Consider the following 71,059-nt stretch of genomic DNA (forward strand, 5'->3'; position numbering starts at 1 on the left):
TTCCCCTGGCTCTTCCTTGCAGCCACCTCTGGGGAGAAGCACAGGGAGGTCTAACGGCGCACAGCAACCTGCGGGTACCTGCCGTGTCTCGTGGCGTTAGGATGGCAGAGGCAGTGTGGGTCAGTGGCAGGTTAACATAAGGGCAAAAGGGCAGTCTCCCCAGGCCCCATCACTCCATTTAGTTTGAACAGTTCGCTTTCATGAAACAAAAGGACAGTGTGGTGCCTTTGAAGCTCCTTAATTATTAAGAATAAATCTGTGGTTTATATATAATAGCTTGTTATTTTGGTGTGCAACTAAATATTAATATTTTAATATATTGTGGGCCCTGGTGCTCATATTATCCTAAGGCCCCACCTGGACTTAATCCGCCCTGCGTTGGGTAGTGGCCACTAGGCTAGAGCTGAGGGTAGGGGACCAACTTGCTACTGGCACAAAACAGAACATCCTGTGGCTGCCCGTGCCCTGCTCAGTCCATCCCTCCTCCTTCTGCTGCTTGTGCACCCCATCCTTGCCCATTTTCACCTGGCTGCCGCAGGGGGCTGGGGTGTGGTGAAGGCTCCACCTAGAGATGTGAACGCCAGGATGGTGCCAGAACTGAGGGGTTCATGGAGCAGGAGGTGCTCTGGGCTGGGGTGGGGGTTGCAGGCTCTTGTGGGGCTGGAGGTGTTGAGGTTCAGTGGGTGCTGTGGGCTGTTACTGAGAGCTTCAGAGGGTAGGCGGGGGAATCGGGACTGGAGCAGTTGTGGCAGAGAGAGGGCTCAGGAGTGCAGGCTCTGAGCGGCATTTACTTCAAGAAGCTCCCGGAAGCAGCAGCAGCAGCACATCCCTTCTCCGATTCCTACACAAAGTTGCGGCCAGGTGGCCCTTCATGCTGCCAAATCAACAAGCACCGTTCCTGCAGCTCTTATTGGCCACGGTTCCCGCCAGCGGGAGCTGCAGAGCTGGCATGTGGGGTGGAAGCAGCTAATGGAGCCCCCTGCCTGCCCCTATCAATAGGAGCCAGAGTGGGGACGTGCCCCTGTTTTGGGAACCTCACAGAGCCCCGGCAGGCAGGGAGCCCTTCTGCAGTGCCGACCGGATTTTTAACAGCCCAGTGGGTGGAGCTGCCAGGGTCCCTTTTCAACAGGCTGTGCCAGCCAAAAGCCAGCAACTGCCAGGCCTAGCTGGGGCTGTTTTCTGTTCAGCCCCTGAACTGAGAACCCAGTTTGGTATCCATTTGGGCCAGGCCCGTGATTATTTGGCATCTGACTCACTATTTTTGAACTTGCTGGACTATCTGCCCGGGATGTGGGAGATCCCCGCTCCATTACCCCATGCCCAGCAAAGGGACTGGCATAGGGACACCCCCCCCTCACATGGACCACATCCACCCACCCCAAATTTCTCCTCATTTGGTATATTAAGCCTCCAATTTCACCTCAGACATCAGACTGTGGCAGTGTCGCAGCACGCTGTTATCGGAAAAATGCTGGCTTCACTTTTACCTGAGACTTATAAACCAACTGGACTACAAATATGGACCTTGAATTTCAGTGCCATGCTTGAGCTTGTTTGTCACTTGTGAGTCTTGTCTGAAGTCCCATCACCCAGGGCCGATGTGTGTAAATCAGCTTCACGGCTCCCAAGCAGCTGCCCTGTTTGCTGCTTCCTACTGCTGGCCCTGCACTTGCTACACTTCCCCCCCGAATCTGCCCCATAGCTCCCAGATTGAGAAACTGTGATCAAAATGAGTGAGTACCCCCCTTGAAGACCACTGAGTCCCTCAGGGGTATGGGCACCCCTAGTTGAGAACTGCTGCACTAAAGTAGCAGCTGTTGGTTACTGCAAGAGGCAGGTATCAGAGAGGGAGCCGAGTTAGTCGGTATCTTGAAAAACAACAAGAAGTTCTTCAGCACTTTATGAACTAAAGATGCATCTAACAAAGCGGGTCTCTGCCCACGAAAGGTTATGCTCCAAAATAGCTGTAAGTCTATAAGTAACAGAGAGAAAGCTGTGCTAGTCTATTTACTATCAGACCAAAAAAGCAGTCCAGTAGCACTTTAAAGACTAACAAAATAATTTATTCGGTGATGAGCTTTCATGGGAGAGACCCACTTCTTCAGACCATAGCCATACCAGAACAGACTCAGTATTTAAGGCACAGAGAACCATATATTGAGTCTGTTCTGGTATGGCTCTGCTCTGAAGAAGTGGGTCTGTCCCACAAAAGCGCATCATCTAATAAATTATTTTGTTAGTCTTTAAAGTGCTACTGGGCTGCCTTTTTGGTTTGTTAGTCTATGAGGTGCCACAGGACTTCTTGCCGCAAGAGACAGGAGGCTGGCCTGTTCCCTTGCCTGCTCCTTCTCTAGGTTGCTGAGCTCACAGGAAAGAGGTGGCTTGCCAGTACGTGCCAGAGGTTTAATACTGTACCATGCTTGTTTTAAGGGCTGGACAGAACAAAGGCTGACTGCAGAGGAGTGAAAAGTGTCATTCCCCACTGGAGGGTGCTATACTCATGTCCAAAGGGACTGGCTCTGTGCACCTAAGAGAAATCCCTTACACAGAAACCTTTCCAGTGTGACAGGGCCAGACCAGATGTTAGCTCACTGCCTGTGAGGCACTGGGGAGAGGAGCTGAGGCAAATGCGGGGGGCTGCTGCTCCTTGTCGGGGCTTCTCAGTGAGGCACCAGGGATGAGGGGATCTGTGGCCTCATGATAATGAGTGGGAGGCTGGGGGCTCTGCAACCTCACTGTGGGGGGGGGGGGCAGGGAATGAGGCAGCAGCCCTGTGGCAGAGCTCACCAGCAGCGGAAGCTACCTCCATGGGGCCTGGGGGAAGGGGACAGCCTCCTTGTGGAGGAGCTCCCTGGCAGTGGGGGCTGCCACTTCAAGACAGCAGGTGCCAGGGAACAGGAGCCCCACAAAATACAGGACAATTTGCCCATTTTTCTTAAAAACGTTGGGGTCCCTGTGCGACTGCATTAATAAGGGACTGTCCTGGGACAACCGGGACGGGTGGTCACCCTAGGTCTGGGAGAGACAAGTGCGAGCTGATACCAGGCAGAAGATGGTGTTTGTCACCCAGCTGTTACTGGAGCCTGTGCAGGCAGCTGCTCTCACAGGGGCCCTGGGCTGGAACCCCGAGTAGAGGGCGAGCATATGGGGGCAGCCACTTCCCACCCTGCAGAGCAGCTCAGGCTGCTGTACTGGCACTGCTCTCTGGCCACATCCCTCCAGGGTGGGGTGGTTCTGCCCCTGCACTCATTGGAAGCAGCACAGTGCTGAATGGTGAGTGCTGGGCATGGGGGTGGGCACTGGGGAGGGGCCTGTGACCCCTTACGCCCCCCACATTGCCCTGAGTCATGGGGTGGGGATGACGACAGCCCTCATAACTGCTACGCTGGTGACAGCTAGCCCACGCCATGCCTTGCTAGGCCCCCACTCCATCACTCTGTATTGGTGTGTCGTCACACAGCCAGCTAGGAACCAGGCTTTCAGGTCAGACTGGTCCTGTTCTCCACCCACTGGTGTCTGGGAGGCCAGAACATGCAGGGCAACAGTGAGTCAGACCCCACCAGCCCATCGTCCCCCATCTTTCTCTGGCTGGTATATTAAGCCTGGAATTTGCATCTGAATGTGGCCCTGGCGACTGGCACTGTGAACTGACGCCCTCGTCTATGACAGGGCTTGGACTGGAAAGGTGAGTGACAGCGGCACAGACCCTTCCGTGGTTGCAGGGTGCCGTGTTTCGGAGCTGCGCGGCTCTGGGCAGGTGGGAGTTTAGATTGGGTGAAATTGCCGTGAGTCAAGCTGTTCCCATGGCAAATGGCTTTAGCAGCTGGCGATGAAAGGAGACGTCATTACACAAGTTGCTGATGGAAATTTATTCAAGACCATTCGGCTGGTGCGGCAGCCGCTCAGGCTATTGCAAGATTCCAGCTCCTGAGAGCCAAGAACCTTCATGGTGACTCCCTTACACCACAGGCATAGGATGACGTCTGTATTGGGGGTGGGGCATCTTCAGCCAGGCCAGTGGGGCCCTGTGTGGGGCCTGAGGCTGGCAGCTTATCATCCCTGCCCAATGCAGGCCACAGGGCCATTAGCACAGCAAAGGGCCCGATCCTGCAAACTGTGGTGGGTGAATGAAACTGGCCTTTTATGCAGGCTCAGGGATCTGCTCACATAGAGGAGTTACGAGGCTCACCACCAAAGCGAACCACCTCTGACCCACTGCTGGGAGCCACTGGGTTCAATGGCCTATGACTAATTGCTCGAGTGGTTGAGAACCCACAAGCTCAAAGCGAGACCCTTGTGGGATGGTCAGTGTCTCCCACACTGGCCCACTGATTTTATTTAAAGGGACACTCCCCAATTCCTACACCCTCAGGGGTGTTGACAGACTTGCCAGGCCCCATGGGCAAGGTAGCGGGGGCAGGTCTATGCTCCTGTAAGGGGCAGAGCCTCTGGTGCAAGGGGCTGGGCCAATGGCAGCTGGCTTCAGCACCACCCTGACCCCACCTCCTCAGAAAACCCTTAAAGCCACCCGGAGCACACGGCAGGACCCGTCAGTGGCTATTTAAAGGGCTCAGAGCTCCAGGCTCTGCCACTGTCACAGAGGCCTGAGGCAATTACCCCGTGTCCCCCATCACCCATCAGGGGGCCTGTATATACTACAGGTTCCCCCTCAGAGTGCAATAGAAATGATAGTCCAGCCTCCTGTTTGTGGACAGCCCAATTAGTCTGTCCCAGGCTTCTGGTGTAGTGGCCTGAACTGTGTGTCGGGTGCTGCATACCACATCAGCTGGCACCTCAACTCTGGCACCTCAGCGCTCTCCCCCAAGGAGAAGGTCGGAGGCTGCGAGAATAAGGAATTCCAACTGCCAGAGGCAAAACATCGCCGCGGTCGGTGCAGTGCTGGCCCTCGCCAGCAGACGGCGTCGATTACTTGGGAGAGAGAAGGATTTTGCACTTGGGGGCCATGGAAAGGCAGAAAAGAGCCAGAGCTCCATCATCCCCAGGAGCAGCACATCTGCCCCCTTCTGAACTCACGCACGGCTCTGTGCGGCCGGCACGCGCTCTCCGTAGGCAGCCAACCACAGGGGTGCAAGCACAGACCTAATGCTGCACACGCTCGTGCAGAGCAGCACCACCCTCAACAACCACGGGCTCAGCGCCCGTTGGTGTCCGGTGCCTCCCTCACTCTTTCCTTCCATCTTTCCCTGGCCAGTGCGGAGTGGCTTAGTTTCTGTATTCGAGCGCCGCACCAATCTACTATATCATCTATCCATTCTCGGTGGGGTCTGCCTCTCCTATTCCAACCCTCCACTATGCCGAATACCAGGGGCTTGATTTTTCATTCGTCATGCTCCTGCGGAGCAGCCTACCCAGAATCCTGCAGCACGCATCTGAGTCTGCCCTGCAGTGTAATTTGTATATTACAGAGAATCACAGAACTAGAAGGAACCTCAAGAGATCTTCAAGGCCAGTCCCCTGCCCTCATGGCAGGACCAAGCATCATTTAGATCAGGGGGGCGGCAACCTTTCCGGGGCAGAAAATTGAAATTTGACCTGTTGGCCTCTGTGTATGAGCCACGTGCTGGTGATACTTTTACAGCACCTTGAGGCTGTCGTCGGCCTTCTTGCGTCTTTCAGACCGCGCTCACCCAAGGATGCTCACTCGAACGTACCGCTGCCGAGGGTGAGGTGTCTGGGGCACCTCGAACCCAGTGGCTCTCTCCCGGAGAAATGGGCCTGCTCTCGCCAGGTGAGGAGGGAGCAGCTGCCCTGAATGGAGGAGTTCCAGTTGTAGGATATGGGCGGCAGGGGGGAGAGAATATCTCCCCAAGGTGCCAGGCATCACCCCGCCCACGCTCTGTCCCAAGGCCCCACCCCCACTTTGGCACAGTTGCCTCCAGACTCCCTGGCTGCCCTGGCTTCAGATGCAGGGAGGCTGTGTGCCACCCGCCCTGCCTGTGCTCTGGGGCTGGGGAGGCTGGGCTTCCCTGGGGAACCATGGGTGGCAGGGGCGGGACCTCAGGCAGCTGGGGTGGGGTTGGGGGGCTTTCCGCTCCCAGCCGTAGCCTCACCCACCACCCATGCGCTTAGGGGCTTGTCCATGAGCAGTAGCGAGTGGTAGAGTGAGCTCTCCCGGCACCTCGGTGCACGGTGGCTGTCATGCGGGTGTGGTCCCGGTGTGTGGGGCTGAAGCAGGAGCTGAGTTCTTGGCTGAAGCTCTTGGTTGACAGGCCAGTCTATGTCCCACCGCTGCTCATAGACTCTGGGTACTGGGCGCAATCGCGGGCACAAGGGGCGAAAATGAGGGGGCTCCGCAGGGTGGCCAGGCTCACTCTCTGAGACAGGCTGAGGAGCTCGGCTACTCACGAGAGCCCAGTCGACAGGAGCCAGCTGAGGTGGCTCTGGCACCTGATAGGGAGGCTCCCATTGGACCTCTACTGGGCACGTCCTCCAGGCGATGGCCTGTGCTCTCTGGAAGCTGAGCGCTTGGGCAGCCACCCAGGAGAGATTCAGGTACCACCCAGCTGATTAGCACAGCACCCACAGCCGGCAGCCTGTGTTTCTATGGGTGGTGCACCTCCGTACAAGCCTTGATGCACATAACAAACTTTATTCTGCCCATAGATGCAAAAAAAAAAAAATTAGATGGAACCCTGCTGGAGCCCCTGAAGGTGGACCCAGGACACGTGGAGGTTTTCTATCTCCCTGCTGGCCTGGAAACACTGGGGAATCACCCAAGAGGAGTGGGGCCCTGCTGCAGAGGAAAGGGAGGTCTGGTCCTCCCTACTGGCCACCCAGGCCCTCCTCCGGAAAAGCAGCATAAAGCACAAAGGCAAAGAAGGGAGGGTGAAAGCAAACCAAACAGCAAAGAGGAGAGGAAAAGCGAGGGGACAGCAGTATTTCTAGTGCTCCAGAGGGAAGGCCTGCACAGGGCTGTGAGGAAAGTGGCGGTCTAATTCCATAGCTCCACTGAAGTCAAGGGAGACACACAAACATCAACCAAAACCCGCTGCTCCGGATCTACCCCGTCCTCAGGCAGGCGAACGCCTTTCGATTTAAGTGTGAGCTTTGCCTGGCTGAGGAGCACAGAGTTCGTCAAGCCTGCAGCCTGGATCCCCCCCGGCTCTGCAGCAGTCAGACAGGAGCACTAGTGTGAGAGCAGCTTCTGGAAAGTCTTGTTGCTCATGCTTAGCGGTAGCTCCAATCCAGCCCTCCTGGAAGGCGCGGGGAGCAGATGGCCAGCGCTTCCTCTCATTTTTGCCATCCATGGGCGGAACACATTTTCTTATGTGCACCACCAACAGAGGCACATGCCGCAGGCTGTGGGTGCTCTGTTAATCATTGGCAGCATCTGAATCTCTCCTGGGTGGCTGCCCAAACTCTCAGTTTTCGGGGACCACTGGACCAAAGCATCCCTGATCCATCTATTTCCCGTAGCTTTGAGTGCCAAGGGTTTTAGCCCATCGCGCACGTTTGCTCTCTCAGTTACCAAGTGTGAAACGTCTTACCTCTAAGCAGGGTCAGGCTCCCTCCCCCCGCACCCCGAATGGGAAGGGAGGAAATGTCTGATTTACGGCGGGTGCTCAGGAGAGCCTCCGAGACACGAAATGAGATGTTTGCGGCGGTCATTTCACCCGTCGCCTTTCGGTAGCACTTGGCTTGGCAGATGAGCAAATTAAAATGTTACGGATGGGAGACGTGAAGGAATTTTTTCCAGACGGCTCTAAGAAATGGCATGTGTCAGCAGAGCTGGCTTGCTGGACGCCCTGCAGCCGTCGCAATACCGTGGGCAAGAGATACCTGCTATCAGCATGGCATGGCCAGAGTCAGAGGAAGGCGAGTTGGGACTGCTATGTTCCGGCGCTGGCATTGCTTTGCTAGCTCATCTCAGGGTGTGTCTCTGTTGCAGCTGGGAGATGTGACACTGAACTTGGGTAAATATACAGGCTGGTTCTGCACCTCAGACTCAGCCTGAGCAGAGCTAGGCCACCAGAATACAGCCTTGCCAGACCCCTGGGGTACAAGCTGGACGGCCAGCCTGAGCTGTGGCCTGTGCTGTCATGACCCCACCGCTATTTGAAGGCAGTCTGGAGCAGACCACTGCATGTGGTTCACTGTCCCATGCAGGGGCACTCACACCACTTACAGAGAGAAAGCCGATGCGACGTCTCTGTAACCACCCACAGGCGGCCTCAAACCTGGGATTTCTGGAGCTTCTCCCATGAGCCTCCATGCTTTGAGCTAAACATCAGCTGCTTCTCAGCTAAAGCCATAGTGGAGGCTTGTTCTTTCTCAGTGTAAGAGGCCTAGGTGCCACTACATGGCACAGCAAACCGCTCCCAATAGGTGTGTAGGTCACGTCTACACTAAGAAGTTAGGTTGACTTTATTAAGATCGATTTTCTCGCAGCCGATTTTGTAGAGCCGAGGGTGCATGTCCACACCGGCACCCAAAATCAACGCGTGTGCCCCCCTTAGTGTTGCCAGCTTCAACTTTGCCAGCAATGCACTGTGGACACTTATCCCACATTTCCTGCTGCCCCCTTGCATTGTGACTTAAGCTCCCAGTGTCTGACAGGGCAAAAAATTGCCATGGATAGTTGTGGGTGTGTGTTGTCACATCCCATAATGCACTTGTCTCCTCCCGCTTCCTTTGGAAAGCAACAAGAAAAAATGTTTTTGCATTCTTTTTCCATATCCATGCAGATGCCATTGCAAGGCTAGCATGGAGCCCGCCCAGCTTCAAACTTTTGAGGCAAGTATTATGAGCACCTCATACATTGTGCTGCAGCGTCTGCAGAGCCTAAGCAGCAGTCAGAGTGATGGAGAGTCCAAGGAGGGCACGGACATATACAAAAGGGCGACACTGGTGAGGAACGGGGAGATGCTGGATGCACTCATTGCTTTGTACACAGCGAATAGCTGGTTCTGGTGCTGTGAAACAAGCTCAGACTGTTGGGACTGCGTTGTTCTGCAGGTCTGGGACAATCAGCAGTGGCTACAAAACTTTCCCATGCATAAGGCCACTTTCAGGGAACTTTGTGAATTGCTTTCCCAACTGTGAAGCACTACAATACCAAAATGAAACCTGCTGTGACAGTTCAGAGGCGTGTGGCAATAGCCCTGTGGACGCTTGCGTTTCCAGCGAGCAATCAATTCAGAGCTGGGAAATCTGCAGTGGGGGCTGCTGTCATCCAGGTAGACAAGACAATCAATACTCTTCTGCTACAATGGACAGCAACCCTGGGAAATATGCAGAACATAGTGGATGGTTTTGCTGCAATGAGATTCCCTAACTGCAGCAGGGTGATAGATGAAATGCACATCCCTTTCTTGGCACAAGAGAACCTTGCCTCTGAGGACACAAACTGCAAGGGGTACATCTCTATGGTGTTGCAGGGGCTGGTGGATCACAAGGGCCTTTTCACTGACATCAGTATGCGATGGGCAGGAAGGGTGCATGACACGTGCATCTTTAGGAACTCTGTTCTGTTTAGACAGCTGAAGAATGCAACTTTCTTCGCAGACCAGAAAATCACCATTGGCGGTGTGGAGATGCCAGTGGTGATCCTGCGTGATCCAGCTCACCCCTTGCTCCCATGGCTCGTGAAGCCATACACAGTTAGCCACAGTAAGGAGCACTTCAATTCCAGGCTGAACAAGAGCAGAATGGTTGTAGAACGTGCATTTGACTTTTTAAAAGCCAGGTTCAGAAGCCTCCTGACTCAGTTAGACCTCAGTGAAAGCAACATTCACATCGGGGTGGCCACCTGCTTTCTTTCTAATTCACGTGGGAGCAAGGGGGGGAACTTTCATGCCAGGCTGGAGGGCAGACAAAGCAATGCAAGTAGAAAGGATACCGTTTTTTGGGTTTTGTAAACTTCATTATTTTTATTCAGGGGACATCAAAGGAGTTCTTGGCAGGGGCTTTAGGGGTTGGTAAGCAAGGGCATTTTGCCGTCATGTGTGGGGGAATGTCAGCCTTCGACTCTCAGAAGCATTCCTGGGAGTGGAATGCAAGGCTGCCCCTGACCTTCCCCTAACCCCTGCATTCTGGGGCACCTAGGAGGCCAGATTAGGGAAAATGGGGAGGAGGGCATGTGGTTCAGGATGGAGCTGGAGTGGTACTCTGTGCTCCTGTACCAGGCACTGCGGGAGCTCTGTTTGTGGCTTCATCATCTACACTATCTTTTCCTGCGTCTCCAATTCATGCTTCTCGCCTCATGATCAGCTCTCCTTTCTTCCCAATTAGCCTGTCTCTCCTCCAGCCTGGGTCTCCTCCACACATTAACTGTACTTCTCCATGCCGGCAGCTTCCATCTAGTCTAGGCACATATCTTCCCACTTTTGTTTTCTCCCGAGAATCTGTACCAGTATCAACAGCTGATTGTGGGGAGGGTGGTGAGTGGTTGTCAAAGATCCCACTGTTGAGCACACGACAACAAAATGTCAGTGAAGGCCAGACATGAAGGAGATACATTTACTGTAGATAAGTTTAACAACACACAAAGGAATCTCGTCAATGAACCTCTGTGAATGACAATAGGGATGTATTCCATGCAAGGACAAATTTTGGTTTTTAAGCATCCTCTGTGCAAGCTTCCTGAGGAATCTCTACAGAGTAGCCACAGACTCTTTGGGGACAGTGGCTGGGTCACTCCCTAGGATCCCATGCAGCTGCTCATAGAAGTGACATGCTTTTGGCGATGATCCAGAATGTCCATTTGTTTCCTTTGCCTTCTGGCCGCCTGCCTGAGCTCCTTTGTTTTCATGCAGCACTTCTGGGCATCCCTGGTGTATCTTTTTCCTCCATGCCCTGTGAGATTTTGGTGTATATGTCTGCATTTCTTTTGCCTCTTCACAGTTTTCCCAGCACAGGTTCATCCCCCAACGAGGTCCTGGATCTGCTCCATGCTGGAGCTCGTTTGCGACCCTGGGAATTCATGGCCAGCTGTGCTGCTGAGGGTGCTACCTGCGCCACTCACCACGCTGGCCAAAGAGGAAATGAAACCACCCAAGATGGGTTCACATTTAAAGGTTGACGTGCTGAAATAGGTCAGCGCAAGGCTTAAGGAGAACACAAATACAGCTCATGCCATGTAAAAGTGCAAATCACTGCAGCGTGAGAAAGAAAGAGCCAGGCTGCCCAGGGGAAGGGGCTGGTAGGGGAGAGAGTAGCACAGTAGGTCATGATCCAAAGCTCACAGGATTTCCCTGCCCCTCTAAGGATGCATGGAAGGCTGTTTCCATGAGCACACAAGACTGGCTTCTCCAGTGACCTGATGCCTTGGAAGCTTCCCAGCTTCAAAGCTGCTGAGTTTCTTAGGAACTTCATGTCCGCTCATGAGGTTTTCCACAGGAGACTGCACCTAGCTCTGCTCTAGGAATCAGCTGGGGGAAGTTCCGTGCCCCGTGTGATACAGGAGGTCAGCCTGCATAGTCGCAAAGTCCATTCTGCCCTCAGAATCGAGGACCAGAAAATAGCTGAAGAAAACAAGATGACCAAAGAGGACTGGAAGACCCCAGCTGCATGACACAGATCCTCTCCGCCCCACAAAAATCCTTGAGGGGAGAAATCATTGGAGCTATTGATTTCAGATCATTCCCTGGTCCAGGCCTTTATTGCCTTGTTCCCTTTGTGATTTGCAGTAATTAGTTGGGGCTCACATGGCGTAGACCTTATTGAAGCACTAGGATGAATTAGAACAGCTGCCACTTCAAAGGAACAACTGGACTCCATGGCAGACAACGGCTAGGGTATTTTAGACTAATTAACTGTATAGACAGACCATTCAGCACCTCAGTGCTGGTCTCTTAGAACAGGAGTTCTGCTCTCAGTGGAAAAATCTGTCTGATCTGTACAGAGCAAGCTGCAGGGCTATGATTCTGCTTTACTCACTGTGTCCGGCCAACTGACTCTTCATTTCACAGCCTGGGCCAAGCTTTTCCAACAGTATCCACTGAGTTACCCCACAGAGGACTCGGGGCTCAATAATCTAGATTCACTGGTCCTCAGCTGCTTTGTATTCCTAACTGTCAGGGTGGTCAAACAGTGGAATAAATTGCCATGGGAGGTTGTGGAATCTCCATCGCTGGAGATATTTAAGACAGGTTAGATAGATGTCTGTCAGGGATGGTTTAGACAGTACTTGGTCCTGCCATTGGGGCAGGGGGCTGGACTCAATGGCCTCTCGAGGTCCCTTCCAGTCCTAGTGTTCTATAATTCTATGATTCTATGATACTCCTGCCAAGCCAAGCAGCCATAAATCTCGCTGAATTGCCCAGTTGAACTGGGATTACAGTAGGTTTGCAGCCAGAGCCTGCTGGTGCACCTAGCCCCATGAGGCATGTGAAATCAAAGTCCAGAAGATCACCCTTGACCAGGTCCGTCTTCTGGGCAATGAAGACATACCCTGAGACAGACAGCAAGGAGGTAGATCCTGATGAATTCTCCCTGCTTCCCCTGTCCAAAACCCAGCCCTCTCTCCCCTCCACAACAGGCTTAGCAGAGAGCCAGCTGCTGGTTATGCTACCACCCCAGCTGTGGCTTGCCCTGGTCTTGAGTGGCATCTCTGGGCGGGGGGGGGACCATTGGTTGGAGGAATCCTTGGGTGCCATCACCCCTGTGCTGTCCACAGGCTTGCCAGGCAAAGCAGAGAATACAGGGCAAGGAAGGCTGGAGGCCCGTCTCTGGGGCTCCACTGAATTCTGCAGCCTGGAGGTCAGAGCCTTGGCTGACATAAATCAGCATCAATGGTGTCATTGGAGCCAATCGAGAGATACTGCCAGGCGCCAGCTGAGGATCTCGGCCGAAGAGCCAGGATTTTACCCAGGAGACAGGCATGGAAGTGTTTTGCTGTCTGTAAAGTGCCATGCAAATTTATGGCTGACGATAAATACTTAATAAGAAGAACATTGGGCTAGCCCGCGGACAAGACAGACCTGCTGACTGCACTGGTGAGGTGAGGCGGCTGCCCTGGCAGATGAGTAAATAGCACCATAAAGCAAATGCTGCGAAGCTGACGAGAGACAGGCTGGTGGCTGATTAACAGCCAACCACGACCCCACAGGCCCTGGGGAGCAATACAGATGCCTGTAGGATTTATCACACATCTTGTCTGAGGTTAATAAAGCAATGGCCACAAGCATCTTTCTGGCAGACTGGAACCTTGGCCTCCCCCCTTTTAAATTGCAAGGTTAGAGGCTGGTCCATCATCTGTGGGTGAGGGATGTGTCTGCTGAGTTATGGTGTGGGAGGGGCTGAGGGTACATGGGCAGGTCATTAAGTGTGCAATAAGCAAAAGCACCCTACGAGAGCCAGGCACCCAACACCCACTCATTTCTTAGGGAGAACAGGGTACCTAAGTCCCAGAGGCACTTTTGAAGATAGCCAACTCAGGGCCCCTGGGAGGTGCTACAGCTCTGAATGGAGGAAGGAAAGGAAGAGGAAGAATAGATGTGTGTTAGGGGTGGGGGCACCACGTTCCCTGAGCTTGCAGAGAGATTCATTGTCCACCGTGCAGGCGAGGCAGAAAGAGGCGTCTGCATCACGGACACCTCATTTCGGAAGCTTAACAGGACTTTAACTGGTGCCTGGGCTTAGCACGTTGGCCTTCTGCACAGGAGGCACATTTTGCCTTGTCACATGCTTAGTGACAACTGCGCTGGGTATAAATGATCCCTCTGCCCCAGATTATTAGATAACCCCTCCCCCAGGCCTGTCTGCTTTAAGCAAACAGGGTAGGACCCAGACATCCCCCGCACGAGGGAGGGAACACATCCCACACATAAATAGACCTTCTCCAGGTGCATCAATCCCGTGGGTAAGCTCTGAGGGCGAGACTCACTCACCCACACCCTAGGTGTAAGCCCCTGACATTGGTTCATGGCCCAGGGATGAATTCCATCCAAGATCTAGTGTGCTCCACGTCCTTCTCTGTTTAGATCGTTTCGCTCTTCTGATTTCCCCCTTTGCTTTTGGAAAGGGACCTTCTCAGCACAGACCACCTCTGTATTAAAAAGCTCTTTCCCCTGTCACTTGGACTGACGGAACAGAAGGGATGCGCTTTTTTCTCTCTGCTGGCCTCTTTCGTTGTAATTCACTCCGAGTTAGACTAAAGCTAGTCAGTTTCAATTTAGAATCACAGAAGCATATTATTAGAAGGCAGCGCAAGGGTTGTCCAATCTAAGCCCCCGCTAAGATTCTGGATTTGTTTCTTTCCAGTCATTTCACCCCACACCTGAGCCCAGATAGGAGCCTGATGAAATCAAGGCAAAGACTCCAGTTTGCTTTGAGGGGCTTTAGATCAGGGCTTCCTGTGTTTCCATTTACTAGTGCAGTGCTTGTTTGTACTGTACCCCTAGCAGAGATGGGTCCTCATGAAGAAACAGGCCAGGGAGGGCTCAGAAGTGAGGTCCCTGAATTCAGCAACGTTTGGATTTGAAATCTGGTTTGGCGCCTGCATTTTTGTGGTTCAGCATCTCCAGTTAATAACATCAAAGATTTTCTCCTCAACTCCCCAGGTGCAAGCTGGGGAAGGCGGGGGGGATGGATTTGGGTCTTGCTGCCTTTGTGTAGCACATCGTCCTCATCTGTTTCCTACCCAGGCACTGTGGGTGCCGAAACAAACACACCCTCTTCCTAAAGCCCTGGGCTAAGACAGCAAAGCGGGGACAGTGTGGCACTGATCCAGAGGGAGGAGCAGGAAATAAGGGCCAAGTGGTGGTGATCGTGCTAAATGAGCACCTGTAAAGAGGAGCTCGTCTAGGTGAGGAAGGAGGGACTTAGATGATTGTTGTGGAACAGCGAGTTCTCTAGCAAGGTTGCCAATTCTGACGGAAGTGACCTGGGAGAGGTTTTTCCCTGCACAACATAATCTTAAAATATTCGACTCAGGGGAGCCGACAGCCTGGCTGGGCCCCTGGACGGGGGTGGGGGCGGGGATGCTGGGGAGGTTCCGGGTTGCTGGAAAGCGTGGGGCCTCTGACAGCAGGGGCGGGGCCAGCATGGCCCAGCCTGCAGCATGGAACCTCCTTCCCCCACGGCACCTAGCGATGTCTGGAGAGCGCCATGCCCATGAGCCCTGGGCCCTTTTCAATCACTGGGCCCTGGGGCAGGTGCCCCTCAGCCCCTCCTCCCTGCTGGTGTGCCTGATATGATTAAAATCCCTGGGAGACTCCAGATACATCCTGGAGGGTTGTCAACCCCAGCCCACAACCTGCAGGGTCACTGCAGCCATGAGCTGCTTATCTGCCAACGTAAGATGCTCCAGTGGGCTGGGCTCCCTACCAGGCAGTTCAAGGTGCAGGGCCGGGTATCAGTGGTGATTCTGCTCACCCCTGCCTGTGCAAAGCTGGACGAACTCCATGGAGGTCTGTACAGAGCAGCTGAAAGGAAGGAATTTGCAGGGCACGAGGACAGAGAACTATGGGTTTGCTCAGACCCCAGGACAATGCTCCGTAGTCTTGAGCACCAGCTACCTGCACCTGTTCTGGTAATTAACTGCTTACCTGCATGAGGACGGAGCGCTCTTGTGACAAAAGCCACTCGACTGGGCCCAGTACAAAGCCAATGTAAGGTCAGGATCAAAGACCTGAAACATACTTAGAAGGACCCACCCTATTAAAGCATTATATATCCAACATAAGACCCAGGTACTCAGTCTTATTGACTGGATCACACTATACCATGGTCATGAAATAGTCAATGCCTGGCACTTTGAGTTGCCATCCTGCCTTGCACAGCTTTCTGCTCACGTTCCCCAAACAACCCTTATGAGTCTTCTCTGTCTCAGCTTACCTGTAGCTGGAAGTCCATGAGCAAGGGAAGAACTCCACCAGTACATACAGGAGCAGCACAGAAACGAGATGCACAACCTCAAGTAGCTCAGGGACTCCAGACTGCGCCTGGGAACAGGCAACACTGCTTATTACAAAGTTTCTGTCAACCTCCTTAGTAATATTTATTTATATTTCTTTTTGGTGGAAATCAGGCTGAGATCTGGGGATGAGGGGAAGGTTTTACCTTTCTAAGAGCTCCTGACATGTCAAAATCCAGTCCCAGCCCAAGTCAGGACAAGTCATCTGCTCTAGAAAGTCAAATCATGAAAAATTTTATGAGCTGAGAATCAAAACCAGAACTGCGTTCGGGTCAGATAAAATGCTTTTTTTTTGGTTCTTTTCAAAGGGTATTTTGATTTTGATGCTAATTTTTAAAAAAAAAATTAAAAAACTTTTTTAAAGTCAGAATTAAGTAAACATTTGAAATGAAAAGTCACTTCAGGCTGGGCAATAAAACTTCGTTTAGAAACTCTTTTGTGATCAAGAGAGTCATCCAAACCGACCTTTTCCCGTGAACGGTTTTGCTTTTGAGACTCTGCATTTTCCAGCGGGTGGGAGAACATGGTCAGAAAATTTCCAGGCAGCTCTAACAGCACCTCACTGTGCTAGACATTTTACATGCCCCTATTTAGAGGCAATCCCTCGTCCCAAAAAGCTTACATCTGGGGACTACCTGTTTTGTGTTCGTACAGTGCCTTGCACAATGAGAGACTAGGGCTCCTGCGTGCTATGATAAAAATAATTAGAATAGATAAGACAGACTGAAGTAGCATTAGCCCCATTATCCCCCACTGAGGCTCAGGGAGGTTAAATGACATGCCCAGGGCTACACAGGAAGTCAGTGGCAAAATCAGAACTCAAACTCACATCCCCTACAGCTCAGGCCAGTGCCCAAACCTCAAAACCACCCTTCCTCTCAGAAAACATAGTGTTGCCCACTGAGGCCTGCCTCAGTTTTCCCTAAAGCCAGCAAACGTGCATCCCCATTTCAGTCTGGATGATTTCTTCTATCTACAGCAGAAAGCAGGTGGCAGAGAGAAAGAAGGTGCTTGAGGGCTTGTTAAAAATCATGGTCCATTTTAGGAGAGAACTGAATGCCGCAGACCGAGCTGCACAGAGCATTAGCTTGCACAGACATCACCCAAGCCTTGTTTGTGAACGTGCATGGATATAATTCTTGACAGACTTGGGAGATTGAATCATCCAGCAGTGATTGCTGTCCTGCCTCTGACCCAACTAATGCGTCAGTCTATGACATGAGCTACAGAATTGTTCCAACGTAGATGCGATGAATAAACCCAGCTGAACCTTGACCTGCACTGCGGAACATTTCCAGCAAGTTATTATGCTCAATGAGGCCAATAGGTCTCCAAGCATATTCAGGGGTATTCCCACCTTACAGGTCTGGTGCCACAGTTTAATTTTCCAAAAAGTTTTTGAACTATTCCTTCCAAACCTATTGGTGCTGCTTCCACCTTTTCTCTTTCTCACTGACAATTTGCTGGGAAGGATAAGAATTTGTGCTGGCGGAGGGCCAGTAAGATGTCAATGTCACCATACACAAATATTTTTTCTGTCAACCCTGATCGAAATTTACAGTGTCATTGAGGGCTGGTTACTTTGTATAGTTTGATATGTGATGTTGTCAATGTGCGTTTGAATAGTTAGAAAGCTTTAACTTTTCGAATCTCAGTCTGTACTGTCATTAACTAGTTGTCTGACCCCTGCATAATTTCTTGCAACTGCATTAAACTGGTAACATTTGAGAAAAAAACTGGCTTTATTGCTTAAAATGACAGATCAATTAACACAGCTTGGTTACAGTGCCCGACACAGACAAAAACACCTCTGGACTCCTGCTCCAAAGCCCAGTGAAATCACTGAAAATACTCACTGACTAATGGCATCTGGCTTCTAGGTCCCTCTTATGAGGGAAGACAGCTCTTGCAGACAGGGAATTTCAAAAGGGAGCCTAAGGGAGCTAACAACCTAACTCTCAACGGGATTTGAGCTTGGTATGCTCGTGTGCTCTTTGGGGGCTTTGATTTCACATGTCCTGAATGCCCCAAAACTTCAACGACTTCACTAAATGTGAGAGGAGCACAGCCCCTGCAGAAAGAAACCCCAGCCTGCAGCTGGCAGATGCTGTCAGTCATAGGCAGTGTTCCCTGTAATTTTTTCCATCCACGTACAGAATAAATTTTATGTGCACCAAAGCAGGTGTAGATGCACACCACCATAGAAACCCCCAAATGTCAGCCTTGGTAGTATATATACCTCTTAGTTCGAGCTTAAAAGAAAGGGCAGAAGCACAGAATATTTTCAAATCTACATTAGGAGAGTTACATACTCTATTCATATGCAATATAATTACACTTACAATTCTCTCTCACTGTGTCTTCTTGCACACATGCCAAACACAGGCATCACAAATACCAACACATTGTGCCTCCAGCACTAGCATTTTTGTGGCGAGAAATATGCTGAATTTTTGTCTTTATTTTTGCAAAAAGTTGCAAATCCTTACTTTTATTCTAACACAAACTTGTTATGACTATAGAAGGACACTTCAAAACAAATTCAGACGTATTTACAAACTGGATAATTTATTAGGGTAAAATAATCGTCATTGTCTCATTCTAGGCTTTTTTTTCCTTACATCAATAGATGCAGGTCTCATCTGCCTATTCTGAGCTCATCAGAAAAAAAATATCACATCAGCGAAGGAGATTGAAGGGGCTGAGATGTTATATACAGAGCCAGGCAAGGGAGGGTGCTCTCAGATCTCATCAGGAGGATAGAAAGGAGAAGGACAACGAGGACTTCAGATATCACACGGTTATCGTGACACACCAGAGACAGAAGAGTTTCTTTACTTTCCTAGTCACCATGAAAACAGCCGTCCAGATCTTGTGCTTCTTCCTTTTAATAACTTTCTACAAATGTGCAGTCATCACAGGGGTAAGTCTGACTTCCTTCCCTTGCTAATGCGACACCTGAACATGTCTGAGACCTTGTATTCCTTCTGACATGTGGGGGATACAAAGAGTCCGTAAGATCAGAGAAGATAATTGCATTTTCTGGCAGTGAAACTATTTATTTTCTGTATTTCAGAAAAGAATTTACCCCTGAAAGCGCGAAGAAGAATAATTAAAGGCAAAAATGTATATTGGGTTTATATGGATACTGAGTTCAAAACATGTATATTAAATTATTAATATTAATTGTATTAATTTGATTAATTAATGTTAATGAATACAAATAACTATTAATTCATTTATCAATATATTAATAATTATAATGAAACATCATCATGTGTGTATTAACAGCTGACATTTTGATTCCAACATCTCAGTGATGAAAAATAACCAATACAAGATCCAAGAGAAATGTTTGTATCATTTTAATTTTCTGTTCCTGATGGAAACTCTTAACTTTGAACTAAATCAGCATTCCTCCAGCAGAGCTTGCTGCTCAGTAAATTCAAAAGTGACATGGATTATAAACAAAAGTGAAACAGACTTGACTCTGTCCTCTGCATTTGAGCAGAAAAGACAGAAAAAACGGAATAGAATAAATAGGGGAAAGTGCATTACGACTTTTATATTTGTTTGGGTTCTGTCAGGGTTTATTAGTAACACAAATAATTGTTTTAATTATGCATGGTTGTTTCGGCTGGTATCTAATTAAATTTTTCCAAAGTGATATGAAGCTGGCTAAATGACATAAGAATTCACTATTTGTTACGAGTTAAACTGAATGCTAAACTCTTATTCACGGATCATCTTTTACATATGCTATCAACTCCGAATCCACAGAGAGAAAAATATGCAGATAAAAATGAGGCTGGGGAACCATAGGCTCTTGTTCGTAACACACCATGCCGTAATCTGATGTTTGAGTCAAAGGGAGGACGGAAGAAATGTTAAAAAGTTTTCAAGTGGTAAAAAATGTCAAATTCTAATATGAACACATTACAACGGTCAGGATGTGTTAATAGACACCCTGGTACTGCCCCATGTGCACTTCGGGGGCTTTGATCTCACAAACATTAAGCACCCTGAATCTTCACTGATGTCACCAGGGCCGTGTCTATACTAGCCCCCTGCTTTCCAAGGGGGCATATTAATGAGGGATTTTGGCAGATGCTAATGAGGTGCTGACATGAATATGCCACGCCTCATTAGCATAAAGGCAGCAGCGATTCGAAAGTGCTGCTTTTGAAATGCACGTCGCCTGTGCAGCCAGGAGCCTTTTGAAAGGACCCCCTGATTTCGAAAGCCCCTTCTTCCCATTTGGGCAGCAAAAATAAAGAGGGGACCAGAGCACATGACTGACGAGGAGGGGCTGAGGGACTTAGGCTATTTAGTCTATTGAAGAGATGAGTGAGGAGGGATTTGATAGCAGCCTTCAGCTACCTGAAAGGGGATTACAAAGAGGATGGAGAGAGCTGTTCTCAGTGGTGGCAGATGGCAGAACGAGCAGACCCCAAGCAGAAGTCTTATTGTTCTAGGCATTATGCAGATAACACAAAGACAGTCTCTGCCCCAAGCAGCTCACACTCCACACCCTGCGATCACAGCCTAGACAAGACTGGACGATCAATGGACCATTTTGTAGTATAGTCTGCATATGATTTGTATTAACGTCAATAAACCCATAGTCTTTCAAAGGGACATTCTCATGGTGCTTAGCTCTGACACTATCAGCAGCAATGGCCTCAAGCTGTGGTGGGGAAGGTCTAGGTTGGAGAGTAGAAAAAGAGCTAGGTCCCCAGGAGGGTGGTGAAGCACTGGAATGCGTTACCTAGGGAGGTGGCAGAATCTCCACCCTCGAGGTTCTTAAGCCCTGGCTGAAATGAGTTAGTTGAGATTGGTCCTGCAGGGGGCTGGAAGCAGTGACCTCCCGAGATCTCTTCCAACCTTATGACTCTGTGAAATAAAAATGCCCGGTCAGGGCACTTTTCAAATCAAATCCATAACTGGACCCCTACTTTCCAAAGGTAAAGTCGGTGAAGATTGTAAAAGGAAAAGAACCTTTAGCACGTCTTCGAATGTTGGGGCCTAGACCCATGACCTTCTGTTACCTGTTGCCTGTTCCCAGCTTTCATATTTTGACTGCCACATTTAAATTTAACCCATTTCTCTAGCTCACCTTCTCTATTGCAACTCCTGAACTGCAACAGGAGCACGAGGCTCTCCCCTCCCTGTTGGCATCTGAGTCCTGAATGTGGCACAAGAACCCATGGAAAACCCTTGTAGCCAGAATCTGGCTGCTGCTCTTATCACAAGCCCTCATGGATCTAACCTGAGGTGTGTGGCTTTAGAAGTCTGTTGTCCAGATGAAGAACTGACACCTGTCTTTGCAGCACATGACCATCCAACTCAGCTATTTAGCAGCCAGCCCGGGACAGGGATTTTCCCCTGCACACACAAAAGTCTCACTGGTGTTTGTTTTGCCTCCCCATTAGGCATGTGAGAGAGATCTGCAGTGTGGAGCTGGGACGTGCTGTGCCATCAGCCTGTGGCTTCGAGGGCTCAGAATGTGCACGCCTCTGGGACAGGCAGGAGATGAATGCCACCCGTTCAGTCACAAGGTACGGCCCAGAAGCCTTAACCCTTTCACAGCTTAGTCTCAGGGATAGCTCAGGCTGATCTCTTTCAATAGTGCTGCAACTATATTTTCTAGATCAGCTTCTCTCTGGAATGGGTGAGTTCAATTTTTTTTTAAATGGCACATCCCTTTAGTTTAGGAAATTCTGTAATCATTATCACCAGGTCCTGTACAATATGCTCATGTCACACACAAAGAACTCTCTTGCTGGAAGGATACAACAAAACACTACTTTATTTCTCAGAATTCAGACCGATAAACATAGAAGAACCCAAGAACAGAGAGAAAAAAAACAGGCTGCTCCCTAAAAACAGAGCAGCACAATTGATCACAGTTTACACCACAATGACTCTGCAGAGTGACTGATTGCAGGCTTTCCTGCAAAGCCCCCTAGTCTCCATACACCAAGCAAGCTCAGGAAACGAAAGCCCGGCACACCAAGCCTACAAGCAAGACCAGGAAACTCTTTAAAATTTAAAGTGGCAGCTTACAATTTTTACAGGTGTCAATACAATGTGCTGTTAATCTGTGAATGAGTACTACGCGGGGCAGGCACTGGTCTGGGACCCAGGCAGTCTGAGCTCTGTTCACAACTCAGAGACTCCCTGCATGCCTCAGTTTCCTCATATGTGCACCAGGACACAGAGACTTACCAAACATACAGAGCTGAATAGAGAATCCAGGAATCCCGAGCCCCAGCCTTTCATCCCAGCACCAACAGTATTTCCAGCCCGAAGCGCCAACCACAGTCTCCTAGCATCAGTCTCACAAAGCTGCCCCCTGGTAACTGCTGACCTATGGTCGAAGTCTATTCACGGCTGAACTAGTCCAGTCTCGTATTCAATGCGGTTCAATCTGTGCAACCAGGTTATTTAAAGACAGAAGCTTTTGTCACTTGAGGTTGACTTCTAAATACTCCACAAAGCAAACCAGAAGCCAGGAGAACGACAGAAGTTGCAAAACTCTTTGGCTTTGGCCAGCACACAAAACAAAAATGTGAGGATAACCCTGTACTGGCAGCTGGCTGCGATTCCATTTGCCATGAGCATTTAGCACTAGTTAGTTAGGGTGACCATATTTCCCTATGCCAAATGTAGGACACCTGGTAAAATTGCTCGGCCTTCAGCAAGTTCAGTGGAAATCAAACAGATCTATGCGATACAAACATTCAGACTAACATTGCTTACTGAGCACCCATTAAAAAGACATATGATATTTTTATAACTAGTAGGTAAAAAAGTTAAAAATATGTATATTTACCTGAACTGAAGTTCACCAGAAGTTTATAATGGAGAATGCTACGTGGTCAGTTTCTAATGCAAAAGCTTTGCTCTCGTCTTGCAATGAGGAGTATATAACATTACAAAGTCAACATTTTCCAACTGTAACCATGCACATGCCACGGGGAGCTGGGAATGGGGCTGTAGCCCCGCAGGTATGGCTCCCAGCTGCCCCACACCACAGGGAGCAGGGAACAGGATTGTAGCCCTGCCCTGAAGGAGGGACTCTCCAGCTGCAGAAGATGGCTGCCGCACAGGAGGTTCCCTGGCTCTATGGGCAGCTGCCCTGCAGCACAGCAGGGATGGGGCTGTCTCTACATGGGGTTCTTCCTGGCTGGAGGAGCAGCTGCCCCATAGAGGGGCACCAGGTCCCCTTAAAATCTTAAACAAGGAACAAGTGGGGGACACACACTATCCCACTCCCCCACCCCAGCGTACCCTGCCTTACCCTATGGCAGGATCCCAAGCACCCTCTCCTGCTGTTGCCTGCACAGGTGGCCAGTCAGTACTCGCTGCGTGTGGTCTCCAGCCAGCACCTGGTACCTGCAACTGCAGCTTCCTGACTTGGGGGAAGGGCAGGTCAGCAGCGGGCATACATACAGGACAATTCACCCTTTGGTTAAAATAAGTCAAGACGCCTTCCTGATGCTTGAGATACCGGGCTGTCCTGGCAAGAACAGGACAGCTGTCACCCTAGCCCTAGCTGCTAAGGCTTTTGAGGGACGCTACCACTAACTACTCAGGTACTGATCTTGCAGGAGGGAGTAAATAACCCAATGCTTTCTGCCCCAGATCAGCCTGCAGGTGACGGGGAAGACTAAGGTTCAACAAACTTTACTAAAACCACTGAAAAGGGGAAAGAAGGTCAATTCTGAAGGTTTAAATTACATGGGGGTTGTTCTGAAAAGCCAGGAGAGGTTTAATGTCACAAAGGAGAGATGGCATGTGGGGAGGGGCTAGAGGTAGGGGTTAGAAGAAGGACCAATGGGGGCAGTGGAAAGGAGGAAGCAGCACAGACTTTGGAGAATCTGGTCCTTTCCGCTTTAGCTCTTCTAACCTAGAATCTCGTGGTGATTCCTCCTTGTCAGCCAAGGCAGGTAACAGCCGAATGACTGCTGCTGGCACTCAGGGGATACGTTATCCCAATAATTTAGTTAGCTCTGGTCAGCCCTTTTCATTACCAAGTGTCTCCATGTGCTGTGTAAGTCTCCCTGAGAGGGAGTGATTACCCCCTTGTTAAGGCCAGGGGACATAGAACTCCTGTGGGAAAATAGGGAGGCGTCCCTTTCACCCAGCTAAGGATTCTCCTAGCATCTCTCTATGCTTGAAGTTCTGACATTCCTTGCAATGTCTTTTGTTTCTTACATTTTTGGCTGAAGGTCCCTTTCCTCGGAAAACGCCTACACCACACCTGTCCGTGTTTGCCAAACTTTATATGCTCCAGGTTCATTGATGGCCGATTCCGGTGTTCAGTGGACTTCAAGAACATAGACTTTTAGGAAATAGGACAGAGCTTCAGAGATCTTCCCGACTGGAGGACCAGGCAGCGCTGCTCCCTGAAATGAGCATCACTCGACACCTCTATTGATTTCACTTCGCCGTCACCACCACATATTCTACAAAGTGAGTGTAAAGATAAAATAAGAGCACAGGATTACCCAGAGGCACGAATAGTATTGAACCCTGATTTAGTACTGTCCTCGGTAGAGCTCAAAGCACATTACTGAGGAAGGCAGTATAATTATCCCCATTTTATCGCTGAGAAAACTGAGGAACAAGTAGGCAAAGTGATTTACCCATGGTCACTCAGCAGACCAGTGGCAGAGCCAGGAATAACACTCATGCCCCTTAGTCCAAATCCAGTGCTTTCTCTACTAGCCTGAATGTACTTGCTTAACTGACACTGATTTTCCATGAAGTGGGTGCCCAACTGCCTTTTGAAAAACTGCCCCCAACAGCTTCTGAAAATGTCACTTGCATGCAATAGAAAAGGGATGCTGTCACCAATGCATCAGACCCAACATTCATTTCATAGAGTGGAACAAAGGTTTTCAGGATTAAACAACTATGGCAAATTGTGTAACTCACACTTCTACTGTTAAGGGCTGATTCCCACAAATTGCCCCTGTGCTGTTACTCTTAAGGCCTGGAGATCATACTTCACAGGTACGGGATGCTTGAATAACAGTATAAGATTGGGGGCAGAAGCAGGCTACAGCAGCCACTGTCTGATCTGCTCAGTGGAGTCTGCACTGCTCCATCTTGTAAACGGAGAATGAACGTTGGCCTCTCCACCAAATCCCACAACCCAGCACCCCCATAACAGCTGCTCCATGCAGTCCTGTTGTAGCCAATGGGTCTACTCTATGAGTAAGTACCAACCAGGGTGAGGACAGGGTTTACAATCAGGCCTGTTAAGCTAGTGCAGAAGAAACAGGAAATGAAACTAATTTGACCTAATGTTTATTTTTACGCAGCCTAGTTTCATTAACTAACCACAGTAAAACGTTTAACTGAAGAACAGCTCTGTGGAGCTGAAAAATTTGCCTCTTTCACCAAGCAGAAATTGATCCAATTAAAAAGTATTATTTCACCCCTGCAGGTATCTCTCATATCACGAGACCCACATGGCTACACCAACTAATCAACCATGGAAAAATAAAAGAGAGGGAGCTGTGCTAGTCTATACACTATCAAAACAAAAAGCAAGTAGTCAAGTAACAATTTAAAGTGCTAACATTCAGACCAACATTTATTGGTCTGAAGAAGTGGGTCTGTCCCATGAAAGCTCACCTAATAAACTATTTTGCTCGTCTTTAAAGTGCTACTTGACTGCTTTTTGTTTTGATTGAAAAATAAACAGTGCATATTCTTTTTTTCCATTGAATTTTTGAAAGTCTCAGCTGGTTAGAGAAACTTTGGTAGAACCATATTTTGTGAGAACATACAGGTCCATCAAATCAAAATGCCTTGCAAAATGGGGTTAATTGATAGTAGTGGAATGTCCTTTTAGAAAAGAATCAGAGAAAAGTTTCAACAATATCAAAATGAAGCAGATGCTTTCAGAATAAAACATTCTGATTTTTGTTTTGCAGGGACTTATTGAATTTTATTCTGTTTTACTATAACACAAGAGTCAAAATCAAATAATTGTGTCAATTTATTGCATAAAACAGACTGAAATGAATGTCATTGAGAGAATTCCAAAATCCTGCCCAAAACTTAATTTCCATCCTCTGCACAGCTCTATTCTCTTCTGTAGACTAAATAGCCTAAGTCCCTCAGCCTCTCCTCAGAAGTCATGTGCTCCAGCCCCCCTTGTCATTTTGGTTGCCCTTCGTTGGACCCTCTCCAATGCATCCATATTCTTTTTGCTACGGCGGGGTGGGGCAGAATAGGACACAATATTTTGGATGTGGCTTCTCCAGTGTCAACTTCCAGCACATTGCAGGCCACAGACCCTCACCCACCCACTCCTAACAGACCCATAACCTCTGGCTGAGTTACTGGATTCCCCATATTATTTAAAGACTCTCGACAATACAGAAAATCCACCACTGATCCTGGTTGAACCCTATCCAACCCATGTTTTTTTATATAGACATCATCTGTTTAATTACTGAAGCAGTCTGATTTCCCTTTAGGTGCTTGTCCTGATACAATCCGCTACTGTAATGTTTCAGTTAGGTCCTGCATTTATTCCCTAGGTGCTTAAATGAAAGTCCATTCAGTTGCAGCCTCTCCATTGACTTCAGTAGGTTTTTGCATCAGTCCTTACGGAAAGTAGGGAAGGCTTGATCTATGCTAGGCAGGTAAGTTGATTGCAGATATGCAATTCTAGCTACAAAAATTGCATAGCAAGAATCAACTTATCTGCAATCAACTTACCTGGCCATCCTCACTAAAGAAGGCTGACGGGAGAGTACAGGAGTTGACTACTGACCACTGATAGGTCAATTTTACACATCCCTACCAGGTGCACAAAATGGAACCCCAGGAGATTGATCCTGATTGGGTCAATCTTCCAGGGAATGTAGACATGGCCTAACACTATAAGGAATGGTTTAGTTATTCATGCTGTGTTCAGCCTCTGCCTAAACCTAAGTTATCCTATTACAGGCTGGTCTTCACATCCATGTCTGTCAATTTCACCTCCAGAGGACATTTAATGCAATTAAACCTTGTTCACCGATACCTGTGGTATGTTTCCTGCAGGAAAAGCCATCAGTTGGGAGTCCTGCATTGACTGGCCCTTTCCAAAGGCTGCTTATGGGCCTTCTGTGTTATTTGATCTTTGTTTCTAGTTTCATCTTAGCAGTTATTGCCAGACATAGAGTTGTTCCCAACAAAACTTGTTTTTGGAATGCATAAACAAACAAAAATAAAAAAACTGTTCCCTGGGAAAATTCTGCTTGTAATACTATGTATGTGGGGAAACAGCATTTGACTGTATTATGATAAACATATATAATGGTAAAACTGTGTTATGACGTCTCCATTTGTATGTCGTTGAGTTCAGCACAGGTTCATTTATTTGTATTCCTGTATCATTCAAAGGGCTGCAACTACTTTTAGGATCCTTCTGTGCTACACAAACAGACTATTCAAGGACTAACTAGACAAGGCAGGCCCAGGGTGCAAGAGAGAGGCAGCAGGTATTTCTCTTTCCACTTAATTCATTTGATCTGGAACGTCAGAGGAGATACGCTGGGGCAGCATGTTATTGACTAAGATACATCATCTTTAGTGTTATACCGAGTGAGCTGATGTGATCCCTTATCTGTCACTGTTTTGGGCACATGCCCTGTTACTCCTAGGGCATTGTTGCAACTAAATAAACTAAGTGTTAGTGAAATGATTCCCTGTATTTATGGCTAGTAGGGCTTGAGCTTTGAGACGTCTCCCTGAGCTCCCTGCCACCTTTGGGGCACCTCTTGAATCCCCCACATACCCTCCTGGCATCCTCCCACTGAGCACCCCTCCCCCTTCAGGGCACCTTCTGGAGTCTCCAGCACCCCTTCCTGAACATCTCACACCCTTCCTGCGTGCGCACCACCACATCCCTTCCCGCGGTCCTCCTGCAGGTTGGGGGTGGCTCCAGCTCATTGCAGGGCTGAAAACAGGGCCTGGGGTAAAAAGGTTGCTCACCCCACTGTAGCCCCTTAAAGACTAACAAATGTATTAGGTCATGAGCTAGCTGAAGGAGTGAGTCCTACCCATGAAAAGCTCGTGCAGTCATGAATTTGTTAGTCTCGAAGGTGCTACAGGACTCCTTGTTTTAAGTGGTTCTGTTCTGTGACTCTAGCCCGCCATTGCATTGGCTTTTATAGAAAATACCCAAAACATTTCATTGGACTTAAGCATGTATATTTTTAAATAAACATTTCTGCTTAGCTGAAAATTCCAAAAGGTTTGGGCTCTTCAACACCAAACAGAGCCCCTCCCTCACCTTAGTTTTTCAGCACTGCTAGTGGCCCGAAAAGTCACGTTGTTTGGCTAGGTCTACTCAGCACCCAAATCATGGAGAGTTTTGAGGATAAACGGAGCAAATGAGGATAAATGAATGAATGAGGATAAATTAATTTCAACCAGTGGGAGAATTGGTGCAACATGCTCCCCAGACGGTGGTCAGGTGAACAGGAAAGGCATCCTTTGCAGTAGCTGTAGTCTCGACTACATAGAATCATAGAATACTAGAACTAGAATACTAGAACTGGAAGGAACCTCGAAAGGTCATCGAGTCCAGTCTCCTGCTCTCATGGCAGGACCAAACACCATCTAGACTATCCCTGATAGGTGTCTGTATAACCTGCTCTTAAATATATCTCCAGCGATGGAGACTAAACAACCTCCCTAGGCAACTTATTCCAGTGTTTAGCCACCCTGACAGTCTGGAAATTTTTCCTAATGTCCAGACTAAACTTCCCTTGCTGCAGTTTAAGCCCATTGTTCCTTGCCCTATCCTCAGAGGCCAAGGACAACAATTTTTATCCCTCGTCCTTGTAACCCTCTTTTAGATACTGGAAAACTGCTACCTTGGCCCCTCTAAGTCTTCTCTTCTCAAAACTAACCAAGCCCAGTTCTTTCAGTCTTCCCTCATAGGTCACATTCTCTAGACCTTTAATCATTCTTGTTGCTCTTTGGACCTTCTCCAGTTTCTCCTTCTTGAAATGCCGTGCCCAGAACTGGACACAATACTCCAACTGAGGCCTAATCAGCACGGAGTAGAGCGAAAGAATGACATCTTGTGCCTTGCTCACAACACTCCTGTTAATGCATCCCAGAATATGTTTGTTTTTCTGCAACAGCATCACACCGCTGACCCATATTTAGCTTGTGGTCTGCTATGACTCCTAGATTCTTTCTGTCATGCACCTTCCTAGACAGTTACCTCCCATTGGTAAGAATATGAAGGATGGGGTAAGGATGTGAAGGGTACAGTTCAGTAAGACTGTCTGGGCTCAGAGAGGCATCAATGGGTCTGGCAGGGCCTAGATCAAAGAGAAATATCTAAGGGGATGCAGAGGGAAACAGGCGCCTCATTGTCACTGAACCGTGTTACTTGGGACTGCAGCAGAGGTCAGGGGATCCAGACACAGCTATAGCCTGTGGCGTAAAGGGAGGTAAATCCCTCCTCTCCTCCACATTCTCTAGATGTTTCCCCTGATCTACCAGCACTATCTTCATTATGTTCAGGTGTAGACTTAGCCAGATTTATATCAGCCATTCCCCTCATCCACCCAGGCCCTGAATAATCACACTACTTTCACAGTACAAGGGGGACACACAGACACTGCCTGGAGCTCCCAAGAGAGAACCCAAGGAATGGATGAGCAATTCTACATCCATTCACCCTGGACAATGAAAGAACAAAGAAGCAAAAACCCATGTCCAGGGTTCCCTCTATTTTCTTTCCATCCATGGGTGGAATAAGTTTTGTTGTGTGCACCAAGGGATGCACACCACCAGGAGAAACACATGCTGCCCTTTGTGGGCAGCTGTGGGCACTCTGCTAATCATCTGGGTGGCACCCAAGTCTCTCCCAAGTGCTCAGCTTACAGGGAACACTGCCCATATCCTCCTGCCTTGGAAATCAATAGTGGTATCAGAGACTGCAATCTGCAAGTTAATTGCATTGTTTACTGACGTGCCAAGCTCAGTTCTCCCACATGTGTGTGTAAGAGAACACTGCTCTCCTGTGTTCTCTTTCCAAGGTAAAATCCCAGCATTGCAAACCCAAGTTACTTCTGATCTACCAGAAAAGTTTTCCCTCTTTGTAAGTCATCAAATGCACTCCTGGGACTGAAGCGGAAAGCTCTGCATCTCATTATAAATTGATGCTCTAGTTATTAATATTTGATGCAAGAAACTGTGTATGTAATATCTATCTATTAAAAAAAACTCCAGCCTCAAACCACCAAGTAAATGAGCCTCAGTGTTTTACGAGTGCATGAGCTTCACTGCGAGAATCGGGGAATCCAGCAGCACTAAATATCAGTTAGCAAAACAGAAACCCTACCTGGTCTTGCTTTAATACATTCAGGGCCCAAACCTGGTTGCCTTTGGTAGAGAGATGACAGGATCAGGCCGTTCAACACAGGAAGTATCTACACTACAGTCAGAAGTGTGACCTGTGTCATAGAGTCCAGTAACACTCATAAACCTTCTTAGAGTTAACACAGCTCACACCTCCCCGTAGAGTTTGCCCTTATAGTTCAGTGGACTCCAAACCTATTTTTACTTAATTTCCACAGCTAGCGCAGGACATCACCTTATCTACCACCGTTATTCCATTACTGGCTTACCTGCAGAATTTGGCTTCTTTAATTCAAGCTGTTGGAGCGAATGCTTTTAGTTCTGCAGGTCTATGATCCTATCCCAGGTACATCGACCAAGGTGGTAGCCTTGAAAGAAACGGGGCCTATCTGAGCTTCCTTTTGACATCCCTTTATTCAATTACCACGTGTGGGAATACCCAAAAGCAGTAACTGCCTCACAAATGGTACACAATATTGAGGTAAGGTCCAACCCTGAGCCACATGCTCAGATGTTCAGATAACTCTTATTCAAAGGTTAAGTGAGGAACGAATAAGAACCGCTCAATTTGCTTCCAGAAGAATATCATTAAGCAGCTTATTGAGATTTATCAGCCTCCATTCTTATGTATCTATCTGCCTAGAATCAAGGGTAGCAAAACCCATGAGGCTACAGGCCTCTAGCTCAAGCCCAATTCACTAGCTCAATGCTAACCCCTGTTTTATGGCTGGCTTTCTGATCAGAATGATTCTCAACCCTGAGTGACTGAGCCATTGTTTGAGCCGGGGTGAGCAAACTTTTTGCGTCAGGCCCCACTTTTTGTCCCTGCAATTAGCAGGCTCCCCCTACAACCCGTCTAATGTCATCCAAAGCGATGGACATTTTGGTTACATTCATATAAAAAAAGAAAACACTTTCGGTATCTGTAAGAAAATGAGTCTGTAAAATGCAAAAACTGTATTAATCGGTATAGAAATGTAAACACACATGTATAAAAACAGGAACATATTTCACCATTTTTAATGAGATGGAGACGCCTGACACCCAGCTGCCAATCATGCTGGCCCCCCCCCGTGAAATTGTACACCTCCCCGGGGGGGCCCACCCTCCACTTTGTGCACCCCTGGATTGAAAACTGGTTAAAAGACACGAAACAAAGGGTAGGAATAAATGGTAAGTTTTCAGAGTGGAGAGTGACAACTAGTAGTGACCTCCAAGGGTCTGTACTGGGACCAATCCTATTCAACCTCTTTATTAATGTTCTGGAGAAAGGGGTAAACAGTGAGGTGGCAAAATTTGCCCATGATACGAAAGTGTTCAGGATAGTTAAAAACACAACAGACTGTGAAGAGCTTCAAAAAATCTCACAAATCTAAGTGGACAACAAAATGGCAAATGAATTTTAAAAGGATGCACAGTGTAAAGTAACGCACAGTGGAAAAAACAATCCCAACTATACACACAAAATGATGGGGACTAATTTAGCTCTAACCACTCGAGAGAGATGTTGGAGTCATTGTGGATAGTTCTCTGAAAACATCCACTCAGTGTGCAGCAGCAGTCAAAAAAGCAACCAGGATGTTAGGAATGATTAAAAATGGATAGAGAATAAGACAGAGAATATTTTATTGCCTCTATATAAATCCATGGTACACCCACATCTTGAATACTGCGTACAGATGGGGTCACCTCATTTCAAAAAGGATATATTGGCAGTGGAAAAGATTCAGAAAAGAGCAACACAAATGATTAGGGGTTTGGAACTGGTGTCATTTGAAGAAAGATTAAAAAGACGGAGACTTTTAATCTTAGAAAAGAGGAGACTAAGGGGGGAGATGACAGAGGTCTATAAAATGACAGGTATGGAAAAAGTGAATAAGAAAAAGTTATTTATTTGTTCTCATAACATGAGAACTAGGGGTCACCAAATGAAATTAATGGGCAGCAGGTTTAAAACTAACAAAAGGAAGCTTTTCTTCTCCCAGCGCACAGTCACCCTGTGGAACTCCTCGCCAAAGGATGTTGCGAAGATCAAGACTTTAACAGGGTTTAAGAAAGAGCTAGATAAATTCATGGAGGTTACATCCACCAATGGCTATTAGCCGGGGTGGGTAGGAGCAGTGTCCCTGGCCTCTGTTCGTCAGAGGTTGGAAATGGATGACAGGAGAGAGAGGACTTTGATGATTACCTGTCCTGTTCACTCCCTCTGGAGCAGCTGGCATTGGCCTCTGTCAGACAGGAGACTGGGCTACACAGACCTCTGGTCTGACCCAGTATGGCCGTTCTTATGTTCTAACTATAATACAAAAAGAAACTCATTGACGCTATAATCTGTGGCTGAACCCCCACCCACTGAAGCTGATGGGCGTTTAGCCATTGACTTAAGTGGAAACAGGGTTTCACTTTATTTATCTGTCATGAACCACCACAGTATCTGGATCGTAGAGTCACTCACAATGAGTACAAAGGAACCTGTACTGCAGTGAGAATGATACAGGATTATATAAAGCAAAGAACAACAGATGGGCTAAGATAAACCCCTGGATCGCACACGCCCTTGCAAATTCCAAATGTCAAAAAAAAAAATATCCAGATCTGGATCCAAATTTTGGGCCTGAGTTGAGACCAATCTCTAGCTCAATGCATGGATGACCTCTTTTCCTGGCAGATCTCTGCATACTCCCAAGAGAACCACCATGGATGAAGTTTGGATTGTTGAGAGTCAGTTTCAGGGTAATGGTGAAATAGGGCATTCCCTGAGACCCTAGGTGAATTAGATCAGTTCATATTTTTAAGGTCCAATCTCAGACTCCATTCAGCCAAACCTGAACTGAACAGCATTTACATGGGGGAAGGGCTTGGAGATCAAGATTTTGGGTGTACCAAAGTATCAAAGTTTTGCCCAGTGGCCCAGAATTTGTTGCTCGTGGGTTTACAAATGGAGACATTCTTTGGTGACACAGCAGAAGTGTTTAGTAAGATTGTCGTGGACTCGGCTAATCCCTTCCGTGGTATCAGGGACCAGGGGAGGAAAACAACGTTGAAAACCAACAGAGAGAGAAGCCAGATGACAGACAACAATCCACTCCCCCTTGCTCAGGTGGGCTGGGATGCAGCGTCTTGCTGAGGATCCTGGAACAGAAAGGAGAGAAAGCAAAGACTGAATCAGGCACTGGAGATAGATGTCCTGAGCACCAGGCCAGCTTTACACACCCACAGCACATGTGGACATCAGAGTGGGTGACTCTGGCCATTATGATCATGTGCTGCAGATATCCTCTACCATTAAAAGCCACTCGGGACCTTCAGACCTCTGATAAAGCCACCCCTGAAATTATCTGGTGGCTGGAGATGAGCAGGTGGTTTTAAATTCCCAACAATCTGTCAGTTTTGTTTTTCTGGTAAGAGTTTGGCACTTTCAAAAAGTCCTTTTGCAAAACTGTGGTGTAATCTTTTTTGACAAAAAAATTGGTGCACATTTTTTTGGAGGAAGAGTGGGATGGCAAAAATTTGGCACCACAAATGTGTCAAAACATTTAGCCAACATTTGTGGCTTGTCACAGAATGTGTGTGTGTGTATTTGAAATACGTATATCATAGATGTGATCTATATGATACACACAGACTGTAGCAAGCCAAAACGCTGGCAAAATGTTTTGACATATTTCTGGTGCCAGACCTACATGTTTACTGTGACAAGTCAGAGCAGAGGGCTACAGCAAAGTGGGAAAAAGCAGTCCTGAGTGATCGACGTGCTTTGAAAACTCAGAATGTTGATGCCAAATTTTCTTTAAAACGCTTGCAAGATTTCGCTCCACGTTTCTCTGTTGAGGGCCTAAACCAACCACGCTGGCTGCAAAAGCCAGAGCCCAGTCCCACTAGTGTGGGACTCTTCCCTTGACAGGCGGTATGAGTTCTGGCAATCTTGTAATACCTTACCAGTGGAGTTAATGAATGTGAGAGGAAAGGGATGGAGGTGGGAAAGTGGAGGTTAGTCCATGGCTGCTCATGTCTTGTAGCCACACACCTCAGGCCTCTCTTACCGTGAGGGTGGTGGAGGGGAGAGCAGACATTGTCATCTTGGGAGATGAAGATTGATCCTCTGAGCTCCGCAGCCTCTTAAACCATTTCCAATACACTTCTAGCACCTGCGGGTTGAAAATTCCCATCACTAACAGGATCTGAGCAGGGATGTCAATGCAAGTCCTTGACCACAGCTTGACATGCCAAAGCCCCCAAATGTAAACCATTAATCCCAGCAGGCTGGCCAGACCCCCCATGCAGGTAATTCCATTCCCTGGGTCTGAGCCTCAACTGCTGTTTGACTCCCAAAGAGGAGCCAGCCTAGCTGTTCCCATCCTAAAGAGTTGTGCTATGTTGCTAAAGAGGAACCTTGCTTTGCCCCAGAGGTGGCTGCATTTCAGCACCCTACCATTCTCCCTCCCCTTTCCCTTTTCTCTCCCTACCCCACCCCTTTATCATCCCTAGTAAAAGGTCAGACCCAGCCCACCCCTGCTGCTGCAGATACGCAGGCCTGACCTTTCTATTGAGCAGACAATACACCACGAAGATGAAGGTTCCCTGCACGCTGTTGGTGATGGTGAACAGGTACGCCATCGCTGAGGCCAGAGGGCCGAACTGGAAGGTACCTAGCCCCCAGGTGAGACCCAGGACTAAGAGATGAGCCAGGGCTTTAAAAGTCAGGGACCTGAAATGGGGGAGAACAGCGTGAGAAGCACTAGAAGACTGACACCAGCAGGGAGAGCAGTGGGGCTGGGACACGGCAGCAAACTCTCACTTGTACTTTCTGGTCCAGAGCCCTGGAAAATGCATCCCCCCTGCTCAGTGAAGAGCAAGTAAGGCTGCAGCCAGGAACAGGACTGGTGTGTGCATGGGCAGCAGTGTGGCCTAGTGCTCAGAGCACCAGACTGGGTTCTGTTCCCAGCTCTGGCCCTGGCCTGCTGCGTGAGGTTTGGCAAATCACACTGCTGCTCTGTGCCTCAGTGTCACCTTATGTAAAGCGAGCGGGTACTGGTCCTGAACTGCTTTGTGAGGCACTTCGAGAGCCACAGATGAAAAATGCTACAGAAGAGCTAAGTATTATCACAGGAGGCAGGCGGGGAAATAGACTAACCCATGTCAGGGGCCACAGGGGTGGTTAAAATGACACAAGGAGGACTTGCAGCTCGGGCACAGGACTGGGACTCAAGAGTCTGGGTGAATGTCTTGGTTCAGCCACAGATTTCCTGTGGCCAAATCACGTGACTGTTCTATGCCTCAGTTTTCCAAAATAGGATTAGGAGGATTTCTCCACCACCCAGAGGTGTTGGGAAGCTAAAAGAGCTGGCAGGTTTTCAGCCACTATTGTGACCGGGACCTCATCATAACTTAGAAAGAGACGATTAATTTCCCGTTTTCCCTTAAGAGTCTTGCCTGGTGTTCCTCAGAGTGGAGAGCTCGGCGTTGAGGGCGGAAAGATGCTCGTGCAGACGTTTCAGAGTGAGGCAGAAAAATCCTAAATTCATCTGTAAAGAGAAAAACCAAAGGAGACCCCAGTACATTTCACTTCAACCTCCTGTGACAGATCCACAGCCTGCGTAAACCAGCCTGACTGGACCCTAGCCACAGTTAGAGCTTCTGGACACTGGGCTGGAAGAGCAAATTGGACCCTTTGGGTTGGAATTAGTTTTGGCCTGAGGTTGGAGAGGGACTAGAGCCCCAGTGACATGCCTCTTCACTGCCCGCAGCCCCAGCACTTTGCTGCTGCAGTCCCCAGACCTGTGTGCACACAGATGCTATCCCAGGGCGGAGACGGGCACGGGGGTGGGGACCTAAACGGGCCAGAAAATATTCTGGACAATGAGAGTATTGAACATCGATGAATGTACAAAATACCCGGCAGTGCCTGAGTCCCCTCTCACTCAGCCTGGTGTAAATCAGGAGTAACTCCACAGGCGACACAGGAAGGCTGGTGTGAGGAGAATCAGGGCTGCTCAATTGCTCAGGCAGCTCTGGACAACATTGGTGTTTATGGGCTAGACAGCCTACTCCCAACTCTTCCACCCCACAGCTCTCCTTAGGAGGCTTGTCTCCCTGGGGTTCTGTCCCTGCTAGCCTCACCGAGGTGGTGTGCGGGCCAGGGCTCTGCTAGCAGCTCCCCAGGGAGCAGCCGGTTTCAAAACCGGGTGGCCATCCAGGCATTCCTTTCCCAAGGAGGTCGGGTTTTATGCTTTCAGGCTCCAGCCCAAGGACACCTCAGTCCTGCCCAGTGACTCTGGTTGGGGCCCTGTCTTTTCGGTGTTCCCACTTGTGAGAGACTCTGTCACAGCCCTCTGCGTTCGGCTGTGAGACACTGTGGTACCCACCACAACCACGGCACAGACGGGCCCGAGGAACTGCCATCGAAAACCGTTATCAGGATTCAGCCAGCAGCTAGAAAGAAAAGAGGGAGAGAGACCGTCAGCAGAACCCTGGCAAGCAGCGTCCCTGTAAGCTGCACACTTGGGCGGCCGCCCAGGAGAGATTCAGGGGCCCCCGGCTGATGAGCAGAGTGCCCCCAGTGGGCCTCGTGCATTTCTATCAGTGGTGCACATCTGCACACGCTTCAGTGCACAGAACAAAATTTATTCTGCCCATGGATGGAAAAAATTAAAGGGAACCCTGCTGGCAAGACCACGGCCTGGCCTGTAGCGCCTGCCTTTGGTATCTCAGCACCACCACCATGTGGGCTTGGGGCACTGCAATGGGCCTGTGTGCCCACTCCCCAGTCCCGCTCCCAGACCCGCAGGTGGGATATGGTCAGAGTCCAGGATCACAGAACCATAGAACCGGAAGAAACCTTGAGAGGTCGTCGAGTCCAGCCCCTGGCCCTCCCAGCAGGACCAAGCACCGGGACAGGAATCCCCAGGGTTTGAAAAGGGGACGGTCACAGGCCCATCCAGTTCCATTTGGTCACCAGGATGTGGGACAGAGCAACGTGTGCACCGGTTTCTGGAGCTGATCCCCACAAGCAGCATCCATCTGCGACCGATAGTCGCCCGCAGAAGCCAAGCTACGCACTGTAATAGACTATGGGAGTCTGCCCAGGGAGGAGAGTCAGGGGCCTCCATCCATGGCGAGAACCCCAAGCCTGGATACAGAGCAGGAGGCCGAGAGCTGTGGGAAAGATGTGTAGATCGAGGCCCAGGATGGGGAGAGGTCTGGGATTCGGGCAGTCACAGCAGGGGTGTGCAGGATCGAATGACAGCTCATAAATGGCTCCGTACAGGGGATTTGCAACCCAGGCGGACGGTCAGGTGCACAGTGCATTGGCAGCTGCCGATTTACACTCTGTCAGCCCAGCAGGGCACTTATATCCACAAGCATGAGAATCACAGAGCCAGAGGGCTGGAAGGGCCTTCAAGAAGCCTTCTAACCCAACCCCCCCGCAGAAGAGGCACACGCACTCAGCAAGCGGAAGAGGAAACGTGCAGGGAGCAATTTTAATGTGCCAGCTAACTGTGTCATTTCCCCATCTCCCCCAAGTGCCTGGTCCACACAGAGGATAAGAGCCCAGCTTTGCTTCCAGCTAATGGATCTGATGTTTTAGCTCAAGCCGTCGTGGCCTGTGATTTGGCCCTGAAGGACTAGGCTGAGGCCACATCCACATTACCTGGAAGACTGGCCTGCTCCGGGTTGATCTTCCAGGGTTCGATTTTGAGCTCCTGGTGGAGACTCGTGAAATGGACCTATCAGGGTCAGCATCAACCATAAGAACATAAGAACGGCCATACTGGGTCAGACCAAAGGTCCATCTAGCCCAGTATCCCGTCTGCTGACGGTAGCCGATGCCTGGTGCCCCAGAGGAGGTGAACTGAAGACAATGATCAAGCGATTTGTCTCCTGCCATCCATCTCCCGCCTTCGACAAAAGGCTAGGGGCACCATACCTTACCCCTTGCTAACAGCCATCTATGGACCTAACCTCCAAACATTTATCGAGCTCTTTTTTAAACTCTGTTAGCGTCCTGGCCTTCACAGTGTCCTCTGGTAAGGAGTTCCACAGGTTGACTGTGCGCTGTGTGAAGAAAAAATCTCTTTTATTAGTTTTGAACCTACTACCCATTAATTTCATTTGGTGTCCTCTAGTTCTTATATTATGGGAACAAGTAAATAACTTTTCTGTATTCACTTTCTCCACACCATTCATGATTTTATATACCTCTATCATATCGCCCCTCAGTCTCCTCTTTTCTAGACTGGAAAGTCCCAGTCTCTCTAGCCTCTCCTCATATGGGACCCGTTCCAAACCCTTAATCATTTTAGTTGCCCTTTTCTGAACCTTTTCTAACGCCAATATATCTTTTTTGAGGTGAGGAGACCACATCTGCACGCAGTACTCAAGATGTGGGAGTACCATAGTTTTATATAGGGGAAGTAAGATATTGTCTGATTTTCTATCCCTTTTTTAATTATTCCTAACATCCTATTTGCTTTACTGACTGCCGCTGCACACTGCGTGGATGTTTTCAGAGAACTATCCACTATAATTCCAAGATCCCTTTCCTGATCTGTTGTGGCTAAATTTGTCCCCATCATATTATATGTATAATTTGGGTTATTTTTTCCCAATGTGCATTACCTTACACTTACCCACATTAAATTTCATTTGCCATTTTGCTGCCCAATCACTCAGTTTGCTGAGCTCTTTTTGAAGTTCTTCACAGTCTGCTTTGGTACTCCTTGCTATCATGAGGCATAAGGGAGGTCGATGGGAGAAACTCTCCTCTCAACCTTCCTGAGTGAGGACGGCCAGGTAGATCAATTACAGATAAGTCAATTCGAGGACTTACTGGTAAGGCGTTCCATAGCTGTTGGGCGCGCTGGCCGCAGATGCAATCACAATCACGGCTGGGAGGCCATAGCCGAAGGTGTACATGAATTTCCTCATGCCTCTGCCCGTGCTGGCGTAATTTTCCACCTTCAGGTTCCTGACGATGAGGTAAAGGCTCACCGCTTCCAGCAACATCCAGGCAAAACAAGCCAGGAAGAGGTAATGCAGCAAGCCGGCGGTGATGGAACACACAAGCTGGAGGAGGAATGGGAGTCAGTCCAAGCGTGCTGGGAGACAAGAGTTCCTGTCCTGCCCTGGGAGGCTGTGCCTAGGTTATGGCCAAGCAAACGTTTAGGATGGAATACTGAAACTGACCCTAAGTCTGTCAAATGCCTGGCAGGAGAGGCATCCTCCCCAGCTCTGCGCTGCCTTCTAGGTACGGTCTGTGGAAATCTATGGACCACATCTGGTGATCTTGTCAACAGCTTTGGGATTGTTCCAGACCTGCTGAGATTTGTATTGGGAGGGGATCCCTTCCATTGTGCTCCAAATATCAGTCCCGATTCACCAAACTCAGCCCAGCTGTGGGGTTAGAAGGAAGCCTCTAACCTGGAAACCTAAGTGCAGGTCATATTATAGAGGATTTACCCTGCTCTTGTTACAGACCCCAGCAAGGGTCACAACTATAATGGGTCACAGAAGCATAGAACTAGAGAGTTTGAAGAGACTGCTGGGGTCATCTAATCTAACCCACTGATGAGATGGAGGCTTTGTGGTGTCTAAAACCATTCCTGGGTGCTGCCGTCTCCCCTGCAATCTATTCACCTGCCTCTCTTTTCACTCTGCTAGGCGAAAATCAGAAGACGAAGATTGCGTCTACCCTGGCATTCCTCTTTTGAAAGAGGCATGCAAACAAGGGAAATCAAAAATGCAAATGAGGTGCAGATTTACATACCTGGTGTCCCATTTGCATTTTCTTCTTTCGAAACAACTTCATAGAAAAGCACCATAGAAGCGGCTCTTTTGAAAGTTAACCCTATCTTCGAAAGACCCCTTCTTCCCTTGTTTTAGGAAGCTAGAGGAATATGCAAACGAGGTGCCAGATATGGACATCTGCACCTCATTTGCATGTTTGATCTCCCTCATTTGTGTGCCTCCTTCAAAAGAGGAATGCAAGTGTAGACACAGCTGTAGTGGAGTGTAAGTGTAAACAGACTCAGGCCCAGCTGGATATCACCCCACTAGCAGGGACCCTAATGCAGATAGGTGAAGAATCAGTGGGGAGCCCTGTGAAGAGTGACTGGAGAATTCTGCACCTACTGTACCTTGTTGTAGGTTTTGTCTATTCCTACTAGGAAGAGGAGATCAGCCAGGAAGAGGCACAGGCTTAGCTGCAGGTGGAGGAAGGTGCTGTGGGTGTTACGGATGGAGCGACAGAAGAGGAAAGTGATGATAGCCAGGACAAGGCAGATCAGGGAGATGATGAGCCCGGTTTGGCTGATAACAAAGAGAGCAAAATCCACCTGCAACACAGAATGGCTGAAGTCAGGGCCATGGACTGCCCCGCACACACCTGCACCCTGCTAAATAGGATCTTTGGTGCTTCTAGTGTGTCTGGGAACCACACCCTATCTGCTGCGTCATGCTGGTTTTGGGTGCCTGAGCAACTTTGCCATGTCATCCTCTAGGGGCTGCCCACAGAGTGCCTAAGCCGCTGGGTATGATAGTGTCCTCAGATGTTTTCTTTTAGCTAAAGTGACCGAGGCCTCTGCTTTTGGAGCCAAAGTTCTAGCGGCTTGATTTTCGGAGATACACTCCACCTCAGAGGGAGCTGCATTTCAGAGGTCAGAGAAGCAATTCCTCTACACATGCTGCATAAGACACATGAGAAGTGCTGCAAACCTCCCCATCTTATTTCTGCTATATTAGTGTGATAGCCATAATCTAAATTCAGTGGGCGCTCCTGGGGCTGGGGCAGTCTTGGGTGTGTTAGCATGACATTGTATTAAATTGCTCAGGACTAGAGAATCAAGAACTATCCTGAACGCTGCTCTGGCTCATTTCACATTGGTTGGCAAAGGCCCCCTGGGACAGAAAGTCATTAGTTCAGTTTATCCAGTGAGTTAATTGCAATTAATTTATAGGCCTGGATCCTCAATGGGTGTAAATCACCCGGCCAGCTCTGCTGTTCTCATTTCAATGGGGCTATGCTGATGACACCAGCTAAGGATTCAGCCCATAGGTTGGTTTGTTGTTTATATTATTTTTAGATATAATGAGAAAATGGTGAAGGATTTTGCTAGATTATTAGATGCAGTATTTTCTCTGTTGTCATGATGGGCACAGCCCTCCCCTCTTGAGCCCTGTGAACTGCCTTCAAGGGAAGGGAATTGTTCCTCTCTTCCCTAGCTTTCCTTGTTTCTATTCGCTTGCTTTGAATTCACCAAAGCAACAGCACACCCTAGTGAGAAGATGCACAATATCCTATGAACCAATTTACACAGGTTGAACCTCTCTAATCCAGCACCCTCGAGACCTGCCTGGTGCCAAACAAGAGAATTTGCCAAATCATGGGAGGTCAATATTGTTTAGCAGCATCACCAACACTTCCGCTGCTTACTGGGCTCTTAGAAGACACTTGGGATAAATTACAGCTAAATAACAGCACAGAACACAGAGCCAGGACTGGTGGCTTGAGACAAACTTTATGGGATCATGGGAAACTTGGCCACACCCAGGGTAAAGCTAACATGGTGCTGGATTATGGAGGTTGCCAGATGAGTGAGTGCTGGAGTAGATGTTCAAGCCACACTTGCAATCTTGCTGTCCAATGTCTCCAGTGATAACCCTACTGGAACACGGAGGCTGATGATCTGTTGGTTATCATGGTGGCATTCATACACTGCTGGGCAACAGAAGCTGATCACCAAAGAAATCACCCCAGAAGGAACAAAGTTGTGCCTAATGCAATGGTTGGACACAGGCTGGAGAAAGCGACAAGGCTGATCAACCCAGTAGCCCAGCAAACTGAAAAGGCACAGGGAGGCAGAGGCGTGAAATGGGACACAGCCTGTCACTGCACCCTACGGCTGCGTCTACACGTGCACGCTACTTCGAAGTAGCGGCACCAACTTCGAAATAGCGCCCGTCACGTCTACACGCGTCGGGCGCTATTTCGAAGTTAACTTCGACGTTAGGCGGCGAGACGTCGAAGTCGCTAACCTCAAGAGGAGATAGGAATAGCGCCCTACTTCGACGTTCAACGTTGAAGTAGGGACCGTGTAGACGATCTGCGTCCCGCAACATCGAAATTGCCGGGTCCTCCATGGCAGCCATCAGCTGGGGGGTTGAGAGACGCTGTCTCTCCAGCCCGTGCGGGGCTCTATGGTCACCGTGTGCAACAGCCTTTAGCCCAGGGCTTCCGGCTGCTGCTGCTGCAGCTGGGGATCCATGCTGCAGGCACAGGGTCTGCAACTCATTGTCGGCTCTGTGGATCTTGTGCTGTTTAGTGCAACTGTGTCTGGGAGGGGCCCTTTAAGGGAGCGGCTTGCTGTTGAGTCCGCCCTGTGACCCTGTCTGCAGCTGTGCCTGGCACCCTTATTTCGATGTGTGCTGCTGTGGCGTGTAGACGTTCCCTCGCAGCGCCTATTTCGATGTGGTGCTGCGCAACGTCGATGTTGAACATCGACGTTGCCAGCCCTGGAGGACGTGTAGACGTTATTCATCGAAATAGCTTATTTCGATGTCGCCACATCGAAATAGGCTACTTCGATGTAGGCTTCACGTGTAGACGTAGCCTACCCTTTTGGAGCCAGGCTTTAAAGGGGGAAAAGCCTTTTTGCCCCTGCGCTTTGGTGAGTGAGCTAAGGAGTGTACAGCAGGGCCAATAGCCACTGCAAGCTGGGGAGCAAGGTGTGGGTTGGGGGGCTCCATGTACCCAGAAGGGGCGGGGCTTCAGGTGCAAGGGGTGGAGCCAAGGGAAGTCAGCCTTTAGTGCCTCCTGGAGCACAGCGTTGCCTTCTCTCTGCAGCCCTGAGAAGCCGTGAAGAGCAGCGGAGTGATGCACCTGTGGCATTTCGAAGGCGCCTGGAGCTCTCAGCCACCAGCGCTGCTACTGCCACTTTGAAACACTGGGCCGCTATGCAGGAGCCCTGACATGACCCCACTCTCCGCTAGAGGGCCTGGCAGTGTATGATCTCTGAGTGATTTGTGCCTAGGAAAGAGACAGAGGCGAAGGATGTCCTGTCACAAACTCCAGCACATGCTCCACCCCTCGGAATTTCCTGTTTGTGGGGAGGTGGAGTTCAGTTTTTCACAACAAAGAAAATTGCACATGCCTTTAGATTTCCAAGGCATACAGGATTCAAGGCACCAGGCCTGGATCTTGTTACCAGCTAATTCTGCTTGACTACCGCACGGTTCTGTGCACACCCCGTGCTTGGTTTAGCATCTCGGTGCCCCTGTGGAATGTGCTGCTCAGCTGACGGGGCACAGGAATATTTCTCTAATGCCCAGCCCCCCAAACTCAGCTTGGGATCAGAGCATCTAGTCGGGCTCCTGCTGGAGTGAGTCCCCCATTGCAAAGATTCTGCAGTTGTATTTTAGGGCCCAGCTCTGCTGAGTAAAAAAAAAATTGTTGTAGTCAGCCAAGACGAATACACACAGGAAGCCGAGTCGTGGCATTTTTATTACAGCAGCACCTAGCAGCTCCTGTGAAGATTAGGGGCCCATTGTGCTGAGTGCTGTACAGGTGCATGGCAAGAGATCCTCCTGTCTTCCAGCCCCCTGCCTGAACTAGAGGACAGCACTGCCTTGGGAATAAATGGTACCAGTGGTGGGTAAACCCACAGGGGCCTGGGTTGTCCCTTTAAATCTCAAATGTTGTCAGTCCCAACTCAGACTCTACAGAAAGGGCACCAGCTCTCTCAGGCATCAGAAAAGCTGCAGTAATGTTTGCACAGCGATTCTGTGGGTTGCTGGGTGTAATGGAGATTGGGTTTGGCGGGCATGAATGCAGCAGGTCTGGATGCCTGGGGCCTGATCCTCAGCTCAGCGGTGAGAAAAGAAGTAAGCTGAGATGGGCTGGAGCTGCTGTCCTACTGCAACCGTTCAAGTCAGAGACCCGCGCTGCGCAGCAGACAGAGGCGGGAACAATGGAGGGCCAGCCCAAGGCACATGGCAGGTCAGGGCTGAGCCACTGTTAGCTGAGGATCCTCCTGGGCTGCAGATGCAGGGGTGAGGAGGTTGGTTTTTGCAGCCTGCTTTGGAGCCAGGGGTCAGAGGGAAAGGAAGCAGAGAGGGGGAACTTCTTGAGCAGAGAGCTCGCTGGAGGGGCAGACGTGGGGATTCCTGAGGCAGAAAATGGCTTGGGTTTTGTTTGCATCACGTTCGGGAAAACAGGGCTTTGTGTACGTGTTCTGTACATAAACCAGATTACAGCGAAGTACAGACATGAGCAATAGCATCAATTTATCCCCCCTGCAAGACCCTGAGTATTGGCCAAACTGCTTGGCCCAAAGGGGCATCCTTATGCCTAGTGGGAAGCCCAGCATCCCATACACAGACACTTCCAAACATCTAATTTCAAGCCCAAAGTCCCAGATACCTGAACAATCCCAGGAGCCATCAGCACTGCGAAGCTGGTCAGATAGCGACAGCTGCACTTGGTGTGGGTGACATTGGAGTGAAGGTTCTGGCAGCCCTGGGAAGACCACGCACCATCCTGGCCTGAGGAGGTCCAGCGGACGCAGACGGTGTGATCTAGCTGAGTCTTGTCCTGCCAGGATTGCCAATCACACACAGAAAGGGGGTTCAGACCCTACTAAGCAACAGAAAATTAACACAAGCACGAGCTGTGTGTGTCTGGACTCACTCCAAGGAGACAGGGATGAAGCTCAGGCAGGAGTTTCCCTTTGCCCTCCGTGCTCTGTCTGCCACAAACAGCCAGACTCCTCAGGAGAGATGCGCTGTTGGATGGGTTGAACTGCTACCGACAGCCATGTGCCCCAAGGAGTCTCTGTGTGTTTGATGTTTCATGGCTCTCGGGATACAAGCCCATAGGACTGCTCCTCAGACAGTCCAGCAATAACGGCCTAGTATAAGCTACTCTAGTAGAGCAATGGTCCAAAACTCTGGATTGGTTTTTATTAATAATAACCATGCTCTAGCACCCTCAATACTTGTTGTTACCCAAGGACCTCAGAAGAAGATTGGTCTGAAAAGCCTCGTTTTACAGATGGGGAAACTAAGGAATGGAGTAATTAAGTAATGTGTCCAGGTTTAGAATCAGAGTTGGAAGGGACCTCAGGAGGTCATAGAGTCCAACCCCCTGCCTAAAGCAGGACCCACCTGGACTAAGTCATCCCAGCCAGTACTAAGTCAAGCTGGGTCTTCAAAACCTTTAGGGATGGAGATTCCACCACCTCTCTAGATAACACATTCTATTGCTTCACCACCCGTCTAGTGGCAGGGTTCTTCCTAGTGGCCAACCTAGACCTCCCCCACTGGGTTTATTCAGCAAATCCACAGAAGTCCCAGGGGTAACATCTGCATGTCCCGAGTGTCAGTCTGAAATCTTGCTTTTTGTATGCCACACTGCCTGGCTGATACCTCCAGGGTCTTGGCCCCAGCAAGTTGCAAGCCTAGCCAGAGACTAGATGCATAAGGGAGTGGCCAAACACCACAGAGAGCAAAGGTGGCGGGAACAGAGGGTCAATCCATCTGCTGGCACCAGCCGAGCTATACCAGGGTAAAGCAGTTTTAGTATTCAGTGAGAAATATTCATTGTGAGCAGTAATGGGCCCAAGGCTCAGCATCTGAGGACAGATTTTGTTAGTGGGGTATTTGAATCAGGCTGTGGCCCCCTGCTCTGGAATTCAGATTATTTTAGTTATGGATCATGATCAACCAACATTAAATGAACTCAGTAGGCTCTCCTTCTAACCTCCCTCTTCCCCCACCTCGGGAAACCTGCCCCAAGGAAAATGAAGACGTCCACCTGATCAGAGATCCTTGGGGGTGGGAAGGGCAGGGAGAGAGAGAGGGCTGGGTGTGTTGATCATCTCACATTCCCTATCAGGGCAAGCCCCCTGCCCCAACCCAGGAAAGAGGAGCCAGGCAGCAGTCTCCTAGGTCCTGTGATAGAAAACAAGGGGTGAGGCAGTGACCTCACAGAGGCTCCTGCATGTGGCTAGCACCGTGGGAACAGGGATGCAGTAAAGACCAGTAGCAGGAGGAGCACTGCTCCTAGCCACAGGCTAAAATAAACTAGGAGGCAGATGATGCCCTTCCCAGCTCCTATTGGAAGGGACCTCACAGGGTTGCCAGGCCCAGGTCCCGGCTCGTCAGTGGGATCCTACCTCTTGGCCTGCCAAATACATTCCAGGGCCTGTGGTACCACATCATGACCAGCCAGCCTTTCCACCTCCATGGATGCATCATCCCACAATCCCCTCCCAGTGTCTGCCCCTCTCTCTTAGCCTTTCACCCCCCCAGGGCATGAGGCCAGGTCTTGCCTCAACCTATCACCTGGGCTTGCCACCTGTCCAGGTTTTCCCAGGATCATCCCCTTTTGGGAGGAGCTGCCCTGGGAGATCTGTAAGGGCGCTCCATGCAGACGGCCAGTTGTCTGGTGATATGGGCCCAGCATCCCCCTAGGGGTCCTGGTGTTTTGTACTTGAGAGGTGGCAAGCCAATTGTTCTTGCTCTGCACTGCTGCAGCTTGCTTCTAAAGCTAGGCCCTAGTGAAAGAGCTCAGATCTAGATGTGAATCTAGAGCCAAACCTCCCAGAGGGGTTTCAGGGGCATTTATGTAGTGACACACTTTGCTAAGGACCACAACAGAGGAGCTGGGTCAATAATGGACTCTCTTTCCCCCAACTCGTGCTACCACATATTGAGGACACACGCCATCGACCCACCTCGAGGTTCTGGAAGGTGAGGTTGATGGGACTTGAAATGTTCCTCCTCCAGGTGCTGGTGGAGACGCTCACCACTCTGGAGTTCACGTGAAACTGTTCTGGCCCGGTTTCGCTCTCTGGATTTTCAGCCTGCAAAAATCTCCCTCCCAATAGGGACTGCAGCCCCACGTAGGAGATAAAAGCAACCGCAGCAGGCCCTGCAAGCAGTAAGAGGAGAGTGGAACAGTTATGGTCACATGCTAGCGCTGGCTGGGCGGGGGGGGGGGTTGTTTTTTCTTGCAAAAAATGGTGATGAAAATGGCCCTTTCTCCGCCTCCATTCCCTTCATTTTTTGCATGTGTTTTTGTCAAAGAAGAGAAATGCTTCCAACAATAACTGATAATTTTTTTTGCACAAGATGTGATTTTATCAAAAAAACCATTTTCTTCAGGAAAAATAAATGTTTTTGCCCGATTTTCCACCAGCTCCAGAGAACACCTGAACCAACCAATACAAATGGTCCCCCAGACGTGTAGCGTAAGGTAAGATAGGATAGAGCCCAGTTCTACAAGGTACCCACAATCTCCAGACTTCAGGGAGAGCTGAGTGCATCCCACAGATCCCGGGAGATGGGGGCACCTGGCTCCGACCCAGCTCCCAGCAGCTATCCCAGCTTTCCTCAACCCCTGAGTGCCGGAAGGGGAAGCCATGGACATGCTTCACCAAATTACCCAAATTAGTACATTCCCCCTGTGGCATCGGCCACAGTCAGAACCAGGATACTGGGCTAGATGGGCCACTGGTGTCACTTGGTACAGTTAACAGGACTGGGGTCAAACACAATCGGATGGAACAATATTCACCGACTGTAAGACCAGAAAGGACTGTTAGATCTTCTAGTCTGACCTGGCCTGAGAATTTCCCCCTGCTATTCCTGCACTGAATCCAGTCACTTAGGTCTGGCTAAACATCTCTCAGAAAGGCAGCCATCTGGGTCTATGATGAGATAAGGGGCTATTTGATAGCAGCCTTCAGTTTCCTGAAGGGGGCCTCAAAAGAGGATGGAGAGAGGCTGTTCTCAGTAGTGACGGATGGCAGAACAAGGAGGAATGGTCTCAAGTTACAGAGGGAGAGGTGTAAGTTGGGTATTAGGAAAAACTATTTCCCCAGGAGGGTGGTGAAGCACTGGAATGCGTTACCAAGAGAGGTGGTGGAATCTCCATCCCTAGAGGTTTTTAAGTCCCGGCTTGACAAAGTCCTGGCTGGGATGATTTAGTTGGAGTTGGTCAGCTTTGGGCAGGGGGCTGGATTCCATGACCTCCTGAGGTCCCTTCCAGCCCTAGGACTATGAATTCACCACTTCCCTTGGAAGCTTGTGCCAGTGGTTAGCTGCCCTCCCTCTTACAAATCTGTGCTTTGTTTCTGATTTGAATGGTTCCAGCTTTGACATCCAGCCGTTTGTTCTTGTCAGGCCTTTCTCTATTAGGTTTAACCATTTAAAAGACTGTGGCTGTCTTTGGATTGGGCCCATGGGACATTGCGGCCTTGACCAGTGAGCTTGAAAAGTGTCCAGCATCCTTACGGGGGCAAACTTGCCTTGATGTCAGTGGGCTGGTTTTGCCTGAGGAAGTGCTGATGTGGGGAATGTCAGGGGTTGTTCTGATAAGAACAGGAAGGAAGGGCCTCATAAGGAGTGCGAGACCTGGGCCTGCTCCTGAGGAATCAGTGAGAGTTGAAGGTGCTGAGCAGGATCAGGGCCCTTTGTCAGTGCATTAACGTGGAGAGTGGGAGGCGGTGAGGGGGGGAGCCCAGAAACTGCTGAGATGCTGTTTAGAAACCGAGGGAGCACTGTACATGTTTCATTCAGAGAGGAGAAGGCTGCAAGGGGACCTGGTACTCGTCCTTCAATTCACACAAGATTGCTACACAGAGGCTGGTGATCAGTTCTTCTCCATGTCCCCCAAGCGAAGGACAAGACCGATCCCACTTCTGCAGACAGAAAGCTTTAGGTCAGAAAATCTGCCTAACTCTAAGGACAGCCCAGCACTGTAATGGGCGACCAAAGGAAGTTGCGGAATCCCAGCCCTGGAGGGGTTTAAGAACAGGTTAGAAAGACGCTTGTCAGCGACGGTCCAGGGATATTCCATCCTGCCTCAGTGAGGTCTGGGTGACTTCCTGAGGTGGCTGCCTGCCTTGCCTTTCTCTGCTTCTGTATTTCATGACTAAGGGACCAGCACAGCACAGCTGGTCCCCACGGTATGGGATGGCGTCTTCCCCTTTCCTCATACGGGCTCAAACTCTCTGTTGTCAGCCCACAAAGACAATGGAAAGTAAACGACTCCCCAAAAGACTCCTGTAGATCTCAGAGTGCTATCCCCAGAGTAAGGGCCAACTTGTCATGAGTAAATTACTACTGCATGAGGGAGACGGTTATACTCATGAGCTCAGGACTACAAGGCACAGCAAAGGGATGTGGTCACGGTGAGTGGGTTGCGGGGACATCCCCACAGTACCTTTCATGTCAGCTGCTGTGACTGCTGTGCAGTGAAGGTCCATTCTGTCTTCGTTCGCACTGAACTGGAGAACCTCGCTCTGCAGACTGCAGTTCTCATCGGTGAGCTTTGTCTGAATCGCTGAAAGGGGCCAAGAGAAGGGGCTTGGGGAGCTGCAGATTTCTCATGCATGTTTCTTAGTTGTGTTGCAGTCGCACCCAGAAGCCCCGCTCTTCTGGGTTTTGCCCAGACATGTCAGAGCTCTAATAATCAAAGTAACTTCAACAGCAATCTCTCTGTTCATGGACCAGCCCCAAAGAGACCACGTTGAAGAGCTGGGTCTTGTCTTTTCCGGGCATCTCCAGCCTCTAAACCCACACCTGGATCCAGGGCGCAATATAGAGCCTCTTTCTAAAGCAAAACAATCATAACCCTGAACTGAACACCCCAAAAAGCTGGGGATCACTGGTTAAGATGCTGACCCCTCCAACACCTCTGTGAATTTCATGGATCAGCACCACTCTTTGCCTCTTACCTGTGAACTTGGTGGTCACAGTCTGGGTCTGGTTCTTGGGAGAGGTGAGGGCAGCTGTCACTGCAGCAGATCCCAAACTCTGCAGAAGCAGCGTTGCAGCAGAAGCAACTTCCTCCTTGCTTTCCATGCGCCAAAGGGAGCTGTCAAAGATGTGTTGGAAGGACACTGCTGTCTCCTAGGGGATGCAGGGATTCAAGCCATCAGCGTGACAGTTTGGGAGTCTCCAACTTCCCCCTGCATTCTAATGGGAGCTACCTTCCACCCACTGCAGCATGGAACTCCTGGGGGGAGGTAGGGGTCAGGCGGTGGGCTCAGGGTCAGGCCTTAGGAGCCGACACACACACTTGGGAAGATACCAAAACGGCGAAGGGTAGTCCTAAAACCCGTGTGGAGAATCAACGCAGGCCAATAGGCAGACACACAGACTGAGAGACACCGTCCTGTCGAGCAACAGCCACCCCCATGCAGAAGCCCAGAAAGAGGCCTGTGTGAGTTTCCTATAAACCTTCAGGATGTAAGGGACACATATGCCACGGGCTGGCTCCCCGGGCAGGGATGGATTTGATGTCAGTGGGAGTTAGGCACTCAGTCCCTTTGAGGTGCAGGCCACCATTCCAAAAGTGGTGTGCAACCAGCTGAGTGTAAACAGGCCACCTGCATCCAGGAGCTACACAGGTCCTGGCAGAGACCTGGTAGTGCAGTGTTAAAGGTGGGTCTCTAACAATGGCACATTTCTGACCTCTAGGGAAGTCATCAGGCTGATGTTCTCACAGGCAGGTGTCAGGAAGCTTAGGGTGGAATTGACCAGCCAACAGAAGGAGCTGTTTTTCCTATGGTCCAAGTGAAACTAGAATACCACAAGAGAGAAAATGTGTCATTCAGGTTCATTCAGTGAGCAAAGGCCGGGTCCCAGAACATAAACTCATGCATGTCAGAGTAGCTGCAGTAAAGGCAGGGGAACTACATGGATTCACATCAACGGGGGCCCAGATATGGTGCCCATACAGCCTACCCATCTACCATCCCTTTTATCTTATCGCTGCAGGGCAGGAAATCTCTGGGAATGACCATCAACATGACACTCTTCATTGACACTTAGAATAGCAAACGACAACTCCTGGTTCTAATGCAACATCTTTCATCAATAGGTCTCACAGGAGGTCAGTCTCATTTAGCCTGTTTTGCAGGTGGAGAAACTGAGGCATAGGTAAGCAAAGTGACTTGCCCAAGGTCAGCCGGCAGCAGAGCCAGAAACTGAAGGCAGCTCTTCAGATTCCCATGGTCTTATCCACCTGGCCACACTGATGTGTATGCCTGTGTGTCCTCCTGGGCTATTTTCACATCCACAAAAGAGTAACGACTCTCTGGCTTGTTAACTTACCTGCTGTGATCCATTCAAACACATCTTCAGGTGGTCATTTTCTTCTGTGAAACCTGATCGGCAGTGAGGAGGGGTTTCTGTGCAGGGCAAGAAAATAATGTGACCTTTTACTTTGTCACAATATGCAGCACGAATGCAGCTTGATGGCTTTGTTCGCTGACTCGGGTTGCTCATGCCCTGGAGCCAAATTTACGGTCGGATTTAAGCTACACATGCGCTTGTGCTGGCCCTCTGCATGGGGTGAATTCCACCCTGACCTGGAGACCCTAGGAAAATAGATGCTGCAGAAAGGCACAGTGCTTGCGGACACTTACCTTCATAGCTGGACTCATTGGTACCAGGGAAAGGTTCTTTTCCAGAGGTGGCCCTGAATGCATCTTCACAGACACAGCGAGAGGCATTACAGGGCTCACCATCAGGGCCACAGTCTATGCCAGAGCCACTGCCACTCCAGCTATACACATCGTCATCAGAGTCAGCAACCCAATCAGCTGGAACAATAAAAAGACGCCCATTTCAGCACGAGTGGCAGGTTCTATTGGCCCTGCCTCTTGGGCACCAGATCAAACTCCAAAGGGGAGGACATGGGGGGGAAGTGGCAGGGAATCCCACCCAGCACTGCGGATCAGGGAGGGCTGGTACTCCTGAGAGGTGCATCCCCACTGGCTATTTAGTACTAAGGAGAATTTCAGAATGACCCATTTTTGTTCCAGTTTGGCAATGAGCCAGTCTGAAGTCTGGAAAGTCATTGCCAAATGGACCTTTAGTCCTCCTCAGGGTGCTATGAACCGAGATCACCTACCAAACCCCCAACATCCCTTCAGCACAAGGACGTGGCCCTTTACCGTCTGCTGGCACCATTGTAATACAAAGAACTGTTACCTCAGTCCCTTTCCCCTCTTATGCAGGTGTAATAAGGAATCGGAGGAAATTGAAATTCATACTCACACAGAGAATCTGTATCATAAAAGCTGCAGGCTGCACAAAGGAAAAAGATGCAGATAGTCTCAGAGTACATTAAAGCCAGAGAGCTGCTCAGAAAAATCCCAATGCAAGTTAAGACGCTTCTGATAAAAGGCGCAACACGCACATGTTGCAAATACAGTCAGGAGAACAATGTGAAAGAGAAATTGATTCAACTCCCAGGGGACTTGCTGGGGATCCTCCTTTTTGACCATAATGCAAGTTGGGTCAGGCTTTCTGTGAAAGTCCCAAGTGCATATTCAGACCCTCAGCGACTGCAGATCGATACTGCTCCGTACATTGTAAACTGACACCAGGTGGGGATCTGGCCCTCAGTAAAAGACCTTTACAAAATTAAGGACCCAAACTTGCCTCACGTTACTGCTCTATGAAGACAGCCTGATCCAAAGCTCAGGGAGGTCAATGGAAAAATTTCTGTGAGGTTTGGATTGAACTCACACGTGAGTCCGACATGGAGCTCTGCTAGACTCAGCGGGTTGCCGTGTGAAGAAGTGTTTGCCCTGGAGTGATATTTATTTCTGCTTTGCCGGTTACGGTGGAATCTGGGCATTCAGCAAAGGCTAAATGCTAAATAATTGCTTCCCACAACAAATATATACCACCGGGTGCCAACTAAATCCAGATTTCCCTCCAAAACCCTCCCCTCACAGAAGGACAAAAGAGCTCTGGAGAGCCACCAAACCTCAGCGAGAGAAAAACAATCCCACCTGATTCTCCACAGAGAAAAAGGAATCCCAGACCTGCAGTTAGAGAAGAATAGGATGTTAAAAGTGTGACGTAGGAAGGCAGAAATTTTGATGGCCCCCCCATTATTAATCTCCTCCCAAAGTGATTGATGGGGCTGGGCCATTATGCACTAACCAGTAGAACTCTTTGTTCTTTAAAGAAAAGTCTTTTGTAATTTGAAATAACTTGAGGCCTCATTATCTTTCAGCTTCATCAGGCGGGGGTTCAGCTGGAGGCAGCTCCAGCACCACTGGGCTTTGTACTCTTCATGGTTTCCATCCTGTACTCTGCTCCCCGTTCATTTCAAATCTGATCTGTTTTTCAAACCCACTTCTGCCCGCCAGTTCCCTGAGACACATCTCGGTTTCTCTAGTTCCCTTCTGCTTTGCTCCTTCTTCTTTGCTACCATCCTCCTCGCACTCCCTTCGAACAATCGACGGGTGCAAGAGTCCTTTCCTCTGAAGCCTAGGATCTGCCTCATCAGTTGTCCCCTGGTCTTCAAACCTCACCTGAAAGTGCATCTTCCTCCCTTGTATATACCATCTCCTTTACTGTCTCCTCCCCTCTGCTGGGATTTATTACATCACGCACCTTTTCATTCTGGGCTGCATTTGGCTAAACGGAGCTGTACAAAAGCTGTGTTGTGTCTTGAAATTAACTTTCATCCCAGGAAACTGCTGGTGTGTTGCTGTCTCTAGCTGAAATTCCAGAGACTCTTTGGAGCTGCGCATTTAACTCTAGCTCTACAAGAAAGGGAACGGGAAGCAGGGGAAGGAGCTGGCATTGTGATGGAATCCTGATCATGAATGAACAGAACCTCAGTTAAATTGTTCTGACCAGAGGTGTAAGTTACAAACACAGTAAGAGCATGACTGGATCTAGAATAAACTGGTGTAACTTACAAGCTGGAAGACAATGCTATTATGAAACATGTTCGTTGCATTGCTTAATGAACTACAGAAAGGTGCTCAGATGCTGTGGTGATGAGCATATAGTAATAACCTTAGAAACTAGACAAACAAATAAAATAAACATATACAATAATAACAATTAATGATTAATAAATGACACCATCTTAGAATCTCTTGAATTCACTTTTAACCACTTAGATTGACAGATGGAGACACAGAGGAATAAAACTTCAGTCTTGATAGCCAGATATATACTGGATGATTCTGGCCTTAGGAATGGACTCATCTCTACATATATTTAGAGTGTGTGTGTCTGTCTCTGCTTCTGTGAGTCCATTTATTCTAGAACACCTCTTAAATCATAAAAACTAACACCTAAACTGTGGTACACAGCTTCCTCTTACCTAAATGAAACCACGCTCAGGGTTTGGCTGTGCCTGGAAAATGGGATGTGCGGGGAATGGGGTTGTTTTCCAAGGGAGGGGGCAGAGAGGAGATCCTGAGAGTGGCCACTGTGGACAGCTAGAGCACAAAGAGAGGCCAGCAGGGCTGGGGCTCTGCCTTCTTGCCTGCTGCAAGCACCAGGTAAGTAACTCCTCTGCTCCAAACCCACAGCCTGCCTCCACACCTACAGGGGACAGCTTGAAGCATGCCTCCACTGGACAGCCTGCAGACCAGGGGGCAGGGAAGCTGGGGGGGGCAGCCCCCAGAGCCTGCCCATCCCAACAGCCTTCAAGCTGCAGTGGTGGCAATCGGAGGGGGGCAGTTCTCCAGAGCCTAGTCCTGCCCAGAGATCCTGCAGGCCATGGGGAGGTAGCTTGAGGAGGGTAGCAGCCAAAGCTATCCTAGCCCAACCCAGACAGCCTGTAGGTTGTTGTGGGGGGCGGTCAGCTGGCATTTGGGACAACACACTGGAGCCAGCCCCCAGCCCTAGACAGCCTACAGGCCACAGGGGTAGGATTGCTGGAGGGAGGGGCAGCCCCCAGAGCCTCCCCTCACCCCAACAACCTGTAGGCTACAGAGAGCACTGGAGGCTGGGAGCAGCCCCCCAGAGCTTGGCCAGCCTCTGCAGTGCCCCACTAAACAGGCTGCAGGATGAAGGGGGCCGTAGGTGGCCAGGGGCAGCTCCCAGAGTACCGCCCCCCAGACCAGTTGCAGGCTGGAGCCAGCCTGTGGAGCACCACCCCCTCAAACAGAATGCAGGTGGGGGGCACTTCTTCAAGCAAAGCCCTCCCTAGAGCAGCAGCGGGCTGGGGGCTGCTCCCAGACAGGCTATAGACCAGGTGGGGCAGCTGGAGGCTGGGGCCAGTCTGCACAGCCTCAGTTCCCACCCAACAAGTGTATGGCCATGGACTCCCTGATTCCCAGGAGGAGTCACTGGCCAGGGCGCACTGCCTCAGCCCCATGGGAGGAGCCACTGCCAGAGCAGGGCCACCTCACAGCCACAGGTGGCCCTGGTAGCCCCCAACCTCACACTCCCCTGTCCTGAGCCCCTGGCCCTAACTTCTGCACCATTACCTCCTGCCTGGAGCTCCCCCACACCTCCCAACTCTCTGCCTAGGCCACCCATCCCATGCCCTTCCTCACCCTGGACCCTCACTCCAGCCTTCATTTTTGAAAAATGCAATTACTGAAAAAAGCAAATACATTTTTCATTTATTTAAAAAAAAATTACTTCAGGTCAAGACCTGCACAACGCCAGGCACATCTGTTAGTCTTCTAACAACCAAAAGGTTAACTAATTGAATGGGATTTAATTTCTTTTTCCCCCACACAGTAAAACACCTGTAGAACATGACCTTTCAATAGCATTCACCCCCAGAACAATGAAAATATTTCCTTTTCCCCAGGCCACTGGCCCGGGGTGTCATACTCACGCAGAAGAAAGCAATTGTATCTACTTCTCATGGCCTTGCTAGAGATGTGTTAATTTATTAGCTGCTCCAAAGAACGAAGGCACTTCAGAATTCTGAGGCTGGTTTATATGGGGAAACAGCCTCATTTACTTCCGCAAATACTGGAGAAACATTCATTCTATGGACTCTGCAGTTAATCTCTCGGTACAATATGTAGCCCTCTATCTCATTGGCAAGGCTAGTGGTATATTGGGGTGTACCAGGTGAAGCATTTCCAGCAGATCTGGAGAAGTTATTTCCCTCTGCTCGGCACTGGTCAGGCCACGTCTGGAGTATTGTGTCCAGTTCTGGGCCTCCCAGTATAGAAAGATTGCGGCTGCACTGGGGCAGGTCCAGCAGAGGGCAATGGAAATTATGAGGGAGCTGGAGCACATGACCTATGAGGAGAGGATGAGGGACCTGTGCTTGTTTAGTTTGCAGAAGAGAAGAGTGAGGGGCGATTTGATGGCAGCCTTCAACTTCCTGAGCAGGGACTCTAAAGAGGATGGAGAAAGGCTGTTCCCAGGAGTGATGGATGACAGAACAAAGAGCAATGGTCCTAAGTTACAGAGGAGAAGGTCTAGGTAGGATATTGGAAAAAACTATTTCACTGGGAGGCTGGTGACGCACTGGAATGTGTTACCGAGAAAGGCGGTGGAATCTCCAACCCTAGACGTTTTTTAAGTCCCAGCTTGACAAAGCCCTGGCTGGGATGATTTAATTAGGGTTGCTTCTGATTTAGGCAGGCGGCTGGACTAGATGACCTTCTAAGGTCCCTTCCAGCCCTAGGATTCTATGATACCTCTGCGGGTAGGCAGAAATCTTCTGGGGAAACATTGATTCATCTAAGCATTCATCTAAATATTTGCCTAGTTTTACAGTAGGCTACCAAAACAGCAACAGTGAAGTTGATACAGGTTGAACCTCTCTGAGCCGGCACTGGAGTCTGGTGGCCCCCAGGTATTTTAAGAACCTCCTGGGACCCCATCAATAGGGGTGTAAGTCAGAGAAACCCCAAGGCTGCTCTAACTAACACTGGGGTCCAGAGCATGCCCCAGGAAATCCAGGGATCACAGGAGTGCCAAGATAGCATGTTGACTCCCCAGTTTGTGTCCTGCAGTGAGGGTACTTCCTTCAGGCCTGAGCATGAAGGTCACAGTCTGAGGTCATGTCTCCATTGCACACAAGCCCAGTTGTTTCGCAGTGTGGATGCAGATAAGGCATGGACCAGACTCAGAGAGTCTCCATGGTGCCATATGGATGCGGTGCCAGAGTCCAGCAAGTGTCAGCCTATGATCACAGTGCAGTGTGGACACTCAAGCATGGGCTTGAGACCCAGCCCTGGGTTTACAGTGCAGTTGTAGACAGAGCCTGCAGCCATTCCTATTGATTTGACAGGGAAATGTGTGTGTGGGGTGAGAGGAAGAGGATGTAGCTGCCTAGAGCTGTTCACATGCTTCCTCTGCAGAGGGTGTCCGTACTTTTCAGACCACAGACATGTGTGTTCGATGTGAAAAAGGAGAAGAAATTAGGGGAATTTCTGGTTTGGCTCATTTGGCCACAAGGTGATTGGCTGGGCAGCCGGTACCGCAGGTTTTCCTCATGATGCACAGTTCTTCCCCTTAAGTGATAATCCCAGACAGTTTCTCCCTCATTTGTCAAAGAGCCAACCCCATGAATTAACCAAATGCAGGCTTGGGCTATAGCTGGAGGGGCTGAGTGTTCAGTCTCTCAGGCCAGTGGATTTCATGTGTGGTAAAGAGGAAGAGATCTTGGGATGAAAACTAGCAGCAAACCTCTAACTATTAATAACCCAGCTATTTCTCACCCTGGAACAGGAAAGCTCAGAAAAAGAGAGGAACCACAAATGTGTAATGGGTAGGCTTGGCAGAATTTGATTTTGATCTGTGTGATAGATACACATCTGACAGCCCTCAATGTTTATTTTCAAGTCTTTTGAAGGTTTCTACAGATTTCAGCTTTTGCAGTTGCTCAAAATTAGGGCGGATTGGACGACATTGGCTGATGTTAAATAATTATTGAGTTTCAATCAATCAAAGCTTTGTAACCATTAAGACAAAAATTGTTGGCAGAAGAGATAAGTAAATAGCCTTAAATCAAACGCCAATGATTTCTCAAGCAGCATTTTTTTAAAAACTTTGCCTGTCTGTCAAATAGGTTATTATTGATAGGAATTTTTGCCAGTTTGTATGTCTGTGGTAAAATAGACATTTATGGTGCTACAAACCTAACCCTTCTAAACAGGGGTCCCTCTAATTTTTTTTCATCCATGGGCAGAATAAATTTTGTCATGTGCACCAAAGCATGTGTGGATGTGCACTGCCAGTAGAAACACAGGCTGCTGGCTGTAGGCAGCTGTGAGTGCACTGCTCATCATGTGAATGGCACCCCAATCTCTCTAGGGAGGCTGCCCAAACATGCAGGGGGCACTGCTTCTAGTCCTTATGGATGGGTAATACGCTATCCGCTGCAATGGGATGGTGAGAGATATGAGGGATTAGCCCTATGGAACTTTATGAGATGCTTGCTCTCCATTCTTCTCTTCAGTTGCCATCTACACAATCTTTTGATCCTAGCAAGTTGTCCACCACCCAGCTAAAGGAATGGCACCCCTGCACCGTACCTGAGAATCTCTCCAATTTCCTGGACCAGCAAAAGACTTCTTCTCTTTCTACAAAATGGTGAATGATAATTCATCATGATTCTTGCTGCTTGTGGAGCCAACCATTGTTGACTTTCATGATTGCATAGTCTGACATTTGACGGTGTCCTTAAAATCCCAGCTCCTGGAGCCATTTGATCATGGGGAGAGCCACAGTTTTCATTTAGTAAGACAAAAAAAGTTTGTAGCTCACACTGTTGGGTAGAAGAACTTGAAACGTGACCCCAGGGTGAATTTAAGGCTCTCAAACCAGCAGGCTAATTTATTACCAATGATTAAGGGTTTAAGGGATTAAAGGTCTGGAGCACAAGACCTATGAGGAGAGGCTGAGGGATTTGGGCTCGTTTAGTTTACAGAAGAGAAGACTTAGAGGTGATTTAATAGCAGCCTTCAACTTCCTGAAGGGGAGCTCTAAAAAGGAGGGTAAGAAACTGTTCTCAGTGGTGTCAGATGGCAGAACAAGGAGTAATGGTCAGAAGTTGAAGAGGGAAAGGTGTAGGTTAGATATTAGGAAAAACTACTTCACCAGGTGGGTGGTGAAGCATTGGAATGCGTTGCCTAGAGAAGTGGTGGATTCTCCATCCCTGGAGGTTTTTAAGTCCCGGCTGGACAAGGTCCTGGCTGGGATGACTTAGATGGGGCTGATCCTGCTTGAAGCAGGGGGCTGGACTAGATGACCTCCTGAGGTCCCTTCCAGCCCTATGATTCTGTGATTACTTTAAAATCTTGCGTGGTTTAAGTCAATTTCATGATCTTTTGAGGCCCACTTCATGATTTTCAACACCTGAAGCAGACATTGCTGAGAATTCCCAAGATTTACAAGCCTGCGTCTTCATGGGCAGCCTCTGTCAACAACACTAGGCTTTTGTCAACACAACTCGCAGAGCATCTACATGGTTAAAATGCTCTGCCGAGAGTTTGTCAACAAAACTCAGCTGTTCAGTCGGCAGCGTTCTACCTCTCCCCGATCTTGCATAGTGCCTCTGTCGAAAACGTTTTATCGACACAGTGCCCGAGTAGACAGTTCTATCGGCAGAGAGGACTTCTGGGTCCTCGGGCAGCCCTGTTTGCAGAGCTTCTGGTCAGCTGTTCTGTCGACAGAGGTCAGGACGGTCTGGCTGCTCTCCGTTAACAGAGCGGCTTGCTCTTTTGAGCCACTTTTATGAGTAGAGGCGATTTGTTGACAGAGGTACTGCCGAGGTTTCTCCATCGACTGTGACCTCTGTCGACGGTGGCTGCCCATGCAGGCATAGCCCAAGAGAAGAATGTAGCCCATGGCTTCTTCTGAAAGGGGACTACCCCCGCCCATCACCAACACATATGTACACACACACGTGAACAAATCAGTGGAGGAAGCTCCACGAACAGAAACTCTCTCAATTTATCCAATCCAGAATGGAGCCTTAAAAAGGATCTTGTCGGTGCTGCAAAGTGAAAATCCAGAGAAACGCCTCTCATAAGCTGAGCTGAAGCCACCGGGAAAACCGTGAAAGAGCCTTCTCCCATATGTGAGAAAGAAATGGTTCCATGACCCTTGCTAAGTGGGGAAAGGCGATCCTGTTGTCAAAGCAGTATCCGAGGATGCCAGTGATCTGGTATTTACTTCAAGCTTTGGCACATGCATCAGCACATAACACGTCTTGCCCTGACTCAGTTTCCCCAACTGCAAAATAAGCCTGCCCCTTCCTATGGTCACAGAAGGGAGCTGTGGGATGTAATCTTTTGGGTTAAATTCCAGTGGAAGAATTGGAGAAATGGAAAATATTTCCACTCTACTTCTCAGCTGCCCACAACAGCCTGGAAATCCAGGGCCCCATAGCCCCAAGATCTCCCATCTGAGGGTTAAATCTAGCCTATTGCAACAGTTCCTCATTTCTAGCCATCCCTGAGTCAGTGTATTTTGCTCAAGGGGAAGAAATTTACCATAACCTTCCCCTCTTCCTTGTGACTAGTTTGAACAGATTATTTTAACCACTGCTTTGTTGGAGGCAGAGTCTGGACCCAGAAAGTTCATAGCAAGTGTCTTTGACCATGATACTTCCTCTTCTTGTAGACTGATCTAAACTGAGGCACGCCACTGCAGCTGCCAGCCAGAGCTCTGATCTGGCCACCAGGATCCAGGCAGCTGGGGCATGGGCCAAAGGAGGCACAAGGCTCCAGGCCATACTGGGCCCCAGGGGAACACCCTTTGCCTAGCCCAGCTCTATATTACTTTCTCCTCTTGTGATATGTTCTTTGGACCTAGCTAACAGAGCAGCTAACAGGGAAGTTTAGGAGAGAGTATAGTGGTATGGGGGAGGGGGCTAGATACACTTAATCTTCTTTAAATATAAAGCCAAAAAAAATAATAAAAACGAAATGACAACAAAGGAATGAGCTGAAGCCCACCAACAGAGTGGGGGTATCCAATTTATTGCCCACCATACAGCATGAATAATTACCTGCCTTACAGCTAGGTGTCATATGTGGGCTTTCAGTGCTAGGAGCTCCTGGCCCTCAGACACTATGTACAGGCTTTAGAGACCAGAGTTGCTGAACTGACGGAGCTAAGGGTGAAAGAGAGATACACAGATGAGATTTTTCAAGACACTGTTGCATGGTTCCATCCTCTGTTGGAGCGCTATGCTGTTGTGGAGGGTGAAGGTCACAGGGAAGACCCTCCAACTGCAGCCAGTGTTTCCTCTCATTTTTTCCATCCCTGGGCAGAATAAATTTTGTTACGTGCACCAAGGCACATGTGGATGTGCACCAACAAGTAGAAGCACACGCTGCTGGCTGTGGGCGCTCTGCTAATCAGTGAGGTGGCACCTGAATCTCTCCTAGGTGGCCACCCAAACGCTCAGCTTACAGGGAACACTGGGGTTGGTACCCTCTTTCCAGCTGACGTTGTGTGGCTGATGTTCTCAATGTGAGAAGATACCTGAACTTAGGAGGGAACTCTAGTTATCAGGAAGCGGCAGGTAATAGTTATGGGGGATCTGATCATTAGAAACATAGACCGCTGGGTTTGCAATGACTGGGAGAACCACATGGTCACCTGCCTTCTTGGTGCGAAGTTTGTAGATCTCTTGAGACATCCAGATAGACTTAAGAGTAGAGCTGGGGAGGAGAGGGTGGGTGTGGTACATGTAGGTACCTATCTGGGGGTGGGGAGTGGCAATGGATTTTCCAGAGCCCCAAGCAAGGTGGGAGGGGGACAGCTCTGCACACCTGGAAGTGGCAGGACCTTGGATGGAAGTCACAGGGCTGGGGCCATCAGCTCTCAGCACTGCCTGGAGCAAACTGCACGAGGCTTCAGCAGCAGTTTAAAGAGGCAAGAGAAGCAACAGTTGCTGGGAGACCTGGGCCCTTTTGCATCGCCAGGCCCTAGGGCAGTTGCCCCCTTCACCCACCCCTGTCAGTGGGCTTGGTACCAATGACATAGGGAAGGATAGGAGAGAGGTCCTGGCGGCCAACTTTAGGCTGCCAGGGAAGAGACTGAAATCCAGGACTTCCCTGGTAACGTTCTTCTGAAACGTTTCCAGTTCCACGCACAGGGCCAGGCAGAATGGTGGGGTCTCAATGTGTGGATGAGATGATGGTGTAGGGAGGAGGGGTGTAGATTTATTAGCAACTGGGGAAATTTTGGGTAAAGGTGGAAGGCTCTACAGGAAGGATGGGCTTCACATAAACCAAAATGGAATCCAATTGCTGGCTGTGAATAATTAAAAGGTCACAGAGTGTGTTTAAACTAAGAGCTGGGGGAAAACCTGACAGGGTGAAGGAGCACATGGTTCAGACAGACTCACCTCTAAGGAGAGGCTCTGTTAATGGAGCTTCTCTATGTCCTAGAGAAGAGGAGGGTGGAAAATGACAAAATACAGACAGGATCAGATCAGAAACAATCAAATGATCAAGTTCCATTCAATTACATCATGCAATGGTAGACAGCTAAAAAGTGGCAAGAATTTATTGTGCTTGTATACTAGTACTAGAAGAATAAATAATAAACTGGGTGAGCTAAAGTATCTGGTATTAGATGAGGATGCACACATGCCACCAGCACAAGGAACTGAACCCGCAAACTTAGCAACCCTAGCCCCATGCTGTACCACATGAGCTGAAAGCCAGCTGGGTCTGAGCACAGACTGTGGAGCAAAGACTTCACTTTTCCTTCCATCCAGGGCACACCACAAGATCCACTGTGTACAGCCAAGCACTAAAGGCACAACCTCATTTGCTCGCATCCCTCAGACAGAGACAAACACCCATAAGACCCTTACCAAAACTTTCCTAGAACTAAAATACCATCTAAGGAAGTGAAGAAACAGATTGACAGAGCCAGACAGGTCCCCAGAAACCACTTGCTACAAAAGACAGGCCCAACAAGGAAAATAACAGAATACCACTGGCCGGCACATACAGCCCCCAGCTAGAACTTCTCCAGTGCATCATCAGTGACCTACAACCCACCCTGGACAATGAACCCTCACTCTTACAGACCTCGGGAGGCAGCCTGTCCTCTGCTACAGACAGCCTGCCAATCTTAAACAAATCTTCACCAGCAACTATAGCCCACACAACAGTAACTCTAAACCTGGAACCAATCCCTGCAACAAACCTCGGTGCCAACTCTGCTCGTATATCTAGACCAGCAACACCATCACAGGATCTAACCACGTCAACCACACCATCAGGGGCTCATTCACCTGCACATCTACTAATGTAATATATGCCATCATGTGCCAGCAATGCCTCTCTGCCATACACATTGGCCAAACTGGACAGTCTTTACATAAAAGAATAAATGGACACAAATCAGATATCAGGAATGGTAACATACCAAAGCCTGCAGGAGAACACTGCAATCTCCATGGACACTCAGTAGCAGATTTAAAAGTAGCCCTCCTGCAACAAAAAAAAAAAAATCTTCAAAAACAGACTCCAAAGACAGACTGCAGAGCTACAATTTATTTGCAAATTTGACACCATCAGTCAAGGATTGAACAAAGACTGGGAGTGGCCAGCCAATTACAAAAGCGGTTTCTCCTTCCTTGGTGTTCACACCTCCACATTTAGCTATTGGAAGTGGACCACATCCTCTGTGACTGAATTGACCTCATGAACTCTGGCCTTCCTCCTGATTGCGACTCCCTCATTTTTTTACGACCCTGTATAATTAGATCTCCACTACATTGCATCTGACGAAGAAGGCCTTTGCCCATGAAAGCTCATGCTCCAAAAATATCTGTTAGTCTATAAGCTGCCTCAGGACTTTTTGTTGTTTCTCCTATTTCAGATGCTATAGTAGAAAGCACATCTTTGTTCTGATCTCTCCTTCATTATAGTGGTGGAGCGGTCACGCCCACGTGGCTCTGAGGGAGCCAAGTTCTTCCCAGCACCCCTGCATGTCACCTCTGTATTTCATCATGGGCTGCTTCTTCTTATGTCATTCCATCACAATTGCAGCTATTCCCAGCACTTGGCACATGATGCAGCATTCTCTGTAGCCTGGAAATACATTGCAGCAGATGCTGCATGGTTTGCGTTATGCCACGGGCGCGTGTCAGGACCACCAGAAACCCCACTTCTGCATCCTGACTGTGGGCCTGCCAGTTCTTCTCTGGGGGAGATTTAAACATCTCCAGGACAACCAGTGCTTCTCCACAGCTCCAGGAAGGTGTTTGGCTGTGCTAATGTGCATTTTGACATCCTCTGTGAGCATTGTGAGCTGAGCATGCACCATTTCCAGTCATGGAGTGGTTAGCAAATATTTTTTAAGCTCTTCCATTACAACTAAGAACACCTCCAACCTCCCCTACAGTTCACCCAAACTCTTCAGCCACAAACACTGACAAGGAGCAGATAGAGTCACTGAGAATCACGTGCAAACGTAAATAGGTAGAGAACGTAGAACCAGCCCAGCTAGTGCAAACCTGTGCCTGAGTTGAAATCAATAGGACTGCCCTGATTTACACCAGCTGAGGATCTGGCCCATTATTGATTTAAAACAGGTCCCAGACTGCTCTGCTTAGTTCATGGGACTATACTGAGAGTGCCCACTAGATGTCAGCTGAGGCTGCAGGATTTGCACAGGACAAGAAGAGAAGGTAAGGGAAGCCTTGTATGTCCTCAAATGCCCATTGAGTTAGTGGTGGTGAACAAACCCTGCCCGGCGTGCTAGTTGCCCTGAGCGCTCTCTGTCCCTTAAATGCGGATTTTTATTAGTCATTTGCAACCTTTCAGAAGGCAGAGGAATAAAATCCCTGCTGCCCTTCTCAAATGCCCATTAGGAACTTGGCTGATGTGATTATGCAGCTTCATTAGCCAGCCATGAACGTTTTCTTAAGGCTGTACCACATGCATCAGGAAGGGCAGTTAGATGCTCTTTGGGAAGGGGCTCTGGCTAAGTCTATCCCCCTTAACCTGCACGATCATTTCCAGCTGGCACAGCAATTGCATAACAGCATCTTAGAAACCGGCTGCTGCGGAGGCAAGATGGTTATACAACATCTCACGTGCTCCCACCTTCCTGCACCTCTGTGGACATGTGACCATTTGAGTTCAGTGGAACCTACTGGGTGACAAATGACTGAAAGGCCCTAGCTTTAACCACAGAGCAGATCCCTATGAGCGCAGGGGCTATAACCATGGATCAGAGGAGGTCCAACTAGACCACAAGAATCCAGTCACCCATATGAGCCAGCACTCCCTCTGAATATTGAGTCAGGAACTTGTCAGTAGGCAGCGATGGACTAAAAAGGGGAAATTTCCTCCTGGGCCCATTGGTTCGAGGTCAGTTCATGCCCAAAAGCAGGAGGGTTTATAGCCGTAAGCTTCTTGTGTTCTCCAGTCTTGCCCTCTGAACTGAATATTCATGTCATCCAGAAGTATTAGCCTTGTAACTATTCAGATCTAACTATCCAAACCTTTTCCAAGCTGGCAAAGCTCTTGGCCTCCCTTTTACCTTGCGGCCATGAGCTCCTCCGGCTGACAATGCATTGTTTTAAACAAGTGTTTCCTTCTCTTGCGTCCTTCTGCCTATGTACCGAATGGAGGGAGGGACAGGTCTTCAGCACTGACACCAACACTTCAGTCTCCGTGGGCCATTTGAGCTCAGCCATGAACGTTTTCTTAAAGCTGTACCACACACATCAGGAAGGGCAGTGAGATGCTCTTTGGGAAGGGCATCTGAATAAGTCTATCCACCTTATCCTGCATGATCACTTCAAGCTGGCACTGCAGTTGTATAAAAACATCTTGGAAACAGGCTGATATGAAGGCAGGATGATTACACATCTCACATGCACCCATCTTCATGCACCTCCATGGCCAGGTGGCCATCTGCCAAGGTCACCATCAAAGCTCTGAATCAACATTAGCTTCAGGGGTGGTTGAGCTGGTGGAGAACCCTTCAGAACTGGGCTAAGCCCCAACTGGCAGCACAGAGTCATGGAGTGAGAGAAAGCTTTGGCTGCTACCTGCCCTTCCCAGCTCAGTTCTTTGGCAGATCCTGAGAGCGTGATGATCTACCTTCCATTAACTATCAGGGTGGTCTTCTCTTGTGTGAACTTATGGGGCCAGATCCTCAGGTGGTGTAAAATCAGCATAACTCCATGGGCAGCAGCAGTGAAGGGATGCCAAGTTACACCAGCCAAGGACCTGACCCATATATTATCTAGAAATTATCCCCACCCAACAGCTGCTCCTGTAACTAGTTTCCCCACCCATCGCGCTCCTGGGATGCCTCTTGCCATGCCTGTGTTCTGCTGAGTGCAATTCATTGTGGCCTTGCACATATGGGGAAGACACTTTACCTTCTGACCACAAAGTGGTTTGTCAGGGTAGGCAGTATCATTACCCCCACTTTACCGTGGGGTGCAACGAGGCACAGAGGGGAGAGTTAACTCCCTCAAAGAGTCAATAGCTGAGCCAGAACAAGATCTTTTGCTTCTGGCTCCCACGCCTCTGCTCTGCCCACTCGGCTGCACTGCCTTTGTGGAAATGAGAATGAGCTACAAAAGGAATCCTCAGAGCCTGTTCCATTCTCTGCTTCAGACTGCAGCAGGGCTATATCCCCAGTAGGGGTAAATCAATGGAGCTTCATCCAGATCAATAGGTCTACACCACCTTCTGGGGATCTGGCCCTGAGCGTCAGTTGTCTGCAGTCATAGCTGAGGTGGGGAATATCTGGCAGGAGAGGGTTCATCCTTTGTATGGTGCAGCCCTGTGAATCTCCCAAGAGAAAGAGCCAGCCAACTTTGCGGCAGGTGCAAACGGGATCATGAAGCTGCACCAGCCAAGATCAGTCAGGTTCAGACAGTACCAGGGAGAGACCAGTGTGATGCTGCAGTTGATTGCCACCCCTGACAACCCCACCTTGCCCATTATGTCTGATGCTCTTAGCCTTGAGCAGTAGGGGGTCCTCTTTGCTGGAGATTCTAGGGCTGATATTTCTTGCCTCCATCCTCAGTAGGCTCAGTGTGGTAGTGTGGGCATTTGCTCAATGATGGTGGTGTTTGCACCATGGTTTCATACTTGGTCCCATACCCCTTGTTGTGTCTCCTGTTTGCATTGGAGGTCAGAGTTTTTAGTTCATCCTGGTCAGCAACCACATCTCAGCCAATGGTATCTCATCTATCTTCTTCTTTCATGCCCTGAGTCTGCTAACAAGATTGTGAACTTGGTCCCATTTCCTTGAGAGAGAGAACTGTAAGGTTGTTCAAATAAAGTTATCTACATCTGGTTCACAGGCAGCTGCCCCTGCTGCCCTGAAGGAACCCACAGTTTGGAAGATGTTTATCCTGGAGTGAATCAGGTCTTTCTCAAAAAATCTCCTCCTGCCTTGCTATTTCAGGAGGTTTGCTATCTGTATTACAGTAGCATCAAGAAGACCCTGTCATGAATTATCTGTGCTAGATGCTGGGCAAATACCAACAAGCATAAAGCTCCTGCTCTAAACTCTTACAGTCTAAATCTTCCCTCTGTTTTCTAAGGCATGTTGTGAGGCTTTTAGCAGGTTGGGGCCTGTTGTCATTCACTTTGTGCAACCATTTCAGTTTAAATCTGCCAATAAGCGGCAAACTCAATGCAATCTGCCTGCCAAATTACTTGGTAGAGATGAAACTGACCACCAGTTTACTTTGATTTGTTTACCAATAGATGAAAGCATTTCACTGTGTGGAGTTGAAGAAAACTTTTAGAAGACTTTGCAGGCTGCTCCTGACTGCAGGTTTATGACCCATCAAAGGGAAGCAGTAGCATGCAGGAAAGGGGCTGTTACCCTGAAAACTTAGGTGCCCACATAGTTTAAGCACCTACAGTGTTCGACAACAGGCTTAATAGCATTGGGACTAATTCCCCACTCACTCACCCTGGTGTAAGTCAGCAGCAGCTAGAGATCCACCAGCCTGTATGGAAGATGAAAGGAGAAACATTTCATCCAGAAGAGCTGTCTCCTTTGAGATATCTCCCTGGTAATTTGCCCTTTGAGTCAGCAGTACCAGAGATTTCAGTGTGGATATCCATCACTATCCAACAATGATAACCCCAAGGCAGCTGAACTTAAAAATAGTAAGTGGCACACCCAGGACAAAGGCAGATACACTTGAAGTGGTTTTTCCTGAGTCCTTCATCTGTCACTGTGAGAAAAGGGTTTCGGAACAGGCTCAAATCTCACTGCAGAACGAAGGCAACATTTGCAATGGTGCTTGGACAGCTCCATCTATTATTGTTAGGGGGACAAAGCACATTGGTGGGGTAAGTTGATTTCATCGCAGAGGGGGACCACCGGGCCAGCTTGTTTTGCAAGATCATTTCTCCCTGCTCTGAAACATGGTTGACAGTAGCTGTCAGTGGGGGGGGTCTTTTCCCCCCACCTCCCTCCAAGTTCTTTGTGATTTTTCCTCTTTAGCACTGGGGGAAGGTGAAAACCAAGAGCCAAGATTGAATAATGGCAAAGTTTGGATGCTTCCCCCAATCATCACAGAGCAGTCACTTTCCTATACTGGGATCTTGCTGGGTGCAAGATGATTGCGTGGGGAGAGCCATCCTCAAGTCTTCCTCTGGGACAGCTCTATTCCCACAATAGCTTAGAGCAGCCTAGTGTCTGCTCTAACTTACACTGGCTAGCAATATTCATTCCCAAGTGCCTGCTTGCCAGCTGACCTGGAATCAGCCCCCCTCTCACTCCAACAACAGAACTAAACGAGAGCAGGAGGCATGTGGCTGGGAACGCTGACTTTGCATCAGTCCCACTTTGTTCAACAGGCACCCAGTAATCCCCACAGGTGAAGGCTCCAGAGCCAGAGCCATCCCTCTCCAACATTCTCTGTTTTCACCGGGCATCTCTCACTGTTGTTCAGAGGATGCCGATTCAGAGAAAGATCAAGTGGGGCTACCACCCGGGGAGTAAGCTAATGTCCTCTCACCCTACCCCAGCATTTCCCTGCTTCATGCACACCCTGGTCTGCTTGATCTGGCTCTGGCTATTAATCAGGGTGTCTGCCAGAAGCAAGCATCAGAGGTTTCTCCCATCAGGAATTCAGACCTCGGGTGCAAAATAGGCCAGTGCAGAAGCAGATGGTGCATTCTGGGTAAGTATGGCAGCCAGAATCCAGGTCAAGAGAGGAAGAACAGCCCAGCAGTTCTGGCAGCGGGGAGGGACGTAGACAGGAATTCCTTCTTCTACCACAAGCTTACCCTGGAGGAGGCCAGGTGCATCTAGGCATTGGCAAAAGGTCAGAAAAGGGCAACAAAAATCATCAGGTGCTTTGGAACACCTGCCATCTGAGGAGATGTTAAAAAGACTGGGACTTTTCAGCTTCAAAAAGAGGCAACTAAAGGGAGGGGGGCATGTGATAGATCACATACAATAAAATCACGACAGAGACGGAGAAAGTAAATGTGGAAGAGTTATAACATAAGAACTAGGGGTCATCAAATGAAATGAACAGGCAGCAGGTTTAAAACAAACAAAAGGAGGTATTTCTTCACACAGCGTGCAGTCAACCTGTGGAACTCCTTGCCAGAGGAGGCTGTGAGACCAGGACTGTAACAGGATTCTAAAAAAAAAAGAGCTAGATAAATTCGTGGAGAATAGGTCCATCAGTTCTTATTAGCCAGGATGGGTAGGAATGGTGTCCCTAGCCTCTGTCAGAGGCTGGAAATAGGTGACAGGTAAAGGATCGTGTGATGATTACCTGCTCTGTTCACTCCCTCTAGAATCCTAGGGCTAGAAGGGACCTCAGGAGATCATCTAGTCCAGTCTCCTGCTCCAAGCAGGATCAGCCCCAACTAAATCATCCCAGCCAGGGCTTTGTCGAGCCAGGACTTAAAAACCTCTAGGGATGGAGCTTCCACCACCTCTCTCGGTAAAGCATCCCTCTACTATCCTGCAATGATGCTCCAGGCTTGCTAAAGTCACCTGCTTCTCTGATCCCAATGCCCATAGCTCACTGTGACACCGGGCATTCGCGAGTCAGACAGCATGCTCCTCCTTCCACCCTTAACTTGGCTGCTTGGCAAATGAATCGGCCGTGGTGACATCTCGGTGGAGCACAGCAAAACAGCCCCTGTCCTTTGTCATGAGGTCAGACAGGACAGCACCCCGCAGGCCAATTGCAACATGATGGCTCTACATCATAGGAAACCCTCTTCCTCAGCTAAAGGTGTGCTGCTTCGCGAGCGCCTTGGGAACGAAGAGAACAGCTCTGGCAGGAGCAGCTGGCCTCTGCTCACCCATTTCATTATCTCCTGCATAATCAGCATGCAATGCTAAAGCACCTCCCTTTACTCGCCCACCCTTCCCATTCCTGGGGCTGCACAGAGAAGTCCACTCTGCAGCAGCTGCAGGGTGCGTGTCTGCCCCAGATCCACCTAATATCTGGATAGGTTTGTGCTCCAGTCAAGAACCAGCTGTACTGCAGATGTGCCTGGCTGATCCCTCTGCAGAAGCGACTGTCAGCTGCATGCAACAATGCTACACAAAAAAGAGAGCATTGCACTTTTCCTTGGGGCTCTCTTTTGCTCCAGGTTTTGTTTTTTCTCTCCTTCATTATATGCTAGCAGGGATAAAGGGTCTCTGCCTTTGGAAGAGTCCCTGCTCCTTTGTGTCCTGGATAATCACCTTTTTCCTGAGGAAATACTGCTGGAGAGCTTTTGACTTTGGAGTTTTTAGCATAAGTTAAGCTACTGCCGATTAACTCAGGACATGCAACGCAGCTGTGAAGACTGGCTGCTGATGCATCCCATAACAACAGCCATACTGGGTCAGACCAAAGGTCCATCTAGCCCAGTATCCTATAACTAATGCCAGATGCCTCAGAGGGAATGAACAGAACTGATGATCCACCCCCATTTGCCCATTCCCAGCCCTGACAGGGTTCTTTACAGGATTCTTTACACTAGGGATCAGCCCAGGTGAGGTACACCACAAACATGTATCAGCCCAAATAATGTCTGCCCAGTGTCCAGACTAGCCATCAATAAAGTTGAG

The 71,059-nt window shown here is 49.1% G+C and overlaps 2 protein-coding genes across 2 annotated transcripts; one reads left to right on the plus strand and one right to left on the minus strand.

The window, feature by feature from the left end:
* Positions 1-18,728: 18,728 nt before the first annotated feature.
* Positions 18,729-24,231, plus strand: PROK1 (prokineticin 1). The gene is made up of 3 exons (XM_074977686.1): positions 18,729-18,800; positions 21,310-21,435; positions 24,112-24,231. The coding sequence occupies exons 1-3, from the start codon at positions 18,729-18,731 to the stop codon at positions 24,229-24,231; spliced, it is 318 nt and encodes a 105-aa protein (XP_074833787.1).
* Positions 24,232-33,278: 9,047 nt separating this feature from the next.
* LOC142001726 (adhesion G protein-coupled receptor E1-like) lies at positions 33,279-52,246 on the minus strand. The gene is made up of 15 exons (XM_074977246.1): positions 52,231-52,246; positions 51,700-51,876; positions 51,386-51,462; positions 50,744-50,851; positions 50,005-50,179; positions 49,491-49,610; positions 46,999-47,195; positions 44,685-44,855; positions 40,405-40,602; positions 39,099-39,334; positions 36,634-36,700; positions 35,702-35,793; positions 34,808-34,976; positions 34,312-34,416; positions 33,279-33,400 (listed from the first exon to the last, which is right to left on the minus strand). The coding sequence occupies exons 1-15, from the start codon at positions 52,244-52,246 to the stop codon at positions 33,365-33,367; spliced, it is 1,944 nt and encodes a 647-aa protein (XP_074833347.1). The 3' UTR covers positions 33,279-33,364.
* Positions 52,247-71,059: the final 18,813 nt, after the last annotated feature.

The sequence above is a fragment of the Carettochelys insculpta genome, chromosome 26, assembly GCF_033958435.1.
Source record: "Carettochelys insculpta isolate YL-2023 chromosome 26, ASM3395843v1, whole genome shotgun sequence".
In the NCBI taxonomy this organism is placed as follows: domain Eukaryota; kingdom Metazoa; phylum Chordata; order Testudines; family Carettochelyidae; genus Carettochelys; species Carettochelys insculpta.

Bases quoted from the DNA above. Each gene is read 5' to 3' on its own strand.
- PROK1 (XM_074977686.1), top strand. From the start codon at position 18,729: ATGAAAACAGCCGTCCAGATCTTGTGCTTCTTCCTTTTAATAACTTTC. The intron at 18,801-21,309 runs GTAAGTCTGACT...CCTCCCCATTAG, and splicing joins AATGTGCAGTCATCACAGGG to GCATGTGAGAGAGATCTGCA. The intron at 21,436-24,111 runs GTACGGCCCAGA...TTTTGGCTGAAG, and splicing joins GCCACCCGTTCAGTCACAAG to GTCCCTTTCCTCGGAAAACG.
- LOC142001726 (XM_074977246.1), bottom strand. The intron at 51,463-51,699 runs GTAAGTGTCCGC...TGCCCTGCACAG, and splicing joins CAATGAGTCCAGCTATGAAG to AAACCCCTCCTCACTGCCGA. The intron at 34,977-35,701 runs GCAAGACTCTTA...CCCCCATTTCAG, and splicing joins TCCACTCTGAGGAACACCAG to GTCCCTGACTTTTAAAGCCC.